The sequence below is a fragment of the Triturus cristatus genome, chromosome 3_2 (genome assembly GCF_964204655.1).
Source record: "Triturus cristatus chromosome 3_2, aTriCri1.1, whole genome shotgun sequence".
NCBI classification, from domain to species: Eukaryota; Metazoa; Chordata; class Amphibia; order Caudata; family Salamandridae; genus Triturus; species Triturus cristatus.
Window position 1 is genome coordinate 480,603,620 of NC_140584.1, and position 72,089 is coordinate 480,675,708.

A 72,089-nucleotide genomic window follows, 5' to 3' on the forward strand; every position below is an offset into this window, starting at 1 on the left:
TCCTAAATTCCGTAACATGCATTTTAATTCACCATGGCGTCGGTACCAATATTCATTTGTCCCACGCTGACAAGCCATCAGATTGATCAGTTGTGTTTCCAAATGATCATCTCGGTGCTGCACTTTCTCCATAAAATCCTTAGCAGACACATTTTGTAAATGTACTCCACTTTTTAAAATGTGATTTACTGCATAAGACAGTGCAGACAAGTCGCTTTCAAATAAAAGATGGAACAAATAAGGAATACTTTGTCGAAATCTGGGATCTTCAGCATATAGTCTTGTACTCCGATACTCAGAAGCTGGAATCTGTTCCGGACGTTCATCGTATCGTCCTCCTTTTCCTTTAGGAAACAGCTGGGGAAAACATCGAGCTTCCAAGCTCTCCTCCCATACACTCACGGGAGTTCCTTTTGCTTTCTTCATCTGAAAGAGATCAATATTGTCTCCCATAACTTCTTTTGAATGAAGAGGATGTATGCTAAAATGTTCATAAATTTCTTCTTCCTTTGACTTGTCCACTTTTTCAATTTGTCCAGTTGGTGTTTCTGTGTCTTCTTGTAAATCTTCTTCTTCTTCTTCTTCTATATAAATTGATTCATACCATTTGTTATTCCTTTTCAAATACAAATTTGCTCTTTGTACTTTCCGCACATCTACCAGCTCCTGCCAAATCTTCTTATTCTTTGTAGGTACACCATTAACCAGAATAATTAATGGTTCAGTTTCCAAAGTATCCGCATCAATAGTTTCCATATTTTTTTTCAAATCCAAGGGCAAATACACCACTCTACCTTTTAAACCTCTCAGTAAATCTGAAGGAGGTAATTTACCAGTTTTGGGCTCCATACGTACTATGGTCTGGAACGGATGAACACATTGAATGAGTATAGACTCATATGTATTTAATTCAGAAAGTTCAGCAGGAATAGCATCCAATTCTAAATTATTATGTACAGCTCTGGTCGGCATTCTATTTTCCTCTAACTTGTTGTAACAGTATTTACAAATACGCTGATCTTCACCCAAATCAAAACCATTTTTCAAGAAATATATATGTGGCAAAATCCTTCCACTTATAATTATCTTCATTTTCACTCTTTCTGTAGAGATCAACATTCCTAGTTTGTTTTCTATAATGAGTTCTGCGGCAACAAATACAAGTAAAATTTAGTCTTTCATTAGAGATTATTGCAAATTTTGTTATGTGATCATTAAATGTGTTACTTACAGAGGGTTCTACATTCTCTTCCACTTCTTCCTCATTTACTGTGTCCTTCTCTGCACTGTTTTGTTCAGGACCAAAGTAACAAAACTGAATTTCATCAACAACCTTCTCTACATCTGATACCGTTCCTCGGAACAGAGCCCTATTCAATTCATTTAACTTTATTGCTGGACTTTTGGCAAAATACAACCGTCTCACAAACTTTCTCATTTCAGTATGATGAACAGCCAGCATCCTAAAATGATGGAAAACACTATTACACACTTTTCTAGATAGACAAGCCAGAGAATGACCCTGCAAACCAGTATTCTCTCTCACTCTGCATGGATCCAGACTTTGAAGCACCTTAATCTTCTGTTTTATACTTTTTTTACTATATTCTCTTAGAAACTCACGAAATTTGTCAATAGATTCCTGACGCACAGTGCAAATACTACTACAATTCCAAGTGTACACTGGGGCTTTAGGACGTCTCCCCATAGCCTCATCTGCCATCACTTGTACCTCATCTCTTGGAACCATTATCTCCTTCTCCATTATGCAACCATTTTTTACTTCGTAAGCACGACCTCTGGTGTCAACTGCATGCAGCAAACTATTACTTTGAAAATAGCTCTCTTCATTAAAAAAAGGTTCACTACTTGAACTATGCATCCACTTTCCTAAAAACACTTTACAAAAGTTTGTTCTGTTCACTACTCTTTTCCTTTTGCTATGTGATTTCAGTACATTAACCATTTTGTCTAATGTACGCATCCTATTCAAAATTAAAATGAATAGTTTCCTTTTTAATTCTAATGCCTTTGCTGCAATGGCTTCAATTTCTTTTTTTCTTTTATAAAACTTAGTCTTTTGCTTATATTTCTTCACATCCTTTATCAAATTGGACATAACTCTTCTCTGAAACATTTTTCTACGTATCTCTTTAAACGCTGTTTTTCTATTTATGTAAATCTTTTCAGTTGCAGAAGGTATATTTGCATTAACTAAATTCTCAATTTTTTCCTGTCCTTTTCTTTTCAAAACATTCTTTCCAGTACAGACATTTTGTACATTTTTCATTCTTTTGAATATATTTTTTAGAAATTGTTTTTTCTGCTTACCAGAAGATTTTTTCTTTTTCCCAACATGAGCATCTTCTACTAACTTTGGTCCTCCAGTTGTCTTCAAATATAGGTTTTTTTTGTGAGTTTTTTGAACTCTGGATTTTGTAGGCATCTTAAATTTTGTTCACTGCTCTTCAGCAATACCTGAAAAAAACTAAAAAAAATTCCTTTATTTTATTTAAATATATTACTACATTTCTTTTCACAATAGTCACAAAACGTAATTTCTTTGCCAATTTGAAAACACACTTATTACTCTTTTTTTTGGCAAGTGATAATCACTTTTACAGACTGACACATTATGAATCCACTTTTCAGATTTTTTAAAAAGCCCATGTCCAGACTGCTTTTTCAGACCACCACCATGCGTATCCTGGGTGACTGCCTACACTCCAGCAAGGGCAACCAGACTTAGTGATGCTGAATGTATTTGCATTACAGACTGAAACCTCAAACCCCACTCGCTTGTAAATACTGTGCATGATTATACATGGAAAGGAGCTGGGTGTGTGCTAAGAGTCTGCTTCTGCACCAAAAAATCGCTCCCCCTTTTTCCTACTAATGCAACTGTGAAATCACCAGAGCAAAACGCAATAAATCTCTGCCTGTAATTCCTATTTGCACACAGAGTCATGTTTTCACATTAGTCACAAAACGAAATTTCTTTGCCAATTTGAAAGCACACTTACTGCTCTTTTTTTTTGACAAGTGATAATCACTTTTACAGACTGACACATTATGAATCCACTTTTTAGATTTTTTAAAAAGCCCATGTCCAGACTGCTTTTTCAGACCACCACCATGCGTATCCTGGGTGACTGCCTACACTCCAGCAAGGGCAACCAGCCTTAGTGATGCTGAATGTATTTGCATTACAGACTGAAACCTCAAACCCCACTCGCTTGTAAATACTGTGCATGATTATACATGGAAAGGAGCTGGGTGTGTGCTAAGAGTCTGCTTCTGCACCAAAAAATCGCTCCCCCTTTTTCCTACTAATGCAACTGTGAAATCACCAGAGCAAAACGCAATAAATCTCTGCCTGTAATTCCTATTTGCACACAGAGTCATGTTTTCACATTAGTCACAAAACGAAATTTCTTTGCCAATTTGAAAGCACACTTACTGCTCTTTTTTTTGGCAAGTGATAATCACTTTTACAGACTGACACATTATGAATCCACTTTTCAGATTTTTTTAAATGCACATGTCCAAACTGCTTTTTCAGACCACCACCATGTGTATCCTGGGTGACTGCCTACACTCCAGCAAGGGCAACCAGCCTTAGTGATGCTGAATGTATTTGCATTACAGACTGAAACCTCAAACCCCACTCGCTTGTAAATACTGTGCATGATTATACATGGAAAGGAGCTGGGTGTGTGCTAAGAGTCTGCTTCTGCACCAAAAAATCGCTCCCCCTTTTTCCTACTAATGCAACTGTGAAATCACCAGAGCAAAACGCAATAAATCTCTGCCTGTAATTCCTATTTGCACACAGAGTCATGTTTTCACATTAGTCACAAAACGAAATTTCTTTGCCAATTTGAATGCACACTTACTGCTCTTTTTTTTGGCAAGTGATAATCACTTTTACAGACTGACACATTATGAATCCACTTTTCAGATTTTTTAAAAAGCCCATGTCCAGACTGCTTTTTCAGACCACCACCATGCGTATCCTGGGTGACTGCCTACACTCCAGCAAGGGCAACCAGCCTTAGTGATGCTGAATGTATTTGCATTACAGACTGAAACCTCAAACCCCACTCGCTTGTAAATACTGTGCATGATTATACATGGAAAGGAGCTGGGTGTGTGCTAAGAGTCTGCTTCTGCACCAAAAAATCGCTCCCCCTTTTTCCTACTAATGCAACTGTGAAATCACCAGAGCAAAACGCAATAAATCTCTGCCTGTAATTCCTATTTGCACACAGAGTCATGTTTTCACATTAGTCACAAAACGAAATTTCTTTGCCAATTTGAATGCACACTTACTGCTCTTTTTTTTTGGCAAGTGATAATCACTTTTACAGACTGACACATTATGAATCCACTTTTCAGATTTTTTAAAAAGCCCATGTCCAGACTGCTTTTTCAGACCACCACCATGCGTATCCTGGGTGACTGCCTACACTCCAGCAAGGGCAACCAGCCTTAGTGATGCTGAATGTATTTGCATTACAGACTGAAACCTCAAACCCCACTCGCTTGTAAATACTGTGCATGATTATACATGGAAAGGAGCTGGGTGTGTGCTAAGAGTCTGCTTCTGCACCAAAAAATCGCTCCCCCTTTTTCCTACTAATGCAACTGTGAAATCACCAGAGCAAAACGCAATAAATCTCTGCCTGTAATTCCTATTTGCACACAGAGTCATGTTTTCACATTAGTCACAAAACGAAATTTCTTTGCCAATTTGAATGCACACTTACTGCTCTTTTTTTTTGGCAAGTGATAATCACTTTTACAGACTGACACATTATGAATCCACTTTTCAGATTTTTAAAAAAGCCCATGTCCAAACTGCTTTTTCAGACCACCACCATGTGTATCCTGGGTGACTGCCTACACTCCAGCACGGGCAACCAGCCTTAGTGATGCTGAATGTATTTGCATTACAGACTGAAACCTCAAACCCCACTCGCTTGTAAATACTGTGCATGATTATACATGGAAAGGAGCTGGGTGTGTGCTAAGAGTCTGCTTCTGCACCAAAAAATCGCTCCCCCTTTTTCCTACTAATGCAAATATAAAATTACCAGAGTTGTACACAATAAATCTCTGCCTATATTTCCCAACATGTGTAACCTGGGTGACTGCCTACATTCCACCAAGGGCAACCAGCCTTAGTGATGCTGAATGTATTTGCATTACTGAGTCCAACCTCAAACCCTTAAACTATTCTTTTTTTATACCAATACACCTTAATTTATCGTGAAAACATAGTCCATATTATTTTACATGTTCCTCACATTTAAATTTCTCCCAAAACAGAAAATAATAAACGCAACTTCAACAAAAAGAATTACATTTCTATTATTCATTTCTTAATTTACCATATACATCTCCTCTCAAACTCTAACCTCACCTTTAAAATTAGTTAGTTGTGAAAGAAATGTGGCACTCAAACAGCAGATTATCAGAGCCAGGATCTCTGTTCTCTACACCTCTCTCCTCTCAGCAGAACCAGATAATGGCAAAGTTTCCCTCTATTTTTCCACACATATACATGTAAGTTTCAAATCTCAGTGCTTCCCCCTTTTTTTCAAATGTAATCACACATTTCTATTGGTTGAAAACCAACCCTTTTCCAAAAGTACCCTTCCCCCAACTTGACTTCTGCCTAGTACCCTTCCCCCAACTTGACTTCTGCCTGCTACCATAGCAACAGCTCATGGAACACTGCTGTGTGGAGTTAGGTCAGAAGTTCGCCAAACAATGTTTCAATTCCACAGAGCAAGAGTGCTTGACTTTTCAAACCTTACAGCAAATCCATAGTACTGTTCTTTGGTAACACATTTTTCTGTACCAATACAAAACATGCTTCTATAAATTTACACATACAGCCTAGTTTTTAGTGTAGAATGGTATGAAACAGCCAATCAGTTCTTTTTTTTTATAAAAAAATATGTATGCCTCCATTTCCAAACTGTCTTTCATTTCTTTTTACCATTCTACTGAATTACACCTCCTGAGTACATCCAGATCTCCTTTGAAGATGTTCACAGTGTGGATTGTAGGGCACAGCTATGTCTTCTGGAGTGAAAAGTATGCAGAGAAAACAGGTATGGTGAGAGACCTTGCTTTGCCAAATGTAGACATTAAATGGATTGGTCAGAGAGGGTTAAAGTGGCACCAATTGATGCCATTGGTGAAATCCTTCATGCAAATCCAACACCCTGACCTCATAATAGTGCACTGTGGTGGCAATGACCTAGGCACTTTGACTGGGGTAGGTCTGGAAATGCTTATGAAGGACACCTTTGCACAACTGTTTTCACTTTTCCCTAAAACTGCCTTTGTGTTTTCCAACATATGCCAAAGGCAAAAATGGAACTGGTCCAATCATTTCTGTCCGCAGATTGACAAAGCAAGAAAGCACGTCAACAAATCTGTTTCTGCTTTCCTCCGTGACTATGGTATGGGTTCCATTTACCACAACAACTTGCGTTACGACATGCAAGACATTTATAGAGGAGATGGTGTGCACTTCAATGATGAAGGAAACAGAGTCTTCCTCTTGAACCTTAGACTCTGCATCGGTACTTACTTGTAGGTACCACTAAAAAATAACTTTATAAACACAACGGCTCTTTTTAGAGCCCCCTAATAACTAAACACTTAAATCTGAATTTCATTTTTTTTTTTTTTTTTGTTACCATACGCTTACCGTACGCGTACCCCGTGATTTTTTTAAAATCAATAAATGTTTTCTTTGTACTTTTCTGTCCTTCTTTGACCCCCTCACAAATGTAAGGGGGTCTGTAACTCTCCTCCTTGCCCCCTTTTCTTGTTATCACTCTTTTTTTCTGAGTGAAACACACGAAATGGCGGCCGCCGCTTCCTGGTTTCGGCCGATTCGAATGTTTACTAAGATCTAAGAGCCAATCAGAATCGCGCTAGCGCACGCCACCGTACGCGTACGGTAAGCGTACCGTAAGCGTACCGTAAGCTGGCTCAGATATATATATTGATTTAAAAGCTATTTTCTCAGAATCTACTGAACAGATTTACACCAAACCTACAAAAGGCACTTCCTTGACCTGAGGACTACCTCTCTGCCAAATTTCTAGTAATTCTGTTCAGCCGTTCGGGCTGTAGCCCTGTCTAAAGGTCCTATGGAAAAATGCATGGGAAAAACGCGTTTTGGGACCCCCCTTTTATCTCAGCCCCCGCTTGACGAATCCCCCCGAGACTTTCAGGGTAGGAGCGGAGCGTAGCGCCCCACCTATTTTGAGAAATTCGCGAGGATTCGTCGACCGGCGCCAAAGTTATTCAAAATAGAATGTTGCGGATTTCCTATGGAAACAGGGTCCTAACTATAACTACCTACTGGCGACCGCCAGTAGGTAATATATATATATATATATATATATATAAATTCACTGAAAAAACCATAGGTTTCAGGGGCGTTATAGTTAGCTGGACTTTTCAGTCGTACAAAACCATAGAAATTCCCCCGTTATAGTTAGTTCAGCTAACTATAACTCGCGCGCCCGCAATGCACTGCTGATGACGTCACATATTACATCACTCATGACATGGTCAGTGACATCACTCATGACATCACTGATGACATCTCAAATGACATCACTGATGACATCACTGATGTCATCATCCAGTGAATGTGTGTTTTTCTGAAAATTACATATGTTTTATATATCTATATCTCAAGGTCGATGGAAGAATAAATGGGTATATAAGTGTCTAAATGGATGATTTGTTTTTGAAAAATTGATTGTATAACTGACTGATTAAGTGTATCCTAGGGGCATATGTATCAAGCGAATTTTTAGTCGCAAACGCTGCGATTCGCAAAATACAGCGTTTGCGATTAAAAATTCACAAAACGGGATGTATTAGGCAAATTCCCAACGCAAATTTAAGGAATCGCTAATTTAGCAGTTTCTTAAGTTTGCGTAAGCATTTAAGAAATCACAAATTGCGATTTCTTAAATGAAATGTAACACTCACCAAAGGATTGCGATTAATCCTTAAGAAATCGCAAATTACCACCAACTACTAGTTGGTGTTAATTTGCGATTTCTTTTAAAAATGCACGTTTTGTAATTTTACAAAGTGCCACGTGACGCACATACATGCCCTTAGGGCATGTATGTGCGCCATATGAACACACATGCTAATTTCAGGGGTGTATCAGGGTGTCATCTTGACACCCTTGCACCTTTGAAATTATTCTCAAATTGCGATTAGCAAATTGCGATTCGCAATTTGAGAATTACTTCCCATACATTCCTATGGGTCTCCTGGCCCATAGGAATGAATGGGCAGGTATTCCTTAATTGCGATTTCGCAATTTGCTAATCGCAATTAAGGAATTTTAAGAAATCGCAAAAAGTTTGCAATTTTTTAAATACATCCCGTTTTGCAATTTTCAAATAGCGATTCCTTAAAAATCGCTATTTGAGAATCGCAAATGGTGATGTTGATACATATGCCCCCTAGTGAATACATGGCTTAGTGAGTAATGTTTAAATATGTAAATATCTGTATCAGTCTCTCACTTTGTGTATAAGTGGCTGCATGGGTTGGTGAGTAGCTACATGAGTGTCTATATAGGTTATTAGTTGGTTTTTGAGTATCAGTATAAGTGCCTGATGTCTGTATGGTTCGGTGGGGGGGTATTACGTAGTGCATAGGTGCTTGTATGTGTTGAAGACAGCATGTGTGCAGGACTGTATGGGTGGATGAGTGTGTGCATGGGTGTGTTAGTGAGTGAATGACTGTCTCAATAGTGTCTCTATGAGTAACTACATATGTTTTAAACTAGTATATGTGACTATTGGTGTATATAAGTGAGTATAAGTGAGAGTGAGAGATTGAAAGAGTTCCTGTATGAATAAGTATGTGTTTCTATAAGTGATTGTTTAAAAGACTAAGTATGTGTAAGTTTCTGTAGAAGTAAGTGTGGTGGTGTGTGTGTAACTGTATATGCAGGTAAACGGATGTTTGATTCTTTATTAGCATGAGTGACTATGTGTGTGAGTAACTTTATGGATGAGTGGCGTTGTGTAACAGGATGTATAGGTGTATGAGTACATATGATGAGTGAGTACATGTATGAGTGACTCTATAGGACTGTTGGTGAATGAGTGATTGTGGATGTGGATCTTACAATTACTGAGTAGGTTGTTGTAACTGGTATTGGTATGTCCATTGTTTTGAAAATTTTAATTTCTATTTTTGAATGTGTGTATCAAAGGTTATATTAGGGGGAGAGGAGGTCTGCCACTCTATCACACAGATGATGTCATCAGTGATGTCATGAGTGATGTCATGAGTGATGTCACTGACCATGTCATGAGTGATGTAATATGTGACGTCATCAGCAGTGCATTGCGGGCGCGCGAGTTATAGTTAGCTGAACTAACTATAACGGGGGAATTTCTATGGTTTTGTACGTGTGAAATGTCCAGCTAACTATAACACCCCTGAAACCTATGGTTTTTTCAGTGAATTTCTAAGGTTTTTTAAATGCTAATTCCTAGCTATAACGTGCCTGAAACCTATGGTTTTTTCAGTGAATTTCAAAGGTTTTTTAAATGCTAATTTCTAACTATGCCTACAGAGATAGGACATGTGAAGAAAGAAGGAAAAACGCACAGAAAGAAAAAAAAGAAATGCAGAAAGAAGCAACAGAAGTCCTCAAAGACAAAGAAAAGTGCAGGAAGAAGTATAACGTGCAGAAAGAACAAACAGAAGAGCAGAAACAAGCCTTGTTGCAAAATCATCCTGTACCCTCAACTTTTTCAGACGGATACTGGTGGTAACTGAGTCTGACTAACCAGTCCTAGAGCCAGTGCTATGTTAAAAGACACTCAGAATACAGTGAAAACACCTACATACACTAGGGCACACTATGCGTTGGGGTCCCCCTGTGATTAACATGACCTCCTCTGTAAGCCCCTAGTATATAATAGGGCAGGGGATTAAAACTACCTCTTAAAACGCACCACAGGGCGTGTTTGAACACGTCACCTTATGCCCCGTCTCCTCCCTTCCCCACTGTGTAAACACGCCCTGTAGCCGTTTTAAGTTGGGAGATTAAGTCGCCTTGAATCCTGAGGCCCACAGAGCTGCGTTGCAGAGAGGTGTAAAAAGTGGCACGGCCTGCACCACCTCTCTGCAACGCAGAGCAGTGGTGTATACTGGAAGCACCTGGTGGGCTAGTTGGACCCCAGGGTCCCTCAGGATTGAAAGGGAATTATTTCCCCAACTTAAAAACGCACCACAGGGCGTGTTTGCACACGTCACCTCAGGCCCCGTCCCCTCCCTTCACCACTGTGTAAACGCACCCTGTGGCCATTCTGAGTTGAGAGATTAAGTCCCCTTGAATCCTAAGGGTCCATAGGGTCAAACTAGCCCACTAGGTACCTCCAGTAAGCGCCACAGAGCTGCGTTGCATGAAGTTGTAAAAAGGGGCGTGGCCTCAGAACACCTGTCTGCAACGCAGCTCCCTGGCGCATACTGGAGATACCTGTTGGGCTAGTTGGCCCTCAGGGACCCTCAGTATTGAAGGGGAATTAATTCCTCAACTTACAACTGGCCAGGGGGCGCGTTTGCAGAGTGCTGCAAGGAGGGGGCGTGGCCTCCGGCGCGATGCCGGTCTTTTTTATTTTTTATTTTTAGAAGGAGGGCTTTGTGGCCCCCTTTCTTTTTCTAATTTATTAGCCCTGGGGACCCCATCCCCCAGGGCCTGCACCCTAATTTTTTTTCTTGAAAAAAAATTAATTTGGCCCTCCCAAGGCCTTAATCGGCCCCGGGGACCCCAACCCCCGGGTCATGGCCTATTTTTATTTTTTTTTCTTTAGGAGGGGGTCTGTGTTGCCCCCCTCCTCAGGCCACTTATGGCCACGGGGACCCCATTCCCCCGGGCCGGCCTTTGATTTTTATTATTTTAAAAAAATATATATTTATAGAAACACCTAAGACATGCTGGACAAACCGTATGTACCTATCACCATGACGATTTGCGTGATATTCATTAAAAGGCGACAATGCATACAATGAATCCACGTAGAATGTATTCACACCGCTAGTGAAGCTCTGACATGTCTGACACCCTACCGTGCCTAATCCCGGCGCCCCCGCTGGTGGGTACTCTCCAAGTAGACACCCTTGTCGTTTATTTATACAAACATGGGTAGCTATTGAAGGGCACATTTAATACACATGCAAACCAAGCCATTCAAAGGGGATTCGACAAAAATTCGACCAAACTATGCAAGAAACCCCCTCACGGTTAATAAAACACACATCCACCGCCGGATGTGTAATACTTTTTATTTTATTCTCTGGAAAGGAGACAAACCTCACTTGAGAGTCACAGCGTGCTCCTGGCTGAGCCCAATGCTGTGTTACACCCACCAGTGCCCGCCGAGTGCCACACACCTCTGTGTTGTATTCCACCAGCTAGTGCGTATGCTATCACACTCTCTAGCCCATGTGCACTGTAACACCTCCCCGTGAATATGTCATGCCACACTTGCCTTCGCACGGGTTATATTGCCCCATCTAACGTGCCTTCCTCGATGCCTATGTTAAAAGCACAGCGCTATGCCATACATATTATAATCTGGGATCCATATCTTTGTCACAGTGCATATGCAATGTTACACTACCCAGCACATATTTTATATTACAACTTTAAAGACTACTTAGGTTATACAACACTGCCCTGTGCATTACACTCCAAGGCGCATATAACATAGCAAGCGCTAGTGCCTGTGCTATCTCGCGCTCTCCAATGAATCTGTCATTGCGCACAATGTATTGCATATTATATTTCAAGGCCCGGTTCATCTTATATCACACTTTTTGGTGCATAGTTTATACCATATACTATATCTAGTTTTCATTTTCAATCGTGCTCTCAGGACTATGTTCTATGTAACACTGCGTCCACCTACCCTTTTCACGGGCATTACATTTTGCGATGGGGGGTGGAGGGTCAGGGGATGTTTCTGCCAAGTGAGCCCGGAGTCACAGCCCCAAACGTCCTCTTCTTCCTGAATAAAAGTGAGATTATGCTGCGTACTTGTTCATATTTTAAGATGTTCGCACAGACACACATTTTAAAAACAATAAAGTTCCTAATAGCCACCTTCTATGAACAGTTAGCTTGCTGGCCCATCCACCTCCTCCCTATCCACTGTTGTCTGAATCCATGGACTAGCCTCCTCCCTCCTGCCATGCATGGTCTGATGTGCTGCCACTGCCCTCCATTTAGCATGATGTACCAGTCCACTCCTCCTGCCCTCCATTGCCCAATTCTATGGCCCATCATTGACCTCCTGCTTAGCCTCTATGCTTAGCTTGCTGCCCCTATTCTCCTTCCCCCTTCCCTCCGATGTCTTTGTGCATGCCCCTGCTCCATCCTTTTTGACCACCATGTTCCATGGACCTGCCACTCCTATCTACTCTGAGTGTTCTGTTGAGCTCCCCTCCCACCTGCCTAGCATTGTCAGATGACTGTAACCTGTTCCTGCCACCTCCACCCTGCCTGTCAACATGCCATGCCCCTATCCCCTTCCTCCTGTCCTCCATTGTCCATTTTACTGCCACACCCTTCTGCCCTCCCTGGTCTGTTGTGCTGCAACTGCTCCTCCTGCCTGCCCCACGCGGTCTGTTGTGAGGCCCCTTCCCCTGAACTCTCTTGTCTCTGACAAGTTCCTGACCCTCCTTTCTATCCTTCATGGTCCTTTGTGCATGCCCCAGCACCCTCCTTCTTGCCCATCATAGCCATTGTGCTGCCACTTACCCTCCCGCTTGCCATGCATGGTCTTCTGTGCTGCCATGGCCCCTCCCACCTTCCCTGTGTGGTCAGCTAGCTGCTCCTGATCCCCTCCCACCTTCCCTCCATGGTCTGTGTGTATGCCATCATAGTCTCACTGTTGCTCTCCATGGTGTGTCTTGTTTCTAGTGCCCATCCTGCCTGACCTCCATGGTCATCTTGCTGCTCCTGCCCTGCCCCCTTGCCCCCAGCCCTCTGTTTCCACATGAAGACCCCTATTCCCTCCCTCCTGGCTTGTCGGTTCCATTGTAATGCCCCTGATCCGTCCCTCCTGCCCTTTATGGTCTGTTATGCTGCAGCTTTCTCTCCTGTCTGTCCATTATGGTCAGCTAGCTACCATTGCCTCTTTCCCCTCTGTTGTCTGTTGTCCATGTGCATGGTCCTGTCCCCTCCTTATTGCTTTCTATGGATTGTTGTGCTGCACTCCCGCCCCTGTGTGGTGTATTGTGCTGCTGCAAACCCTGATGCCTGCCCTGTAGGGTCAGTTTGGTGCACCTCTCAATGTCCCTCCTGTCCTCTGTTATCCGAGTCCATGTCCCTACCCCAATTCCTCCTGCCTACCATGATCCAATGTACCATACTTGCGAACATTTTGGACTTGGTAAGAGGGAGATTTTGAAATAAAACTGGGGTATTGATTTTCCCCTTTGAGTTACATTGAAAAAGAGAAGATTGTAGACAGGAAACAGATCAAGTAAATCCCATCTGAGCTTAAAAACATTGGACGTTTCCTGGCTGAAACGGGTCTGTTGGCATGTATGGTTGTATGACCGCTGCCTCTTCCTTCTGCCCACAATGGTCTATTATATTGCCACAGCCTCTCTTGCCAGTCCTGTATTGTTGGTTTGTTGCCCCTGCCCCCCTTTCCACTGCCCTCCATAGTCTGTTGTGCTGCCACTGCCCTTCCTGCCTGCCTAGTGTGGTCAAATTGTTGCCTCTGCACTCTCCTACCTGCCTTCAATTTTCAGAGTCCGTGCCCCTGACCTCTGCCTCTCAACAGTATCCCAATGAACAACTAGATTGCTAACATTCTATATTTATTACAAAAGTGTGGAACGCCTGACGTCATCTTGATGTAATCAAAACTGTAATGCCTAGAGCATTTCCTACATATATGAGATGGTCTTATTTGCATCAAAATTATGGTTAGTGCTCTAAAAAACTAAAATGAGGACATATTTTCTGAGTTTTCAAATAGCGACAAAGAACTTTTAAATTATTTGTAATCTTAGTTTTTTTATCCAGTTGACCACTTGATTAAATGTTGCACCCAAGGGGAGAGGGTGTGGTGTTACTTCCAGAGCTGCAGACTTTGCAACTGGGGAATCAGGTTGGAGTTTCTGCTTCAGCTCAACATTCTGTGATTCTGGTCAAATCACTTAATCTCCCCATGTCTACAACCAAAATGAATTTGATCTTGTGTGATGTAACCGATGCTCATGTAAAGCACTCCAATACCTGACAAGTCTGCACTATATAAAACTGCAAATACACAAAAAATAAGTGTTTTGCACACTTCTGTCATTTGGCTACATTTGGGCTCCATCTGGGTGATATTTGGGCTACATTTGGGCTACATTTGGGCTCTTTTGTCTCTGGTGGCCATTTTAGGAGATTTATTTGTCATGACGTTTCCTAATTTTCTCATTTACTGCAGTCTCCTCAGTAGGAAATGCTTTCAGTTTTTTACTTTGATTCCATCAAGAAGGTATTCATATATGTCACACATTTGCCATAAATTCTGAATGTTAGCACTCTAATTGCTCATTAGATCACTGTAGTAAAGCTACTGCTCACCACGGAAGTCTGCTGCTAGTATTAAAAGTGCATGTTTCAGTCTGCATATCAGAATTTTTTAATGAAATAGAAGAAGATTTGAGAAGTCACTCAAAATGTGCCCTAATTTTTCTTTCTTCAGCACTAATCATAATTTCTATGGCAAAATGAACCCCCTCATTGTGTTCCTTTTTAAATTAAATGTTTTAAGTGTTACCAGTTTATTCCAATCAAGATGGCTTCAGGTGTGCCATACTTTTGTCATAAGTAAGACAGTAAGCGCTCTAGTTGTTCTTAAGAACACTCTGGGACATTCTGTCATTGGGCTATACTTGGGCTACATCTGGGTGATATTTGGGCTACATGTGGGCTCTTTTGTCTCTGGTGGCCATCTTGGGAGATTTATTTGTTATGAAGTTTCCTAATTTCCTCATTTACTACAGTCTCCTCAGTAGGAAATACTTTCAGTTTTTTACTTTGATTCCGTCAAGAAGGCATACAGATGTGTCACACATTTTCCATAAATTCTGAATGTTAGCACTTTAGTTGCTCATTAGATCACTGTAGTAAAGCTACTGCTCACCAGGCAAGTCTGCTGCTGGTATTCAAAGTGCATGTTTCAGTCTGCAATTCAGAATATTTATATGAAATAAATGAGGATTTCAGAAGTCAAAATGTGCCCTAGTTTTTCTTTCTGCAGCACTAATCATAATTTATATGGCAAAATGAACCTCCTCATTTTGTTCCATTGTAAATTAAATGTTTTAAGTGTTACCACTTTATTCCAATCAAGATGGCTTCAGGTGTGCCATACTTTTGTCATAAGTAAGACTGTTAGCGATCTAGTTGTTCTTTAGAGCACTCTGGGAAGCAGCAGTAGAACACAAAGGAATCAACTGACAGTCTCTGCCATGTTTTACTGAGAATGTCAGACTTCATTCTTACATGACTGAGAAAGATAATGTGAATTTACAGAAAATATGCTCTCAGTTTAGCTTATAGATCACCTTCCAAACCTCTGTGGGAAAAGCATGAGAAAATAGTTTTCTCTCAAACATGGTTCATGATATCACAGCAGAAGGCTTTTTCACATGGTAAAATCACCTTAGAACACACCACAATTCGTAAAATGAGTATGGTACCATCAACAAATGATTATAATGTAACTAAAGTCTTAAAACCTTCTATTAACTGCAATGCTTTTTAATGAGGTGATATCATGTATATTGGTCCCAAGATGGCTGCCAACACTTCTTGGATGAAGTACTGACAGCTAGGCCTGGGCAAAAATTTCGTTCCGTTCGCGGAAATTGCGATAATTTGACATTTTTGCGCTCCGCGGAGAGCGCGAAGATGTCAAAAATTCCGGTTTCCGCAGCTTGGCGATAATTTGTTTCTTGCTCGCGCTGTAAAATGATACATTCTCGCGCGCGCGCGATCGCCTTACCTGATTCCCTGCGTTCGCCGACAAGTTTTCTTGATCCGGTCGCGTTCTCCATGAGATGTTGTATTGTTTTTAGCCATTTGCGCTGTCTCGCGACAGTTCGCGCCCGCAGTGACGTCATGCGTCGCGCGATCACGTCTTTCTTCTCGCGATCATGCACCGCGAGAACAACTCAAAACAAGATGGCCGCGCCCGCAAGCAGCCACATGGGTAAGTTGGCGACCCGCAACCATGCAGAAAATCGCGCGAACATGCCGGAAAAAAACTTCCGCATCTTCGCGATATTTCTGCTTGTTTGCGATAATTTTAAACATTCTCGCGATAATTTGCGAAGGTTAATTCCGCAAATTCCGCCCACCCCTACTGACAGCCAATCAGATCTCACGATGAGATGTGTCGTTAGGCTCAGCCCAAATATGTATGTGATTTTACTTTTGATTTTCTCAGGAATTACTGAACAGATTGACACCATATATGCAAAAGGCACATCCCTGAGCTGAGGACTACCTCTCTGCCAAATTTCAAGTAATTCTGTTCAACCGTTCGGTCTGTACCTTGGACTAAAGGTCCCTATGGAAAATTGCATGGGAAAAACGCATTTTGGGACCCCCCTTTTTTCTCAGCCCCCGCTTGACGAATCCCCCCGAGACTTTCAGGGTAGGAGCGGAGCGGAGCGCCCCACCTATTTTGAAAATTTTGCGAGGATTCGTCAACCGGCGCCAAAGTTATTCCAAATAGAATGTTGCGGATTTCCTATGGAAACACAGTCCTAGCTATAACTATCTACTGGCGACCGCCAGTAGATAATATATATATATATATATATATATATATATATATATATATATATATTACCTACTGGCGGTCGCCAGTAGGTAGTTATAGTTAGGACCACGTTTCCATTGGAAATCCGCAACATTCTATTTTGAATAACTTTGGCGCCGGTCGACGAATACTCACAAATTTTTCAAAATAGGTGGGGCGCTATGCTCCGCTCCTTCCCTGAAAGTCTCGGGGGGATTCGTCAAGCGGGGGCTGAGATAAAAGGGGGGTCCCAAAACACGTTTTTCCCATGCATTTTTCCATAGGACCTTTAGACAGGGCTACAGCCCGAACGGCTGAACAGAATTACTAGAAATTTGGCAGAGAGGTAGTCCTCAGGTCAAGGAAGTGCCTTTTGTAGGTTTGGTGTAAATCTGTTCAGTAGATTCGGAGAAAATAGCCTTTAAATCAATATATATATCTGAGCCAGCTTACGGTGCGCTTACGGTACGCTTACCGTACGCGTACGGTGGCGTGCGCGAGCGCGATTCTGATTGGCTCTTAGATCTTAGTAAACATTCGAATCGGCCGAAACCAGGAAGCGGCGGCCGCCATTTTCTCTCTCGCACTGAGAGTGATGTTTAAAATATTAAGCCCAAAAACATGTAAAGGGGCTGTTTAGACAGCTCCCACACACATAGCAATGTTGAGGGAGTCCCCAAAGATCCCCCAAGGCCAAAAACGGAATTTTTATTTTTTCGCTAATTTCTTCGATTACGCTTACCGTACGCGTACGGTAAAAAATTATAAAAAAAAAAAATTATCCACACTCTCCCCACCCCGTGTGCAATTGGTGCCCGAAGGGCACCAATTGTGAATGGCTTTTTTGAAAGATGAGTTAAACTAAAATATTGAAACAAAAAATAATAAAAAAAAAAATTATCCACACTCTCTCCACCCCGTGTGCAAATGGTGCCCGAAGGGCACCATTTGTGCATGGCTTATAACATATACGAAAAATTAAAATATTACCTTTCAAAACGAAGTGCCTCATATGTCCTCCATGTGCGCACGGTGCGCGAAGCGCATCGTGCGTACATGGCCCATCTAGCGTAACGTGGGCATGCGGTGCGCCTAGCGCACCGCGTGCCCACCGTGCGTGCACGGCACTAACTGCGTAAAGTGGGCGCGCGGTGCGGGAATCGCACCGCTTGCTCACCGTGCGCGCACGGAACGAACTGCGTGAAGTGGGCGCGCACGCCACGAATGGCGTAAAGTAACTTAGCATTTAAAAAAACGTACAAATTCACTGAAAAAACCATAGGTTTCACACACGTTATAGTTAGGAATTAGCATTTAAAAAACCTTGCAAATTCACTGAAAAAACCATAGGTTTCACACATGTTATAGTTAGCGGAAATTTTACTGATAAAAAACCAATGAAATTCCCCCGTTATAGTTAGTGCAGGCAACTATAACTCACGCGACCGCAATCTTCTGCTGATGACATATGTGTCTTTATGAAAAAAAAATATTTGTAATATATGTATAGCTAAAAATGTATGGAAGAAGACAGGGGCAAATAAGTGTCTAAATACAGTATTAGCATCAGCAGAGGATTGCGGTCGCGTGAGTTATAGTTGCCTGCACTAACTATAACGGGGGAATTTCATTGGTTTTTTATCAGTAAAATTTCCGCTAACTATAACATGTGTGAAACCTATGGTTTTTTCAGTGAATATATATATATATATATATATATATATTATATTACCTACTGGCAGTCGCCAGTAGGTAGTTATAGTTAGGACCTATTTTCCATAGGAAATCCACAATATTCTATTTGGAATAACGTTGGCGCCAATTGACGTATCTTCGCGAAATTTTCCAAACTTTTGGCGAGAGAAAAGGGGGGTCCCAAAACGCGTTTTCCCCATGCATTTTCCCATAGGACCTGTTGACGCAGCTACAGCCCGAACTGCTGAACGGAATTACACCAAATTTGGCAAAGAGGTAGTCCTCAGTTCAGACTCGTGCCTTTTGCTCAAATGGTGTAAATCCGTTCAGTAGTTCCTGAGAAAATTAGAGTTAAAAAGATAGATATATCTGGGTGGAGCCTAACCACACATCTCATCATGAGATCTGATTGGCTGTCAGTACTTCATCCAAGAAGTGTTGGCAGCCATCTTGGGACCAATATACATGATAGCACCTCATTAAAAAGCATTGCGGTTAATAGAAGGTTTTAAGACTTTAGGTACAATATAAATCATTTGTTGATGGTACCATACTCATTTTAGGAATTGTGGTGTGTTCTAAGGTGATTTTACCATGTGATAAAGCCTTCAGCTGTGATATCATGAATCATGTTTGAGAGAAAACTATTTTTTCATGCTTTTCCCACAGAGGTTTGGAAGGTGATCTATAAGCTAAACTGAGAGCATATTTTCTGTAAATTCACCTTAGCTTTCTCAGTCATGTGAGAATGAAGTCTGACATTCTCAGTAAAACATGTACATCCAACAAGGGCAGAGACTGTCAGTTGATTCCTTTGTGTTCTACTGCAGCTTCCCAGAGTGTTCTAAAGAACAACTAGAGCGCTAACAGTCCGACTTATGACAAACGTATGGCACACCTGAAGCCATCTTGATTGGAATAAAGTGGTAACTTTTAAAACATTTAATTTAAAAAGGAACAAAATGAGGGGGTTCATTTTGCCATAGAAAGTATGATTAGTGCTGCAGAAAGAAAAAGTAGGGCATATTTTGAGTGACTTCTCAAATCCTCTTCTATTTCATTAAAACATTCTGACATGCAGACTGAAACATGCACTTTCAATACCAGCAGCAGACTTCCCTGGTGAGCAGTAGCTTTACTACAGTGATCTAATAAGCAACTAGAGTGCTAACATTCTGAATTTATGGCAAATGTGTGATACATCTGAATGCCTTCTTGATGGAATCAAAGTAAAAAACTGAAAGTATTTCCTACTGAGGAGACTGTAGTAAATGAGGAAATTAGGAAACTTCATAACAAATAAGTCTCCCAAAATGGCCACCAGAGACAAAAGAGCCCAAATATAGCCCAAATATCACCCAGATGTAGCCCAAGTATAGCCCAATGACAGAATGTCCCAGAGTGTTCTAACAAACAACTAGAGCGCTAACAGTCTTACTTATGACAAAAGTATGGCACACCTGAAGCCATCTTGATTGGAATAAAGTGGTAACACTTAAAACATTTAATTTACAAAGGAACAAAATGAGGGGGTTCATTTTGCCATAAAATTATGATTAGTGCTGAAGAAAGAAAAATTAGGGCACATTTTGACTTCTCAAATCCTCTTCTATTTCATAAAAACATTCTGACATGCAGACTGAAACATGCACTTTGAATACCAGCAGCATACTTCCCTGGTGCGCAGTAGCTTTACTACAGTGATCTAATGAGCAACTAGAGTGCTAACATTCAAAATTTATGGCAAATGTGTGACACATCTAAATGCCTTCTTGATGGAACCAAATCAAAAAACTGAAAGTATTTCCTACTGGGGAGACTGCAGTAAATGAGGAAATTAGGAAACTTCATAACAAATAAATCTCCCAAGATGGCCACCAGAGACAAAAGAGCCCAAATGTAGCCCAAATGTCACCCAGATGTAGCCCAAGTATAGCCCAATGACAGAATGTCCCAGAGTGCTCTAACGAACAACTAGAGCGCTAACAGTCTTACTTATGACAAAAGTATGGCACACCTGAAGCCATCTTGATTGGAATAAAGTGGTAACACTTAAAACATTTAATTTACAGAGGAACAAAATGAGGGGGTTCATTTTGCCATAGAAATCATGATTAGTGCTGAAGAAAGAAAAATTAGGGCACATTTTGAGTGACTTCTCAAATCCTCTTCTATTTCATTAAAAAATTCTGATATGCAGACTGAAACATGCACTTTTACTAACAGCAGCAGACTTCCGTGGTGAGCAGTAGCTTTACTACAGTGATCTAATGAGCAACTAGAGTGCTAACATTCAGAATTTATGGCAAATGTGTGACATATATGAATACCTTCTTGATGGAATCAAAGTAAAAAACTGAAAGCATTTCCTACTGAGGAGACTGCAGTAAATGAGGAAATCAGGAAACTTCATAACAAATAAATCTCCCAAGATGGCCACCAGAGACAAAATAGCCCAAATGCAGCACAAATATCACCCAGATGTAGCCCACATGTAGCCCAATGACAGAAGTGTGCAAAACACTTATTTTTTGTGTATTTGCAGTTTTATATAGTGCAGACTTGTCAGGTACTGGAGTGCTTTACATGAGCATTGGTTACATCACACAAGATCAAATTCATTTTGGTTGTAGACATGGGGAGATTAAGTGAATTGACCAGAATCACAGAATGTTGAGCTGAAGCAGAAACTCCAAACTGGTTCCCTAGTTCCAAAGTCTGCAGCTCTGAAAGTAACACCACATCCTCTCCCCTCGGTGCAACATTTAATCAAGTGGTCAACTGGCTAAAAAAACATAAAGATTACAAATAATTTAAAAGTTTTTTGTCGCTATTTGAAAACTCAGAAAATATGTCCTCATTTTAGTTTTTTAGAGCACTAACCTTAATTTTGATGCAAATAAGACCCTCTCATACATGTAATTTCTAAAGGAAATGCTCTAGGTATTACAGTTTTGATTACATCAAGATGATGTCAGGCATTCTACACTTTTGTAATAAATATAGAATGTTAGCAATCTAGTTGCTCATTGGGATACTGTTGAGAGGCAGAGGCCAGGGGCAACAATTTGACCACACTGGGCAGGCAGGAAGGGCAGTAGCAGCACAACAGACTATGGAGGGCAGTGGAAAGGGGGGCAGGGGCAACAAACCAACAACACAGGACTGGCAAGAGAGGCTGTGGCAATATAATAGACCATTGTGGGCAGAAGGAAGAGGCAGCGGTCATACAACCATACATGCCAACAGACCCGTTTCAGCCAGGAAACGTCCAATGTTTTTAAGCTCAAATGGGCTTTACTTGATCTGTTTCCTGTCTACAATCTTCTCTTTTTCAATGTAACTCAAAGGGGAAAATCAATACCCCAGTTTTTTTCAAAATCTCCATCTTACCAAGTTCAAAATGTTCGCAAGTATGGTACATTGGATCATGGTAGGCAGGAGGAATTGGGGTAGGGACATGGACTTGGATAACAGAGGACAGGAGGGACATGGAGAGGTGCACCAAACTGACCCTACAGGGCAGGCATCAGGGTTTGCAGCAGCACAATACACCACACAGGGCATGTGGGACGGGAGTGCAGCACAACAATCCATAGAAAGCAATAGGGAGGGGACAGGACCATGCACATGGACAACAGAGAACAGAGGGGAAAGAGGCAATGGTAGCTAGCTGACCATAATGGACAGACAGGAGAGAAAGCTGCAGTATAACAGACCATAAAGGGCAGGAGTAACGGATCAGGGGCATTACAATGGAACAGACAAGTCAGGAGGGAGGGAATAGGGGTCTGCACATGGAAACAGAGGGCTGAGGGCAAGGGGGCAGGGCAGGAGCAGCAAGATGACCATGGAGGTCAGGCAGGGTGGGCACTAGAAACAAGACACACCATGGAGAGCAACAATGAGACTATGATGGCATACACACAGACCATGGAGGGAAGGTGGGAGGGGGTCAGGGGCAGGTAGCTGACCACACAGGGAAGGTGGGAGGGGCCACGGCAGCACAGAAGACCATGCATGGCAAGCGGGACGGTTAGTGGCAGCACAATGGCTATGATGGGCAAGAAGGAGGGTGCAGGGGCATGCAGAAAGGACAATGGAGGATAGAAGGGAGGGCCAGGACCTGGGCACAGACAAGAGAGTTCAGGGGAAGGGGCCTCACAACAGACCGCGCGGGGCAGGCAGGAGGAGCAGTTGCAGCACAACAGACCAGGGAGGGCAGAAGGGTGTGGCAGTAAAATGGATCATGGAGGACAGGAGGAAGGGGATAGGGGCATGGCATGTGGACAGGCAGGGTGGAGGTGGCAGGGACAGGTTACAGTCATCTGACAATGCTAGTCAGGTGGGAGGGGAGTGGCAGCTCAACAAAACACTCAGAGTAGATAGGAGTGGCAGGTCCATGGAACATGGTGGGCAAAAATGATGGAGCATGGGCATGCACAAAGACATCGGAGGGCAGGGGGAAGGAGAATAGGGGCAGCAAGCTAAGCACAGAGGCTAAGCAGGAGGTCAATGATGGGCCATAGAATTGGGCAATTGAGGGCAGGAGAAGTGGACTGGTACATCATGCTAAATGGAGGGCAGTGGCAGCAATTGAGACCATGCATGGCAGGAGGGAGGAGGCTAGTCCATGGATTCAGACAACAGAGGCTAGGGAGGAGGTGGATGGGGCAGCAAGCTAACTGTTCAGAGAAGGTGAGTGTTAGGAACTTTATTGTTTTTAAAATGTGTGTCTGTGCGAACTACTTAAAATATGAACAAGTATGCAGCATAATCTCACTTTTATTCAGGAAGAAGAGGACGTTTGTGACTGTGACTCCGGGCTCACTTGGCAGAAACACCCCCTGACCCTCCACCCCCATCGCAAAATGTAATGCCCGTGAAAAGGGTAGGTGGACGCAGTGTTATATAGAACATAGTCCTGAGAGCACGATTGAAAATGAAAACAAGATATAGTATATGGTATAAACTATGCACCAAAAAGTGTGATATAAGATGAACCAGGCGTGAAACATAATATGCAATACATTGTGCGCAATGACAGATTCATTGGAGAGCGCCAGATAGCACAGGCACTAGCGCGTGCTATGCGATATGCACCTTGGAGTGTAATATGCACAGGGCAGTGTTGTGTAACCTAACTAGTCTCTAAAGTTGTAATATAATATATGTGCTGGGGAGTGTAACGTTGCATATGCACTGTGACAAAGATATGGATCCCAGATAGTAATATGTATGGCATAGCGATGTGCGTTATAACATAGGCATCGAGCAAGGCACGTTATATGGGGCAATATAACCCGTGCGAAGGCAAGTGTGGCATGACATTACAGTGCACATGGGCTAGAGCAGTGTTCTTCAAACTTTTTGATGTCGAAACCCCCTTGTCAAACCTTTTTAGGCGTAAGGACCCCTTCTGACAAAATTGTCTAGAAACTGGTTCTCCTCATCATCAACATCTATCAATAACTATATATGCCCCTGTTAAATCTGGCATCTTTTGGCATGTTTCCTATTGTAAACTGTATTATGGATTGGTGTTTCCATGATTGGCATGTTTCACTTACTAGTAAGTCCCTAGTAAAGTGCACTGAGGGTGCCAGGGCCTGTAAATCAAATGCTGCTGGTGAGTCTGCAGTACTGATTGTGCCACCCACCCACACAGCCCTGAAAAGGGTTTTCAGACCTGCCACTGCATTGTCTGCGCGGTTTGTAACTGCCATGTCGACCTGGCAAGTGCACCCACTTGCCAGGCCCTAATCTTCACTTTTCTTACATGCAAGTCACCCCTGAGGTAGGCCCAAGGTCCCCTGTGGGCAAGGTGCCGTGTATATTAAAGGTAGGACATGTACTGGTGTGTGTGACATGTCCTGGTAGTGAATTACAGTGTCTTTCATTTTTCACTATGGACAGGCTATCTGTCCCATAGGATAGAATGAGAGTTTACTTATAACATTTTATAAGCATATCTTCCAATTGGGACAACATAGATAAATGGGGATTAGTATACCAGAACTCAGAATATAAAAATGCTTCTTTTAGTAAAGATAATTTTTATGTTCTGTGTTTGAAAGTACCACTTTTAGAAAGTAGGTATTTTCTTGCTTAGCCATCCCGTGACCCTCTGCTGGGTTTGTGGATTTACTGTCTGGCTTTCGAGTGACAGGGACTGGGGATGTGCATTCTCATCAGACAGCCACTGGGGGGTCAAGGTGCGTCCTGCCTTTCCTGGATGATTCAGGGCTGGGCTGAATAGACCTGGGCTGTATTTAGTAGTGGGAGGAGATTTCCTTGCACCTGAATGGGCCTGGTCTGCCTTGGAAAATGCTGTCTCCACCTCCTGCCAGGAAGCTGGTCCACTGAGGATGGAACTGTAAAACTGCAGAAAATTGGTTATGGTTTAGACTTCGCCTGCACACTGTCTGTCCCAAGTGTCTGAATTGTGCTCACTCTTTGGGTCAACCGAACAAACCCAATTTTATCAATACATACAACTACACAAATTGAGGAGCACAAAGTTTAGAAAGTCTAAAGAATTTTTTTTTGAACTCTCAAAATTTATATATTATTCATAACATGACATATGACAGCAAAACCACTACTTCAGGGCAACACTTCATACTGCGGAAATTCAAACTTCATAGACCAAGTGTATGTTAAGCACTCTGAATGGAACCTGTATCAGCTGTTGTATTCTCACGTGCTTCCACTGTGAGTTTAGCATATATTAGTCACGCCAAAAACACTATCAATTTTGTTCTATTTTGTGTCCTATTCACTCCCGCGATTTCTTCATATTTCAAAAGCCAGGCAGTCCATATGTTTTAAAAATCCATTTTCATATGGCCTCAATTTAAACTGCTTCTTCCTGCGCACATCTGTGCTCAAAGGATGTAAGGCCTTCTATTCCTCTCAACGGAGAAGCCATCAACGATATCACGGTCCAAAAAGGTGTTTGAAGTGTTGCTCTGAAGAAGTCCCATGTGAACAGGGACGAAATGCGTAGGCTGTTTGTTTTGGACATGTCATCCTGTTTTATCCAAACAATTGAAGATTTTGTGAATAAAGACGATGGGAAAACAATCTGAATGTGAAACAATCTGGGTATTGTACTTTAAGTAGTGGTTTTGCTGTCATACGTCACGTTATGAATAATATATACATTTTGAGAGTTCAAAAAAAAATTCATTAGACATTCTAAATTTTGTGCTCCTCAAAGAGAGGATGGAACTGGTTTGGACTGGGCACAGGCACTCTCTGTCCAAAAGCACAAAGAGAAACTGAGTATAAATATTAGGGTCCAGACCCCAGAAATTTAGAACTCGCGGGAATCAAGGAAACTGCCAAGAAGATGAGCTGAAAGCACTGCCAAGAGGAGTACTGCAAAGTGCTGTTGCTTTGTTGGTTTGGCCTGCAGTTGCTGCTTCTGATTTGGGCATAGAAAGGACTGGACTGTACTTTCTTTACTTGTTGCTGAGTATCTTCAAGGGCTTGAAGTAGAGCTTGCCTCCTGTTCTGAAGTCTCAGGGGCCACAAAACCTTCCTGACCTCTGGGTACTGCCTTTGGAACCATGGTTTCAGTTGCCACAGAGGGGGGGAATAGCAACCGTCTCCGTCACTGACTCCGCTGTTGGCTCCATGTCCTGAAGGCACCGCAGCGGGCACATCTTCATCTCACACTGCAACCCTGGTCTCACTGACGATGGCTGCAGAGCTGCTGCTTGCACTGTGACCTGTGGGCACCGCACTCAGCACTGTCTTGCTGTACTTCACCACCCTGGTCTTACCTATGCCGTCGCTGACTTCAACAACCGTGACCGTACCATGGCTTGGGGAAACTGCTCGTAAGTTTTGCGACACACTGCCCCATCCCTCAACGCAGTCTGGACCGACCCATGCCAGCTCCCCGCAAAGTGCATATTTTTAAGTACTGTATGTTAGATTTTTATAGTTTTGAATATATACAGTATTGGATATTTTTCTAAACTGGTGTGGTGTCCTTTTGTAGTGTTTTCGCTGTATTACTGTTGGTTATATGCAAATCCTTTACACACTGCCTCTGAAATCAACCTGACTGGTTGTGCCAAGCTACCAAGTGGGTGAGCAGGGGTTATTTCAGTAGTGTATCCCTCTTACCCTGACTAGAAGGAAGGGTCCCTACTTGGACAAAGGTGCAACCCATTGCCAACTAGAGACCCCATTTATAACAGCCCCCAATTACCACAGCAAATAATTTTTATGGCGGGGAAATGATTATAAACAGTGTTTAGCAAACCAAAGGTGATTGAGCGTAGGGGTGTAGCCAAAGGTGTAGCTACAAAGGGCCTCATTTATGAGGAATTGGCATAGGGCAGTGCTGCAAGTCTTCTTGCGGCGCTGCCCTATGCCAATGTGAAAGGGCAGGAATGCACCGTATTTGTGAAATACAGTACCTTCCAGTGTTTTCCCTTCACAAATTGCTGCCTAGCACCAACATAGGCAGGATTGTTTTTGCACGGGAAGAGCCACCTTCCTTCACCAAAACAATCCTGAGGGGCGTTTTCCTATTTCTATGTGAGCTGCAGAATGCAGCACACATGGAAAGAGGAAAAAACAAGGAGAAATTAAAACATTTCTCCTTGTTAAGCCTCCACTGGAGAGGCGTCAGTTTTAGTAGCTGCCCCAGGTTTACGTGGTTTTGTAAATATGGGGCAGCATCAAAATCCATGGCCTTTGTGTGGAACCCCAATCAACGCCCAGTGAACACCTCCTTGACGCAGAGTAAGGCAACGCAGTGACTTGCGCTGCTATGTCTTACTCCACATCTATGAGGCAATGCAAAGCCATCCAGTGTGACTTTGCACTGCCTCATAGGTATGGTTTATATGCTTGCGTCAACGGAGCATCAAAAAAGTGATGCTCTGGCGACTTAAGCCTCTCATAAATAAGCCCAAAATATTCTATACGATTTTTTAGGTCTTTCACCTTCAGGTATCTACATATAAAATAATGGGCAGCGTAAATGAAAAATACATTTTAAAAAGTTATTGCACAGTGGGAAATGCACTGTAGTACATTATGAAACCTCTATTAGTTAATGCACTGCAGAGGTCTGTGTGTAACCAGAGAACCACAGAACTAATCTTGATTCGTGCAGTGGAAAATAGTGACATGCGTTTTTAGTGCTACGAAGTCACAGCCTGTGAAGGAAAACACTGTGAATATGTAAGTAAATTTTTTATACTCGCATTACACACAGGGTAAGATAGAATGCGGCAAAATGCGCGAATAGTTTTACAATAAAATGGTGCTGTCAAAATATAGGTTTTAGTAATACCAGAGCATATGTAATGCAGTTTTCTTTTTATACATAACTGGCCCTTCAACACCTCTTTAGGGGCAGTAAGGGCTATTTAAATGAAGTTAAAATTAAAAGCAATAACTTCCCAGCCCAGTTGTTAACTCTTTGAACTTCCATTCAAAAAACACATCTTTGTCTTCACAAAGAGCCAGAACTGCTCCCAAGCATCCTTTACACTTGCAGATTAACAGATAAGGCACATTTGCCTTTCATTCAGGCAAGCAGCTGCTAACGATCTCAATTAGCTGTCCCAGGACAGCTGTCTTTTTTGCAGGGACAAGTGAAGCTGGGGAATCTGCGACCCCCTTCCTAGGACTACACAACCCCCCTTGGGGTCACGCCCCACAGTTTGAAGACCTCTGGGATAGAGAGTGTCATAGCATACGCACTAACTGGTGGAATACAACACAGAGGTGTGTGGCACTCGGCGGGCACTGGTGGGTGTAACACAGCATTGGGCTCAGCCAGGAGCACGCTGTGACTCTCAAGTGAGGTTCGTCTCCTTTCCAGAGAGTAAAATAAAAATTATTACGCATCCGGCGGTGGATGTGTGTTTTATTAACCGTGAGGGGGGTTTCTTGCATAGTATGGTCGAATTTTTGTTGAATCCCCTTTGAATGGCTCGCTGTGCGTGTGTATTAAAAGTGCCCGTCAATAGCTACCCATGTTTGTATAAAGGGTGTCTACTTGGAGAGTACCCACCGGCGGGGGCGCCGGGATTAGGCACGGTAGGGCGTCAGACACGTCAGAGCTTCACTAGCAGTGTAAATACATTCCATGTGGATTCATTGTATGCATAGTCGCCTTTTAATGAATATCACGCAAATCGTCATGGTGATAGGTACATACGGTTTTTCCAGCATGTCCTAGGTGTTTCTATAAATATATTTTAAAACAAAAATATTAAAAAACAAAGGCCGGCCCGGGGATATGGTCCCCGGGGCCATAAGTGGCCTGAGGAGGGGGGCAACGCAGCCCCCTCCTAATGAATTTAAAGAAAAAAAGGCCATGACCCGGGGGTTGGGGTCCCCGGGGCCGATTAAGGCCTTGGGAGGGCCAATTATTTTTTTTTCAACAAAACAAAATTAGGGTGCAGGCCCTGGGGGATGGGGTCCCCTGGGCCAATAAATTAGAAAAAGAAGGGGGGCCACACAGCCCTCCTTCTTAAAAAAATAAAATAAATAAAAGACCGGCATCGCGCTGGAGGCCACGCCCCCTCCTTGCAGCACTCTGCAAAAGCGCCCCCTGGCCAGTTGTAAATTGGGGAATTAATTCCTCTTCAATACTAAGGGTCCCTGAGGGCCAACTAGCCCAACAGGTATCTCCAGTATGCACCAGGGAGCTGCGTTGCAGACAGGTGTTCTGAGGCCACGCCCCTTTTGATACCTCTATGCAATGCAGCTCTTTGGCGCTTACTGGAGGTACCTAGTGGGCTAGTTTGACCCTAGGGACCCTTAGGATTCAAGGGGACTTAATCTCTCAACTTAGAACGGCCACAGGGCGCGTTTACACAGTGGTGAAGGGAGCGGACGGGGCCTGAGGTGACGTGTGCAAACACGCACTGTGGCGCATTTTAAGTTGGGGAAATTATTCCCTATTCAATCATGAGGGACCCCGGGGGCCATCTAGCCCACCAGGTGCTTCCAGTAAGCGCCACTGCTCTGCGTTGCAGAGAGGTGGTGCAGGCCGTGCCCCTTTTTACACCTCTCTGCAATGGTGCTTACTGGACGTACCTAGTGGGCTATTTTGCCCCTAGGGACCCTCAGGATTCAAGGGAACTTAATCTCCCAACTTAAAAAACGGCCACAGGGCGTGTTTACACAGTGGGGAAGGGAGGGGACGGGGCCTGAGGTGACGTGTGCAAACACGCCCTATGGCGCATTTTAAGTTGGGGAAATAATTCCCCTTCAATCCTGAGGGCCCCTGGGGGCTAACTAGCCCATCAGGTGCTTCCAGTAAGCGCCACTGAGCTGCGTTGCAGAGAGGTGGTCCAGGCCGTTCCACTTTTTACCATCTCTCTGCAACGCAGCTGTGTGGCGCTTACTGGAGGTACCTAGTGGGCTAGTTGGACCCTAGGTTCCCTCAGGATTCAAATGAACTTAATCTCCCAACTAAAAACGGCCACAGGGCGTGATTACACAGTGGTGAAGGGAGGGGACGGGGCCTGAGTTAACGTGTGCAAACACGCCCTGTGGCACATTTTAAGTTGGGGAAATAATTCCCCTTCAATCCTGAGGGACCCCGGGGGCCAACTAGCCCACCAGGTGCTTCCAGTAAGCGCCACTACGCTGCGTTGCAGAGAGGTGGTCTAGGCCGTGCCCCTTTTTACATCTCTCTGCAACGCAGCTCTGTGGTGCTTACTGGAGGTACCTAGTGGTCTAGTTGGACCCTAGGAACCCTCAGGATTCAAGGGGACTTAATCTCCCAACTTAAAACAACCACAGGGTGTGTTTACACAGTGGGGAAGGGAGGGGACGGGGCCTGAGGTGACATGTGCAAACACGCCCTGTGGCGCGTTTTAAGAGGTAGTTTTAATCCCCTGCCCTATTATATACTAGGGGCTTACAGAGCAGGTCATGCTAATCACAGGGGGACCCCAACGCATAGTGTTCCCTAGTGTATGTAGGTGTTTTCACTGTATTCTGAGTGTCTTTTAACATAGCACTGGCTCTAGGACTGGTTAGTCAGACTCAGTTACCACCAGTATCCGTCTGAAAAAGTTGAGGGTACGGGATGATTTTTCATTAAGGCTTCTTTCTGCTCTTCTGTTTGTTCTTTATGCACGTTATCCTTCTTCCTGCACTTTTCTTCGTCTTTGAGGACTTCTGTTGCTTCTTTCTGCATTTCTTTTTTTTCTTTCTGTGCGTTTTTTCTTCTTTCTTCATATGTCCTATCTCTGTAGGCATAGTTAGAAATTAGCATTTAAAAAACCTTTGAAATTCACTGAAAAAACCATAGGTTTCAGGCACGTTATAGTTAGGAATTAGCATTTATAGTTAGGAATTAGCATTTAAAAAACCTTAGAAATTTACTGAAAAAACCATAGGTTTCAGGGGCGTTATAGTTAGCTGGACTTTTCACTCGTACAAAACCATTGAAATTCCCCCGTTATAGTTAGTTCAGCTAACTATAACTCGCGCACCCGCAATGCACTGCTGATGACGTCACATATTACATCACTCATGACATGGTCAGTGACATCACTCATGACATCACTGATGACCTCTCAAATGACATCACTGATTACTGTAACTCGCGCGACCGCCACTCTATCACAAGGATGATGTCATCAGTGATGTCAAGAGTGATGCCACTGACCATGTCATGAGTGATGTAATATGTGACGTCATGAGCAGAGGATTGCGGGCGCGCGAGTTATAGTTATCTGAAGTAACTATAACGGGGGAATTTCATTGGTTTTTTACGAGTGAAATATCCACCTAACTATAACATGTGTGAAACCTATGGTTTTTTAAGTGAATTTGCAAGGTTTTTTAAATGCTAATTCCTAACTATAACGTGTGTGAAACATATGTTTTTTTCAGTGAATATATATATATATATGTGTATATATGGACCACAATCCTGGCACCCCAAAAATTTACGAGACCAAATAGGTACGGACCTCCAGGCGTTGATTCTAATATGCAGTGCTTTATTTCAGAACAAGTAAATCCATAGCAACCAGTCTACTCCAGGCCAGTGCCTAGCATGACGCGTTTCGACCGCTCAAGCGCGGTCTTGATCACATGATGCGCTGCTGTTTAAATAGTGACCATCAAACACACATGCATAATTAGGCATTGCAATGCTAATAGACATAAACAACAGACAATAGCTTCTAAGTTTAAATTGAAGCATACAGTATTTTATGTTGTTAAAATGGGAGCAAAATTGTTTTATAAACGGTATTCTATAAAAAGGGACTCACAATAAAGTTATTACAAATCTCCTGACTGATATCCAACCAAAACAGTACTGAGATAGCTCCAATATCAAATAATAAACATTCTTTTGATGGTTTATTATATTCTTTCTTTATTTGATGTCTTGGTGAATTTCTTTATACAGCTTATACAGCCTACAGCCAGCACGTTTTTTGTACACTCTGTGATTCTTCAGGGCTTATATGAAAGGCTTCCGTCTCGAGCACTATATCCAGGCCAAATATTTCTTCTGGACTTGAAATTTAATCTTTCCAGTGGCTCTTTTAGTGTTCATTTTCTTTGCAGATTCTACTTTTATCTAAGTTCTTTCTTGCACATAAGTTATTCAGTTGCATGATAGAGGCATGCATGGCTAAAAAAAATGTGCCTCTACCACGCAGCCTGAGCCAGGAATGCATCTTAACCATGCATTCCTTTACCATGCATGCCTTTCCACGCAATTTAGTTGTAAAGGCATGAATGGTAAGGTGGAATGTTTGGTTAAGTTTGCCACTACTCTGACCCCCTGCCCTAAGCCCTAAATTATGAACCCCCTACCTGGCAACCCCCGCCCTCAGGCCCAAAACCTGCCCTGAAAACTACCCCTTTCTTCCCCTGCCCTTAGGCCTAAAACACTGCCCCTTAACATACACTACCCTGACTGCTACCCCCTGCTGTCCCTAAAACTACCCCAAACCCTTCCACTGCCCTGAAGCCAAAAACCCTGCCCCCAATTAAGAAAAACTATCCTGATCCCCAACCCTGAGCCCTAAAACTGCCCCATTCCCATAAACTTCTCTCAAACCCAGCCCTTAAAGTTACCTCACACCCCTCCCCCGTCCTGAGCCCTAAAAACCTGCCTCTTCTTAAAAGTCCCCTGACCCTCTCACCATGAAAACAATCCCCCAGCCCCTGCCCCAGCCCCACTTATCTGTCAGCATCCAGAGCTTCCTGTTCTCCCTGAGTCCCCGCCTGTCCTGAACACTAGGGCACTATCTGCCTTAACCATGCATATGTGTGGTTAAGACAGATGTGTTTTTCAGGCAAGCGTGGTACGCTTATGGTGTTCTGGTACACGTGGCTCTGCCCACCTTGTTCTGGGTGTTTCCCAAAATATTCATATGTAGATGTTGAGCATCTTTCTGAATTGTCTCTTCTTTGATAGTAATGACCTTTGTAGATTATATTCTGTTCATATGCTGTGTCCCAGCTTGCACTTGATTTATGTTTCCGACCTTGTCCATGCATTCCCCAAGGTACAGGATAAGCGTCTCATGTTCATAAACGGCCTCCCTCCTGCTTAACTTCAGACCAAAAGCTGCCAAGCTGCCAAGTTTCTCAGTACATTTGATCTAACGTCTGGATACTGGCAGATCACCTTGACTGAGGGAGCACAGAAGAGGTCAGCATTCACAGCACCATAGGGGCACTACCAGTTCCGCGTTATGCCATTTGGGGTGAAGAACACCCCTGCCACCTTTCAGAGGTGGCAGGGGTGTCCTGGCTGGGCTGGAGGATTTCAGTGCTGCCTTCCTGGATGGTATTACAGTGTTCAGTTCCAGTTGGGAAGATCCCTTGAACCACATCTGGGAAGTGTTGAAGGCTCTGCAGAAGGCAGGCCTCACTATCAAGGCCAGTAAGTGCCAGAGAGGGCAGGGTTCTGTGATTTACTTGGGGCACCAGTTAGGAAGCGGCCAAGTGGCCACCCTACAACCCAAGATTGACACAGTTCTGGCTTTGTAACACCCCAAGACCCAGACAGAGGTGGGAGCCTTCGTAGGTCTCACCGGGTACTACCGCATGTGTGCCAAAGGGTATGGCACCATTGTTGCCCCATTGACTGAATTGACTTTGAGGAAGCAGCCACACCATGTGATCTGGACTGAGGCATGCCAGGCCACTTTTAATACCCTGCACGGCATCTATGCTCAAGTCTCCTGACTTCTCCAAGGAGTTTGTGGTACAGATCAATGCCTCAGAGCATGGTGTGGGAGCTGTGCTTTCACAGCTTAACAAAGAAGGCATAGATCATCCTGTTGCTTTCATCAGTAGGAGGCTACATCCCCGAGAACAGAGGTGGGGTGCAATTGAAAGGGAAGCGTTTGCTGTTGTCTGGGCACTGATGTAGCTAAGACCCTACTTGATTTGTACTCACTTCCAGGATTAGACAGATTACAGGTTCCTCAGATGGCTAATGCATATGAGGGGTGAGAACCCAAAACTGTTGAGGTGGTCCATCTCCCTACAGGGAATGTACTTTATGGTAGATCACTGTCCTGGTACAGAACATGCCAATGCTGATGGTCTGTCCAGTTTCTTCCACCTTAGTGAAGAGAGCTCCCATGATGTTGGGTAGTTCTCCCCACTTCAGCTGGGGGAATACATGTTAGACCTGGCATCTTTGGCATGTTTTTCCCCTGTCTTTATACTTCTGACCTTCTGTGGTGCCAATTCCAGTTCTGGGCCCTTGGAGGTGACTGTTGCTGCAAAGAAGCCCGAAAATCTACCCACCGACCTTCAGTACCTGTTTTTTCTGACGCAGCATTTCTGTGTGGTTGAAAAAGCAATAGATTTGCCGTGATGTGGCCACAGAATCAATGCAGCTCCTGCTGAGCGAATGATAGATCGCCAGAGTTTTGATCTCCGTGTCTCTGACGTCTGAGGTACCCGCTCCAACTCCGATGCAGGCCCTGCTGTGTGGCTGAAGAAATCAACGAATCACCTGTGTCTTGGCTAGAAAATCGATGCAGCACATGTTGCGCCTTAGCTGGATCAAGTCAGCATATCTGGATTTTTGACTCATCGCCCTGGTGCACCCAGTTCTTCATCAACATTGCCCAATATTAAATAAACAAGGCGGTGTGTCTGGAAATCTACACATCACCTCCCCTCTGAGTAAGGAACCAATGCATCACCTCCCCTGGCAGTACGGAACCAACGCATCACCTTCCTTGGGAGTAAGGAGCCATCGTATTACTTTGCTTTTGCGGCATCTCACCTCCCCAGCTCTTGTTTTCATCTATTAATTTGGACGCATCCCAGGTATTTTGTGACAAAAGTGACACATCAATAGCTTCCCATGGACTGAACTGTTTTAATTATTTTAAAAGTGATATCTTTGCTTTGATTTTTCTCGTTTAAGTCTTGTTTTAGTCAGATAAATATTAGTTATTTTTTTTAACTGGTGTAGTGTACTTTTTAAGTGTTTTCACTTCTTCGGTGCAACTCCCTTACACTGACTAGAATAAGGGTCTCTACTTGGACAGGTGCAAGCCACTGCCAACTAAATACCCCCATTTCTAACATCCTCCCTGTTCTAGTTCAAATTGGTTGAGGATATTCACAGTTGTCTTACTTTCTGCATGCACAATTACAGATTTATGTTTTCAGTTGCTACAACTGCTAAATTGAGACCCATTTTCAATATCTGACTTTTTAAATTACAGAATAGTCTTCAGGATTTTAGTACCAACAATAGGACGATTGAAATTTCCTAACTCTAAGTGATAATTTTTTATAAAGTATTGACATTTGACTATACTGCTGCCCTGCAAATTTTCAACAGTAAAACAACATTCGCCTCCACCCAGAATACAATAATTCCTCTTGTTGTTCTGCCCTGGATGTTATTAGGGAAAGCTGGAAAACCCTCCTACTTAGGTGCCGATTCCAATCCGGGTCGGAAAGCTCTCTGTCCGAGCCGGATCCAGAGTGTTTTCCGAGCGAGCCGGCCTCCTGCAGTTCGACCGAGCGAGTACGATGCGTCCGCATGCTGTCAGACTCGGTTCGGTCGGACTCCTATAGACGTCAATGGGAGCTGGTCGTACAACGTGTACATGGGCTCCCATTGACTGAATGGGTACGTCTCACACAAGGGCGCCCCCTACAGTGGGTATGCGTCGGTGCCATCCGCACCGTACATGCCTGTGTTGGGGAGACCCTTGGGTCTCTCCCTGTGTCCGAGTCGTAAGGTTGCGGGTAACGGGGCTCCGACTCAGACCCCCAAAGGCAGCTTCCCAGACGTCTTGCGAGCCGGAAACTTCTGCTTGATCCGGCTGTCCGATGCGTGCATAGTATTGGCTCGGTTGGAATTCGCCTCCATTGCACGGCACGGTTTGCTTACGGACGAGGCGTATGGAGCGTTTCGGACCCGGAAACGATTCGATCGGCAATTTTGCATTTCTCGCATCATACTTGCTCGCTCGTACAGCTGCACGAGTCGGGCGGTGAACACGCATACGGCTCGTACTTTTTACGACCGGATCGTGTTCGGAGCCCTTCCGAGTGAGATCGGAATCGGCCCCTAAATGGTTTGGCATTACCAAAGACTAAAGATTATTTTTAAGGGTCTGAGTTGAAAATTGAAGGGCTTCCTGTATACCCTTGTGGCACCATGCCAAAACATGATTGCCGAAACGGAAAGCAAAGAGAAACTGACTATCCTCATGAAGAGGAATAGAAAAGAGGGCTTGGCAAAGATCATTGACTGAAAACCATTTGGCCTCACATGTAATTTGAAATAGTATCACAGCTGGATTCGGTACCACAATACAACAACGGACAAAGATGGTGTTTATTCTCCTTAAATCCTGCACAATATGATATTTGCAATTCAGCTTTTGCAAGCCCATAATGGGAGAGTTACATGGACTTCCCATTATCTCCTTCAGGATCCCTTGATTAATCATTGAGTCAATCACAGTAGTTATTCTGGCAATAGCATCTGGAGTCAAATTGTATTGTGGAATTTTCTGATATTCAGCATTTGGCTTTATGGTGATTCAGACTTGTTCAACACCTTTGACTAGTCCAATATCTTTACCGGTAATGTCCCAGACTTTAGGTAACACAGTGTCTCTCAGGTACAATAGTAACAGGAACAGTCAACACATCTAGAGTATTTGATTCAGTCAGATTCACTGGAGCCGTTATTTCCGTTTGCCCTCTTACAGGAGAAACAAGTGTTGGCTCTCTTGGTATTTCAGGCATTACAGGAACATTTAGAATTTCAGCTGTAGTACTACTTGACACTCAATTGATCCATAGATAATGGATCATGAGAAACTAGCCTAAGTCAACAGACAGTGGGTTCACCAAATTGGTGAGCCTCAACAATTTAGAAAAGAAAAATGCTTTTCTAGAGTCCCCTCACTCACCCAGGGTTGCCCCTAGGTGACATGCTTCATCATTGGGGCCATCCCAAGCATCTACTGCTTGGGGCATCCTAGGACTTGCGAGATTTACGTAGGAGCACTTTTTTGTGTGAAACTATGTGTTGTGCAGTGTTGGGGGAGTGGTGTTTGTGTTAGTTAAAAATACCTAACTAGTGAGTTAACAATGTATTCCGACTCCTAGCTGGTAAGATAAAAAGGGGTTAATAACAGGAAAAATATAACTGGTATGTGGTTATATTGCCTATTAGTTTGTCATCATGTTTCGAGGTATACCCTAACCTCTTCTTCAGGACAACGTGGGATCCAGCCCCACGTGTACCACTCCGTGCAGAAACCTAAATTAAGGTGAAAAATTAGACTTATAACGTACGCCTATTGAGCGCACTTGGTTATATACATACGGTTATTGATGAACACGAAGTATCTGTATTAGAGAAAAAGAAATGCAGGTTAGAAAAATACATCATACCTCAATGGGCAGGTGCTGGTATTCGCGTTTTGGCACACTCATCTTCTCAGTGCCTTTCAAAATAAAATAAGAAAGTGATCTAATGTTATTAAAAAGGAACAGTTAGTAGTGCTTGTTTTCATGTTGTTATCACACAAATCTCCAGTCTAGAGAAAACGGAACTGGTTACAAAACACCCCCTTTTAAAAACCACCACCTTTTAAAAACACTTCCTGGACAAGCTTCGTGACTGGGTGAGTGAGGGGACTCTAGAAAAGCATTTTTCTTTTCTAAATTGTTGAGGCTCACCAATTTGGTGAACCCACTGTCTGTTGAATTAGGCTAGTTTCCCATGATCCATTATCTATGGATCAATTGAGTGTACTTTAATGATATAGGAGGATGAACCTAGCCTGAACCTCCTTCTCCCTCTTATTCTGACAAGTACTACTTGACACATCAGCATTCTGGGATTCATTATTTGGTGGCAGATGATTTATTAACAAATCCTTTGAAAGGTCATCATCTATGTCACTCTCTTCTCCTTCCTTTCCAGGATCACTCTTTTCTGTCTCTGTGTGTTTCCTCTTTTCTTTTTTCCCCCTTAACATCTCCTGAAACTGGCAACATTGAATACAATCTAGTTCCCTGTATAACATCTACTCTCCATCCATTCTGCTGTGCATCCCATCTAGCTTCTGCATAATGATCCAGTGTTTTCCTATATATCCCTTGGTATTTGTCTTTCTTTTTCCAATGTGCAATGTATTCCCAAGTATTCAATGACTTAAATTGGGCAGCTCTAGAAAGTGCTCTCATTTTGTATAATTTTCTCCTCAAGTTCTCAATGATTCTCAAATTAAATGTACCATAATGAGGAAGCTGTAAAGCCTCATCTTTTTCAGTAAGCATGTGCCAATATTCAAGCCAAAGACCTGGATGTAATTCTTTTCTATCATTACAATATTTCCTGATGTGCCCTCAGGTGGTGCATCTACTCCTACTCTAGCAGATATGGACTCTTCTCCCTGTATTCACAGATGAACTTCGGTAAAATTTCTCCCACAATCCTCTGATTTGGCAGTCTGAACCAATGAATATCGACCTTTTATGACGTTGTCAATGAATCTCATTACGGCTTTGCACCAACCGACCAATCACAGTGCTGCACACTGTGACGTTAATCTAAATCCTCGCAGCACCTCATCATCCTTTATAATTTTCTTTGGCATGTTTTTCTCTAAGCAAATAAGCAATACAGTGCAAGCAACAATCAAACCTGTCTCCACCACTAAGGGAAATCCACTCTCACAAGGAAACGAGACTTTTCTATAATCATTCACTTCAAATGAAATCTCAAATAGTGTGATTCCACCCTAATACATTTATCCCTGTGCACCTGAGATCAACTATAACAATCATTTACCTGTAACACACATAAGAGGTATTCAGGCAAAACATTAGATTTAAAATATCAGACATAAATATCGAGTGTGATATATCGTCATCCAGAAAGAATATCATTGTCAAGAATATCAATTTCAAGGTATGTAATATTGATTTCAACAATATCGAAATCATCAATATTGTTTACAAAAGTATCTTCATTTTTTAAGGATTTTTATTTTATTTTTTAATAGATTTGAAATTCAATGTAATAATTTTTGAGATTTTAAATACCGTGGCGAGTTGTGGGGTTTATAGGGGTATAGGGTGGGAAGTAAATTAATTTTATTTAATTTATAATGAATTTCTAATTAATGTGAATGAATTGATAATTATTTATCCTAATTGTGTATATTTTTTTTAAGTTACATTTCAGGTGCGAGTTGAGGGTTTTGTGTAGGTATGGGTGGGAATTAAATTAATTATAATTAATCCTCAATGCTTTACTAATAATAATTCTTTAATTGATATTTATTCATGTTAATTATATAATACATTGTTTTAAAGTTACATTTAAGGTGTGGGTTGTGGGTTTTGCAGAGTTATAGGGGGGAAAAACATTCATTACAATTCATTATTAATTAATGGTTAATTATTATTTAAAACTTAATTGATAATTCCTTATGTAAATTGTGTAATACATATCATTTTAGTTTTTTTTGGTGTGTGTTGTTTTTGTAATGGTAATGGGTGTGAAGGAATTAAATGATAGTAAATAATAAATAATGTTAATACAATTAATTTATTTTTAGTTAATTATTAACATTAATTGTTTAGTTGAAAATTATTTATGCAAATTATGTAATTACATTTTTTAATGTATATATTAAATGGGGGTTGTTTTTTTGTACATATAAAGGGTGAGAAGGTACTTAAAAATAATTGTTTTACTATTAGTTAATTATTATTATTTTAATAGAAATTTAATTATGTAAAATATGTAAATATGAAAAATGTAATAATACATTTTAGATGTGTGTTGTGTAGTTTCTGAGGTTTAGAGTAGAACGTTAAGTAATAACTAAATTGAAAATAGAAAAAAAATAATTATGTAATTTATGTAATTTATTATTGGATGTGTTAATTGAGTTGTTCTTTTTAATTGTAAATAACACTGTTAACATTGGTTGTTATTATTTTGACACTATAGTTTGGTATTTTAATCAAAATAATATTAATATTCATATATGGTCTGTATTATACATTGTAATAAATATGTAATTTGTTTATTTAAATAAAAATATATATATATTGATATTTTATATTTAACTGACTGACTAGGTGTGTGAGTAACTCTGGATGAGTGTGTGAGTGTCTTTATAGGTGTATGAGAACATATTATAGTATTGTATTGATGAGTGACTGTATGTATGAGTGACTGTATGAGTCAATGAGTGGATGTGTGTGTAGACCTAGGAATCAGTGAGTGCGTATGTAATAACTGGTATTGGTGTGTCTATGGGTTTGAAAATGGTAGTCTGTATTTTAGAGTGGGTGTATCAAAGGTTATATTAGGGTGTGAGGAGGTGCATCAGATTTTCACATGGATGATGTCATCAGTGATGTCATCAGTGATGTCATCTGAGATGTCATCAGTGATGTCATCAGTGATGTCACTGACCATGTCATAAGTGATGTAATATGTGACGTCATCAGCAGTACATTGCGGGGGCGTGAGTTATAGTTAGCTCATCTAACTATAACAGGTGAATTTCTCTGGTTTTATATGAGTCAAATGTCCAACTAACTATAACGTCCCTGAAACCTATGGTTTTTTCAGTGAATTTCTAAGGTTTTTTAAATGCTAATTTCTAACTATAACGTCCCTGAAACCTATGGTATTTTCAGTGAATTTCTAAGGCTTTTTAAATGCTAATTTCTAACTATAACATGCCTGAAATCTATGTTTTTTTCAGTGAATTTCAAAGGTTTTTTAAATGCTAATTTCTATTTATAATGTTCATTAAACCTATCTTTTTTTCTGTCTTTTTTAATTATCATCCCATTCTCAACTTGGTGAAAACTGCAAATCTCACCACTCTTTCATCAATACCTTACACCAACAAAATCGCCACAAACAAGAGCCACATCTAACGCTAATGAAATGTACAGCAGGCGTTCCCATGCAACATGAAAACACCACTTCCCCATATTTTCAACGACCAGCCAAATCTTCAATGCAATCCAAAAAGCAGGCGATAAGCCAAATTAACATCAACCTTTAACTGGTGTAAGGAGGTCGACTATCTACTGCGTTATTTCGACACAACTGACAGCCACATCTAAAGACCAACACGTGATACAGCTACTGATCATGCAGCTCCGACACCCAACAACGCCACAACACCCAGCACCACCACTACCATGACCTCCCCCCCCGGACCACCCCCCTACTACCACCGAGGCAACACGAAACAGAACAACGGACCTTCCCAAAACGCCATGACCCTCAGCCACAAAATAGCTGAATGTTGGGAGATGAGCAACCAACTATATATGAAGGAGGCAAGTCACCCATCACTGATAAAGCACAAAATGCCAAGTGTAACGCTCATGTGCTGCACACACCTCACTATGCAAAGCACAAACCTCTACATGTGAAGATATACTATTGATACTTGTAGTGTAGTGCACAGTGGACGCAACCATGTTACCTCAGGAAGTGGGGAAGATCTTGGTCATGTAGATGTGTTGTCCCCCCCTGAAAGCGGAAGCAGAGAGGGCTGCTCCAACGTACGCCAATCCAGCGTAGGAGTATGAATAACTAGACCAAGCCCTAGGTGTGGTTCACTTTCGGAATACCAATGAGTCTGTCAGAACGGCAGCCCTCACCCTGGCACGTGGCAGCCGCCATAACCGCGGGCCTCCTCGACACAAGACCCCTGCGAACCCAGCGGCATAGCACCGCAGACTTATGTCTGTACCGACTACTGCCTTCAATCTACACTACGGACAGCACGGCTCACAATTCAGATGTAGGGGCGATTGCAGATATCGCAGTCCAGTTCGCAAGACACAATGCTCCCAGTGCGGCTCGCCGGGACCACCTCTCATCGCAGGGTGCGCACACGCTGAGTACTTCAGGTGCCACTAACTGTGCAGCTCAACTCAACGCCACATGGCTGTGCGCCCATCCTGACCCCTGCCTCCACCCTACACTGGAGTTACATGGTTCACAATTCAACATTAGTAGCGACGCAAATTGTGTAAGAGACTATAATGGGTTAAGAAGACCAAATGTTCCCAATCTGTGCAACTCAAGTCAACGTCACCTGCCTGTGGGCCTTTGCTAACCGCTGCCTTTGGCCTACACTGTGGAAGACCCGCGCATATAAAATCTCCCTGCTTCCACAGACAGAGTAAATCTACAGTCACACGCACATTCATACATCATACGCTAGGGCCCATCACACTAAACTTATACTATTTACTCTATCCACGCTGAATAAAGGAATAAACCAATCTGCATCTACAATGAGGTCAATGTAACCATAAGTTATTGTCCTGAGTCATGATTTTAAACATAAGAAATACATTTGAAAACTCAATAAATGACAAAGAAATAACCACCCGACACTGGAATTCAAACAAATGCTTATTTATCTAAATTAGTTCAGAATGAAAGTCAATCAATAGCAAAATCATTATTCTCATAATTACCTATTCTAGCTAAAATGGGTCAGGACAGGTCTCTCGGTAAAGTCTCTTGAGCTGCCGTCCTCAGCATAGGTTCAGGAAGAAGTCCAAACGCGAATGAACGCAATGAACGCGATGGACGCAATGGAAACCCAAAGAATAAACGAACACAGACCCTCTCTAGTCTAACATATTTATAGGAAAAATAACAAATAAAAGTAACAAACAAATGTTGATTATCCGTTGAACCACTGAACAGAGCGAGCAGGAAAGGAAGTCACTCAGTTACATTTAAGAAACCTCCGCTCAGGAAAAATCACAAAAATAAAAAGACGGAAGAAGGAAACTCGAGTTTGCAAATGTATCTTTCGTAAATGTTCTTTCCTTGATATCTTAGCAGAGCCACCGCAGGCTGGTTATTGTCCATTGTAACTTTATCCTAGTCCAAGGGCAGCTGGAATCGTTCCCAGAGCTACTGTCCTCACGGAAAGTTTTCTAACCAGACAAAGGCTGCGATCAGGTGACTCTCGACCATATTCAGCAAGGCCTTTCATCAAAATTCAATCACTCGAGTGCAGGCTGTAAAAGGCAGCCATCTTGTTTTAGGCCAAACGGACCATCTTAATTAAAAGAAACACAAAACAACGTTACCACAGCATAATGATTAAACAGTGTCAATCCCCACTAATACCCATATGTGTATGTAATTATCTAGCCTTCTGCAACGCAATAAAACATTAGTACACGTTATTTTAAAAAGCGTTTGTACTTTAAACAAATAGCACTTTGCAACATTCATTTAATTAGAACCGCACATTATTATTAAGCAACATATATGCATTCCCACGTGTAGTTTCTCCCATTAGTAATGTTGGTTAAGCTGACCATAACAAGACAAACTATTAATTAGTAATTATAAACTAGTATTTTTAATCAAAACATATAAACGAAACTGGAGCTTAAAACCCGATAAATTTTCAACAGAAAACTCTGCTCCAGCAATCCCCCCTTTGGTGATATCTTATCACCACAAAAACCAACCCAAAAAAAAAAAAAAATTAGTCCCAATTTTTAGGAGAAATCGAAAATGTCTTTTATAACACAACATTAAACACCAGACTCCCTCACATCATCCCTCTTTGACTCCAAGTAAACACTCTCCCTCAATTCTTCTAATTCTATTTCTTGTGGGTCTCTCTTTGACCTCTTTTGTTTCTTTTCAGTATTTCTTCTAATTATTCTCTTTTTCCCTCCCCTGTTTTTACAACACAAACACCCCAATCTTAGTATCAATAAAGCAACAATTATGCATGTCAAAGGAAATAAAATTTTACCAATAAAGGTACTACCTATTTTAGCAATAAAACTCCTAATAGCAACTATCTTATTAGCTATTTTAGTCCAGACACTTTCAGCTTCCAGTGGTACCAATTCTTCATGCAAATCAGTAATATTTTTGATATAGACCTTTAGGTCTTTGCTTTCGTCAGGAATGTAAGTGCAACAATGTTGAATTTTCAGCATTCCACAGACCCCACCCTCTTTGGCCAATAGAATATCAAGGGCAAGTCGATTTTGCATAGACATGGCACGTACGGCAATCATCTCCGTATTCACCAAAAGAAACCCTCCAGCGGTACTTGTCGATAAGCGATCTACCACTGTTGACAGTTTCCGAATTCCATATGCATTTAAAGAAATTCCCACTGCTGGAATTAAGGCACCAAAAATATCACCCACTATTTCTGACCAAGTTTCTCTTTTAAAACGTGTTAGTAAATTAATGTGTTCTACATCTTCTATCTTATCTATATGTAAAATCTTTGGAAAGACCAGGCCCACATAACACGTGCCATACCAATGGTCAGGCAACTTGTAATAAGCCTTGTTCCCACAAACATAATACACTCCTGGGAAAACTGGATTTTCTTCACCTTTAAAACCCCATCCTGTTGCAATGAAGTATGTATCATGACATTCACTAGTCCCAACAAAATATGTATCATATTGAGACTTCCTTCTGGTAATGCATAGTTTACCCTTCTGTGAGGCATCTAAAGCTAAAGTTGGACTAGCTCCATTCTTCAATTCTCTTCCCATTTCAATGTCCCAAATTGTCTCACTCACTTTATATTTCCCTGCCTTTTCATGCATGCTCATTCTCCTTTCCTCTACCATGTTTAGGAAAGCCTTCTCCTCTTCTTTCAAACTGCAAGTTAAATTGTTTCTAAAAATGTAATCTAATGTTAATTCTTCTTTCTCAATAAAAATCTCACCAAAAATGTTAGCTTCTTTAGCTGGATTCAGCTTTTGGTTCATAGGCAATTGCCCAAAAATGTTATCTTTGTTAGACATCTCATAATCTATTTTCCCTAACAAATAAAAAACACTACTTAACACACTACATGAAATTCCATACGTAGCTGGTAAATGGTGATAAGTAACACCTTCTGAAACGGATGCAGGTAATTGCATACATACGTAGCAATCCCTAACTTCCATTGTTTTTACATATTCATACAATAACTTTGAAAAAACATTGCTAGAAAAATCATTAATTGACCTATCTTTATGTATGTAAATGTTACTAATTCTAGTTGGAACTACTTTTTGTGAACTTTTCTCTACATTTGTCACATTCTCGGTATGTATTCCAAAAGTATCTATTGTAACTCTAAAAGTAACTAGTAAAGCTAGTACAACCCATAATAGCATTAATAATCCAGTACAGCAGCAGCACATTCTACACCATCTTTTCAAAAAGGCACATCTACTTTGATTATTTTCTGTGTTAGCCATTTTACTACTTCGGCAGTGTCTTTTGACTCAGCCTCTTCTACTCCACTACTGAGTTTTGGAACTCTAGATTATCTCACACAGTTAATTTCAGATTTTCTCTTTTTTTATTTTTTTTTCACTTCACTACAAGTGACTCCTTCAGTTCATTCAGTTTGGATTTTCATCACTTTTCACTTTTTCTTCAGCAACATCAAATTGTATCAGATCATCAACAACATCCTGTGCATCCGACTCTTCTCCAATGTCAGTCAGGATAACTTTCAGGATTCCAACAGATTTTCCCTCTCCCTCAACCACTTTTCTCAAGATCCCCTCCGGATTGTCTTGAATCTCTGCCTCTTCTTCTTCTCCTTCAGACAGTGCCACATAAGACCATTCCGGTGATCTGTACTTTTGGTTGGGTTTTCTAATTCTTTTGATCTCCTCTGGTTCTTTGATTTCTTTTGCTCCTCTTCCTTCGCTTGATTTTGACTCGACACCTCGTTCACTTGTTCAGCTTTTGATGAATTCACTCGTGTCAGTCGATACCTCAGCTTCTTTATCCTGTTAGGCCAAAGATCTCCTCTCACACCCCTCTTCGGCCTCACTTCTTTATTATTCCTTTCTCCGATCCAAGTTCTCTTTCTCAGAACTCGACCCTCTGATTTCTCATTCTCACTCTCATCTGATTCTGTCTCATTTGCCTCTTGTTCTTCCGCAGTTTTCTTTTGTTGCACAGTCTTTACCACCACTGATTGAGATTTCCCTATTTCTGTCCCTCCTCGGGTCTCCGACACGCAATCTTCTTGCTGCCTATTTGTCCCTTCACCTAGCTTATCAGAAGTGTTCCCTACACCTGCTCGGGGGTCTTCCGCAATCTGTCCCTCTCTATCTTTTACTGACCCTGCTTCTTCAGGTGTAATCTCAAGTGGAATTTCAACCTCCTCATCCGATTCAGGAGTATTCCCTGTGGAATTGCTCTTTTCTCTTCTTTCTTTTCCACTGCTCGTTGGAACTTCAGGCACTCTTACAGAATCTGATCTCTCCTCTGAAACTCTCAATGTTTCCCTTGAAGCCTCTTTTGGAAGGAAAGAATCACCTGACTCTCTTTCTCCTTCAGCTCTTTCAGGATTCTTCTTCCTTCTCACTGGCTCAGTTTCTTCATCATCACTCGAATCTGACTCTTCAAAATACTCTTTACCAGTCCCTTCTTTTGGATTTGGAACTCTCAGAGTATGACTTGCATGCACCCAGTTCTTCACACCGGCACACTTTACTGCAGTTGTCGTAGTCAGAATAACTTGTCTTGGCCTTCCCCACCTTGGAACCAAGCAATTTCTTCTTCTGTGTACCTTAATCCTCACCCAGTCCCCTGGACTCAGATCATGGGCTTGCTTCTTCTCAAGTGTGGTAGCGTCTTCTCCAACCTGGTGAAACACAGAATGAACTGCGTCAGCCAGGCCTTTACAGTAATCCAAAATCATGTCATCAGTTATTGTCATCAACTTGTTGACAGGCACAAATGCATGTCTCATCGCACGTCCCATTAAGATTTCGTGCGGACTCAAACCTGTGGTTCTATCTGGAGTAGACCTAATAGTCATCAGCACTAGAGGCAAGACATCAGGCCATTTCATTCCAGTGGCTAAACACATCTTACCAATTCGGTTTTTTATTGTGCCGTTCATCTGTTCAACGACTCCAGAAGCCTCTGGTCTGTATGCACAATGTAGCTTCTGCTGTATGCTCAATGCTTCACAAATTAAACCCATAAGCTCATTGTAGAAGTGTCCACCTCTGTCTGACTCAATTGTCACTGAGAACCCGTACCTAGGAATCAACTCTCTTAACAGTAACTTTGCAACTGTTATTCCATCATTTCTCCTAGTTGGATAGGCCTCCACCCATCTTGAGAACAAACAGACTACCACTAGAACATACCTCAATTTGTTCACTTGGGGCCTCTCAATGAAATCTATTTGCATTCTGTTAAAAGGACCTCCTTCTCTGCCTATTGTTCCTAAACTCACCGCTGTCTTTTTCCCAGTATTGAACTGTTGACAAATCAAACATCTTTGACAGATGCTCTCTGCAATCAACCTGAACTTTGCATTGTACCAGGTTTGTTTAAAAGACCTGATCATCGCATCCCTTCCCAAATGTCCCTGGCCATGATACATTCTTGCCATTGTCGACAACATGGAGTTAGGCATGACTGATCTACCATCTCTATAGATCCAAACATGATCTGTCTCTCTCGGGGCACAACCTGCCTTGATCCAATCTCTCATTTCCTCCTTTCCCGCCTCATCCTGCAACTGTTTCACTTCATCCCACGTTTCTAGGACATTAGTAAACATCACAGAACAAAAAGACATTTCCCTTTCTCGTGCCATATTAATCGAATGATTATTCTTCGCACAATACTGCGCTATGTCATTGGCAAATCTATTAACAAGAGTAACAAAATCATCTCCTTGTCCATGGGCAGCACACTTCACAACTGCTAGTTCTTAAGGCAGCTGTATTGCCTCAAGCAATTTTCCAATCACCTCAGCATTCTTTATTGGAGTCCCACTCGACGTCAAGAAACCTCTCTGTAGCCAAAGCTGGCCAAAGTCATGAACGACTCCAAATCCGTACTGACTATCAGTCATCACAGTCACTCTCAGATTCTTCCCAATCTTGCAAGCTTTCGTCAATGCCACCAATTCAGCCACTTGAGCAGATCTCACTCCCTTCAAAGGCGAAGCTTCCATAACTTCTGAAACCTTGCACACTGCATATGCTGCACTCAGCACACCATCATCAGTCCTCAGACATGATCCATCCACAAACAACACATGATCACTCTCAGGCAATGGTAAATCTCTTATGTCTGGTCTTGGTTTTGTGCAGTAATCAAGCACATCCAAACAATCATGATCAACATCATCTCCAGTATTCACATTATCAGCATCTGGTAACAACGTTGCTGGATTCACATTTACACATCGCTCAAGAGTCACGTTTGATGCTCCCAGAATGACTTTCTCATATTTAGTCAGCCGACTATGTGACATGTACTGAGTCCTGCTTCTTGTCAAAAGAATAGCCACATCATGAGGTACGAATACCCTTACAGGATATCCCATTATTATACCCTCACTCTGTTCCAAACTTCTGCATGTAGCAGCTACTGCTTTCAGACAACCTGGCAAACCCACAGCTACGGGGTCAAGTGTCGATGAGGAGTATGCAATCGGCCTTCGCAGTTGTCCATGCTTCTGGATTAATACTGAAAGTGCACACCCATTTCTCTCACTACAATACAACTCAAACTCTTTCTCATAGTCTTGCATTCCAAAAGCAGGGGCTTCACACATTCTGCTTTTCAACTCTTCAAATGCTGCCATTTGTTCCCCATCCAGTTCCAATGGGTCTCTCACCTCGCTTTTTGTCAACTTAATCAGTGGCTTTGCTATCAGGGAAAAATTACTTATCCACTGACGACAATAACCCACCATCCCCAGAAACATTCTCACTTCTCTCTGGGTCATTGGGGCTCTCATTCCTCTGATAATTTTGATCCTGTCATCAGTCACCTTTCTCAGACCTTTTTCAATATTATGTCCAAGATAATGCACCTCTTTCTTGCAAAATTGCAATTTGGCTGGTGATACCTTTAACCCTCCATCTGCCAGATGATTCAGTAACGCTATGGTATCTACTTCACAAGCTTCACGTGTCTTCGATGCCACCAGTAGGTCATCGATATACTGCACTAGCACTGAACTTTCAGGCATGATCAAACTCTCCAATGATTTCTTCAATAACTGATTGAATATCGAAGGACTCTCTGTATACCCCTGTGGGATACGACACCATGCTAAAATACGCTGGCCAAACCGAAATGCAAAAATCGGCTGGCTGTCATGATGCAATGGAATTGAAAAGAAAGCATGACACAAATCAATCACCGTGTACCACTCAGCATCATGAGGAATCTGATACAAAATCACTGAAGGATTTGGCACAATGGGACAACATGCCACCACAATTTTGTTAACTTTTCTCAAATCTTGTACAATCCTGAACTTTTCATTAGGTTTCTTTAGCCCCATTATCGGTGAATTACACGGGCTACTCAGTATTTCTCTCAAAACACCCTGTTGAATCATCTTGTCAATTATAGGAGTTATTCCCTCAATTATCTCTGGTGTCAATCTGTACTGAGGAATATTAGGATAAACAATCCCTTCTTTCACTGAAATCTTCACTGGATCTACATTATTCATCAATCCCACATCTTCTCCAGTAAAATCCCAGACTGCTGTTTTCACTGTGTGTCTCAACTCCTGAGGCAAATCATCTGGATTAAACACTGCATATGTACCCACAATCTCACTCTCTCTATTGTCTAGAGTCATCCGGTACAAAACATCCTCATCTGGTGTCTCAAAAGCTATTCCATCTGGAGTACAGAAAATTGTACAATTCATCTTGCACAATAGATCCCTACCTAACAAGTTCACTGGACTAGTGTCACAGACAACAAATCTGTGCATGTCTGAAAATTTCCCTATTCTCACCCTTACTGGTTCAGTAAGACGAGTCTTAATCTGTGTATTGGCTACACCAACTACTTGGATTGCTTCGTCCGGGAGAGGAAAATTTCTAATATCTGCTGACCTGACAGTTGATCTTGTCGCTCCTGTGTCTACCAAAAAAGTAACACTCTCCCCATTTATTTTCCCATCTACAAATGGTCCTGCCTGGTCTATTTCTAGAGTTGCACGAAGTATGCACTCTTCCTCCTCTCTTCGGCACCGTCAATATTCCCCTTCAGATTCACTCCCCTCATTTTTTTAACCAGTACTGTTGTACCGGGTTTGAACGTCTCGGTTTGTTTACCTGCTCATCATTGTAGAATCCTGAGTCCTGGTTATACTTTTGGGACCCTTTATTCTGCGGCAAAGGCGGTTTTGGCTCTTGGCTCTGCTGTCTGACCACCTTCTGCTGTTGCTGCTGTTGATTACACCCCTCGTTCTGCACCTGTTGATTTAGGATTTATTTTCATTACTCACTAATGGTGGATTGGTACACTCGGATCTCCAATGCCCCAATTGTCCACAGTTGTGACAAGGGAATTTCTTTTTGGCCTCCTCTAAATTCCCTTTCCCTTTTCCCGCATATCTGTGTCTAATCCCTGGATTATTTGCCTGTTCCATCAACTGTGCTTCTTGTCTCTCAGCAACTTTCACCTGTGCCCACATTGCTTTCTCTTTCAGTTTTCTCTGTTTTGCTTCAATCTCATCACTGAAGTACTTCGCATGTCTCAAGATTTCATCAATCTTTTTACTCTGCCAGTCAACTGTATGCTCACGTATTCTCTCACTTATTTTAGGTCTCAAGCCATATACAAATCTGTATACAAAATGACTCAAATCCTTGTCACCCAGGTGTTCATCTCCACTGAACTGTTTAAAAGCCAGTATCAGCCTTTCGTAAAAAGCATGAACTGATTCTTTCGCTTCTTGATGTGTTCGATCTATCTTAACCCAGTCTGTCTCTTTCGGGGGTACTTTGTTTTTCTGGAACACAATAACCTGATCATACTTTTTCATAACCTCTGGATCTGGTGCTCCTGTCTTCGGATCTCTTGGATACTCTTTTGCAGGCCAATCTATAACTATCTTACACTCAGCCCACAAGTCTGCTGGAACAATTATATCAAACAGACTATTCAGGTCAATCCACAGCACTTTTGACAATTTCACAAACCTGTCTACCTGCCTATACCACTCAACGGGCTTTTCTCTTAGTCGAGGGAAATCATTCGTAAATGATAAAATATCCTGTCTAGTCCATGGAACATGTACATATCCACCTCCAGGAATTTCTCTCATAGGATAAGCATCCATTGTTTTCTCTTTTTCTCTCACAGGAAAAGCTGAATAAGTCCTGCCCACTGAATCTTCCCTTTTCTTGTACCACCTATCCTTCCATTTTTCTACATCACCCCATTTTCGCAATAAGGCAATCATTTCCTTAATCTGTCCCATTCTGCCAGCACCATTTAGATTCTCAATATCCTTGTCCGTGAAATCCATCCTGTAAGACTTCTGCAAAACCTTCACCTTATCCATGTCAACTCCTTGTTCACTCGCTATTGCCCTTAACCTCTCATGGGTACTTTTAGCCCTCCAGGTGATGCTCTTACACATGAATAACAACTCCCCATCATGATGATTTTTGAGTATATCTGTAGGAATTGTTCCTGCAATAAGCTCCTCCAGTTCTATGCGCAACCTGGCTACATCAATTACCTGTGAATCTTTATCCTTCTTTTGAAGAACTTTCAACCAATCATTCAAATCCTCAGCTGTTATTTCAGTAGACTTTTTTACTGCACCCACTTGTTCTGTCACCCTCTGTGGTTCCAAAATTGTTCCTCCCAAACAACCAGTATTCAATCCTGAATTAGACTGCACATCTAATCCTCCACTATATGTGTCATATCTCGACTGTCTCAAGTTATTTTCACCAGTTCTCATTCCTGGTTCCTCCAAAGAACAAGTACCAACCAAACCACTTCCAACATAAGGAACTGCCAAACCATTTTCACCCATTCTTTGCTTATCAAAAATAGGCACAACCGGACCAATAGTTACAGGCACCGTAACTGCTTCAAGATTTTTCGTCAGCTCTCGGATTTTCTCAGTCAGCTCAGATGTTGTTCTGGCTAATTCTCTTGTTTTCTCGTCACTGACTCGATTCTCTCTCTCTCGCTCTCTCTCTCTTTCTCTTTCCGTGAAAGAGCTATCACTTTTCAGATCTGGTGTCACAACCTCAGTTTTAATAATCCGCAAAGTATCTCTTATTGGAGTAGCAACTGGCGTACTCTCTTCTGGTTCCGGTCTATATGGAGGTGGTCTCTTGTAAATCATGTCATCCAAGACCTCATCCTCATAATCATTAACCCCATACCTTCTCACTTCTGTATCAGGCACCTTCGCTGCACCTTTCCTCCCTTCCGCTTCTTCAACTGTCCTCATAGGATATAGCCCCTCTGACATACTAGCATCTCGCCATCTCCTCATTCGATCATGATGAGTTTCACGATCATATTTCCTCCCAAAAAAGTACCTATAATTGCTTCCACTCCTCTGCTTTTCTCGCTCATGCACCTCATCTTCCCATTCCACCAATGCCTCAAATTCTGTCGGCCTTGGTCTAGGCTCTAGACACATCATCTTTTCCCGTAAATTTCTCAACACGGCCAAATTAAATGAACCATGTTCCGGGAACGCTAAGACACCATCTTCCTTAGTATACTTAGCCCAGTTATCTAACCAAATACAGGTATGATACCCATATTTCGCAACCATGAAGGATGCAGGAGTTCTCGTTGGAGGTAACAATTCACCCTCTCTGGTTATTATGTTCTTATCCTTGTCGAACCACCTCTTTATTTTACCGAACAAGGATTTCTTCTTCTTTTCCTCCGGTTGGTAATACATTTTAATGTTTACCAATATTCTCTAGTCCCTTCCGTAACTGTACGAGCTTTGTCCAATAACACCGCGACTCACACCAACGCACCAATCTTGGAACGTCTACGTCACTCTGTACTCCTTCCAATCCCTGCGCGGCTCACACTAACGCACTAATCCTAGCGCGAGCACTGTTTTGATTCAGTATCCAATCAGAGCGCGGTCTGTATGACGTCAACAGTCGCTGACTGCAGCTTCTGCTCTGTCTTCTGTCACTCGTCTACCCCTCCTTTACAAAGCCTTCTCAGTAGACTTCGTTTCAGACTCTACAAAATCTATTAGTTACAACATATAAACATCTCCATTGTCTGTTTCGCTAACCACAGAATAGTAAAGAAAATCTTTTTTCACAAGAATCCCGCTTCTCTCTAGAACAGCACTTACCTCTGCTCCACTACGGAATAATTACTCCCGTTGACACAGTAGCACATCCCTCTACTCTGCCCTTCTAACATGCATCTATTAACTGTTTCCTCTAGGACTGCTCCAAAGAGTCTTACAATCAACTAAATGCTCATACATTCACGCACTTTCACACCAGAAAATGTAGCACATGCACACAGAATTCCGCCTTACCCGAGAACAGCGAACAGTCTGTTCCACTACAGAATTATAACATACGTTAACCAAGCAGCGCTTACCTCTGCCCAGTCCTTCAGACAAGCTCAGAGAATACCTATTACTCCTCCCGTGATAAGCTTTAACGGCAAACCTTACGGATCCCTGGGACTTAAGACCAGAGTTTCACAGATAACCTTTGCTACCATACACACTCCTTTTATACTGAAAATATATCTAATAGTAACACACGACGATGTCACTGATACCGAACCCAGACAATGTGATGCGCAACTTCAATTGTCACACGTTTTTCCTGCATGCGTACAGGTAATTCCAACAATCCCGTCTTTCCCGAGAGCAGCACACACTTCCCTCTGCCCTACTACGGAACTGTCACCAGCTCCCAAATTCCAGAAGCACTACATAAAACTCAACACGACGACTTCAACATATAGTATTAGTACATATATCAACATCAATCAATAAATCAATGAATCAAAAGCCTATGTACAAGCAATCTAATCAGATCAAGACAATAATCTAACCATCATACTGCTACCAGGAAACCGCTGCAGATCGGCGCATATAAAATCTCCCTGCTTCCACAGACAGAGTAAATCTACAGTCACACGCACATTCATACATCATACGCTAGGGCCCATCACACTAAACTTATACTATTTACTCTATCCACGCTGAATAAAGGAATAAACCAATCTGCATCTACAATGAGGTCAATGTAACCATAAGTTATTGTCCTGAGTCATGATTTTAAACATAAGAAATACATTTGAAAACTCAATAAATGACAAAGAAATAACCACCCGACACTGGAATTCAAACAAATGCTTATTTATCTAAATTAGTTCAGAATGAAAGTCAATCAATAGCAAAATCATTATTCTCATAATTACCTATTCTAGCTAAAATGGGTCAGGACAGGTCTCTCGGTAAAGTCTCTCGAGCTGCCGTCCTCAGCATAGGTTCAGGAAGAAGTCCAAACGCGAATGAACGCAATGAACGCGATGGACGCAATGGAAACCCAAAGAATGAACGAACACAGACCCTCTCTAGTCTAACATATTTATAGGCAAAATAACAAATAAAGTAACAAACAAATGTTGATTATCCGTTGAACCACTGAACAGAGTGAGCAGGAAAGGAAGTCACTCAGTTACATTTAAGAAACCTCCGCTCAGGAAAAATCACAAAAATAAAAAGACGGAAGAAGGAAACTCGAGTTTGCAAATGTATCTTTCGTAAATGTTCTTTCCTTGATATCTTAGCAGAGCCACCGCAGGCTGGTTATTGTCCATTGTGACTTTATCCTAGTCCAAGGGCAGCTGGAATCGTTCCCAGAGCTACTGTCCTCACGGAAAGTTTTCTAACCAGGCAAAGGCTGCGATCAGGTGACTCTCGACCATATTCAGCAAGGCCTTTCATCAAAATTCAATCACTCGAGTGCAGGCTGTAAAAGGCAGCCATCTTGTTTTAGGCCAAACGGACCATCTTAATTAAAAGAAACACAAAACAACGTTACCACAGCATAATGATTAAACAGTGTCAATCCCCACTAATACCCATATGTGTATGTAATTATCTAGCCTTCTGCAACGCAATAAAACATTAGCACACGTTATTTTAAAAAGCGTTTGTACTTTAAACAAATAGCACTTTGCAACATTCATTTAATTAGAACCGCACATTATTATTAAGCAACATATATGCATTCCCACGTGTAGTTTCTCCCATTAGTAATGTTGGTTAAGCTGACCATAACAAGACAAACTATTAATTAGTAATTATAAACTAGTATTTTTAATCAAAACATATAAACGAAACTGGAGCTTAAAACCCGATACATTTTCAACAGAAAACTCTGCTCCAGCAACACGTGGTGCCAACTAACCCTGTTCAACACAAGCCGATCCCACATGTGTAACTGTGTCCTGAGTCCTCAATGGCAGCGACCACAGCACCAGACTCCCTTCGATCACCGAGGGGTATTTCCACATGGAAGTCCGGCGACATGTGGTGCCACTGAACCTGTACTATGCAAGGTTTGTTTGGGTCACCAACATATGCACGTGGCTGTGGACCCTAGCTCACCGCTACCTCTGCCCTACACTGTGGGCAACCGGCAACAAATGGTACCACTAACCGTCTTCAACACAAGCCGATCCCACATGTGGAACTGTGCCCTGAGTGCTCAATGGCAGCGACCACAGCACCAGACTCCGTTCGATCACCGAGGGGTATTTCCACATGGAACACCGGTGACACGTGGTACCAGTGAACCTGTACTATGCAAGGTTTGTTTGGGTCACCAACGTAAGCATGTGACTGTGGACCCTAGCTCACTGCTACCTCTGCCCTACACTGTGGGTGACCAGCAACAAATTGTACCACTAACCGTCTTCAACACAAGCCGATCCCACATGTGGAACTGTGTCCTGAGTCCTGAATGGCAGTGACCCCAACTTGCCAGCGGCAACAGCACCAGACTCCCTTCGATTAGTGTGGCGTATTTGCATATCGAGGTCATCAATGTGGAAAGTATTGCAGACGAAAAGATAACGCAAAAGATACATTTTACACAAACTGTCGGTTTTCCTTTCCACGTCCAGTAATTTCCAAAGGAAGAGTGAACAGTTTTATGTCAGCAATGAGACATACCATCACTCGAAAATCACCCAAAAATACTTATAATTTAAAAAGAACAAAAGCATCGAAGTACAATAATGATTATAATACGGAGATTTTGAAGATGTGTAATGCAAATATGAACATACAATATGATGCACATAACTCAATTGCTGTTCTCACTACGTCACATCATATATTACCAACTCTGAGAAGACAGAATTGAAAGAAATGTGGGAAGAAATTTCACAGAAGAAGACACTTAGGAAAAAAATGTACAGCTTCAGTTTGAAGATACTTTCACATCGAGAAATTGGATCCTACCAATGTTCGGATCGATAGACATCTGCAAGTTTATATTCAAAGTCAACAGGAACCATCTGGATAAGTCTAGGTTTTCCTGCGGCACGAAATCGAGTTTTAATATAAATGTTATAAAACAAATTTGTAATGATATAGACTTACGTTTCTTTGCTAGTCAAGATAACGGTACAGAAAATAACAGTTGGATATGTCTAGGTGTAGATCAACAAATGGAAGATAATACTGTTGTGAAGTTTAAAAAGGAATAACAAAGTTTAAAGTGGTTTCTGGTGAAAATCCCAACTATATTTATATTTTGTGCTGACGTACCCATTATAAAATTCAAACTAGGAATGTAGATGTACTAACACTAACCCTGTTCAACACAAGTCGATCCCACATGTGTAACTGTGTCCTGAGTCCTGAATGGCAGTCACCCCAAGTCCGTGGCAGCGACCACAGCACCACACTCCCTTCGATCATTGAGGCATATTTCGATATGCAAGGCAAGCGACACGTAGTCCCACTAACCCTCATTAACACAAGCCGATCCCACATGTGTAACTGTGTCCTGAATGGCAGTGACCCCAAGTCCGTGGCTGCAGCCACAGCAGCATACTCTCTTTCATCAGTTAGACATATTTCCATATGCAACGGCGGCGACACGTGGAGCCAATAACTCTGCTCAACACAAGCCGATCCCACATGTGTAACTGTGTCCTGAGTCCTGAATGACAGTGACCCCAACTCCATACCACCACACTCCCTTTGATCAGTGAGGGGTATTTCCATATGCAACTGCAGATTCTAGTAGGCAAGTAAGTATCACAGTCCTACACCCTACATATTATCCTTTTAGTATCCTTGCTTCAAGAACTTTTTTTTATATCAGTTATAGCTTTACTACAATGAACAAATTAATCTTCAAATGAAAACTAAAATGGAATAGCAGTGTACACTGCAGACAGTACAGCTCACTATTCCATTTTTAATTGCTAATTTCTAACAAGAAGATTGTACTCAGAAAGTACAATACTTTGTCAGTGTATTCTATACTTATTTCATCTTTTCATCATACGCCTACACTGCACTCACTAGGGCTCCCAATGGAAATTATTTCTTCATTCATTAACTACAGAGTCCACTAGGCAAGTAACTATTACAGGCCTCAAATCTACATAATATCCTTTTAGTATCCTTTCTTCTTGAACATTTTTTAAATCAGTTATACCTTTAGTACAATCACCAAATTCATTTTCAAGTACAAATGAACACTCAGCAGTCTACACTGCTGGCAGCAGACCTCGCTATTTGAATTTTGGACACGTGCTACCAACTAACACTGTCCAACACAAGCCGATCCCAAATGTGTAACTGTGTCCTGAGTCCTGAATGGCAGTGACCCCTAGTCCATGGCAGCCACCACAGCAGCAAACTCTCTTCGATCAGTTAGACATATTTCCATATACAGTGACCCAAAACTTCATGGCAGCGACCACACCACCACACTCCCTTCGATTAGTGAGGAGCATTTTCATATTGAAGGCTGGCGACAAGTGGTGGCACTGAACCTGCACTACGCAGGCCGGTGAGGCCACCAACGTATGCGACTGGCTGTGGGCCCTTGCTCACCGCTACCTCTGGCCTACACTATGAGCAGCAGGCCTCACAATTCAGATACAGTTGTGATTCCACATGACGCAGTCCTATAGCCAAGACACATTGCTCCCAGTGCGACCCGTCCATACCAAGCATCATCACAGGCTCATACACTCTCAATACTTCTGGTGCCACTAACCCTCTTTTACAGAAGCCAATCCCACATGTGTAATTGTGTCCTGAGTCCTGAATGGCAGTGACCCCAAGTCCGAGGCAGCAAACACACAACATACTGCCTTCGATTTGTGAGGCATATTTCGATATGCAAGGCCGGCGACACGTTGTCCCACTAACCCTCTTTAACACAAACCGATCCCACATGTGTAACTGTGTCCTGAATCCTGAATGGCAGTCACTCCAACTTCGCGGCAGCGAACACAGCACCAGACTCCCTTCAGTCTTATTTGTTGTTCTTTTCATCAAATACATTTTTTTATATGTAAATCTATACATTTCTAAGACTCTTCTTTGTCCAACCACACAGGGACACTTCCCGGCCCAAGAAGGTTGTTGGGGGTATGATGGTAATGTGGGAAGAGGGTGCGTTACCTGCTGATTTGGGGAGAGGCAGCGTCAAAGGGGTATCTATCACAGAAAGAAAGATATGTTTTCACAAATACCTCGGACAAATGCCAGCTGACGAACTGAATCACAAAATGATTTTTCAATACTTATGTAGTGTGAGTTATGAACAGTTCGCACCCAGGCTCGCAGAGGGACAGCTACGGCCCGTTCACTCCACTCACAGACGCAGTACTACGAGTCGTCCGCACCATTGTAGCTATCCCTGCCCTGTTCAGTCGGACGCCACGCCATGCCACACCACGCCACTCAGATTACGTTCCAACGATGGCCCCACATACCTACCTGTCGCAGGTGTACTCACTGTTCCTGTGCAGGTCAGTGGTCTAGTTCTCCACATCTCCCGCCAACTCCCTGAGGGCAGCTTTACCCACACACTGCACCCGTCCAGCACATGCGTCACAGGCCATGTGACCACACAAATATAATAGATCGACAACGTCACATCCTTTATTGCCGGTGCTGACTAGATGCCGGACGCTCCACTTGTCTCAACCATAAAGAGTCTTTCAAAACTTGCGCAGAAGGTTACTCTCACCCTAATCTGTATAACCCTCAGGGGCCTACCACCCCCTTGGCGCGGACTTCACATGCACAGGGTTAGTGCCAACCGAAGCTCATATGGCCATCAGGGGCCTACCACCACGTAGCATGAACTTAACTTCCCCAGGCTTAGCGGCCCTAAAAGATGATGTGGTCTCCGCCATTGATGACTCAGGACTCAGTGACATGTGTGAGATCTGCCCGGCCGTGGAGAAGATGATATGGTCTCCGCCATTCATGACTCAGGACTCAGCGACATCTGTGCGATCCGCCAAGCACCTGATGTGGTCTCCACCATTCATTACTCAGGACTCAGAGACATATCCGGAATGAGTTTTGACGGGCATGTGGAGTGCCCACTGCTGCACACTCCGGTGGCACCAGGTAATTATTTGCTCATGGATGCGCAGGGGCGGCAGTGTCTCTCTCTCTCTCTCGCTCTCTCCTCTCTCTCTCTCTCTCTCTCTCTCTCTCTCTCTCTCTCTCTCTCTCTATCTCTCTCTCTCTCTCTCCCTCTCTCCCCCTCTCTCTCCCCCTCTCCCTCTCTCTCTCTTATCCTTCTTTTCTTTCTATCTCTCTAACTCTCTCTTCCTAATGTCTTTCTCACTCACTCCCTTTCTTTCCTTCTGTCTCTTTTTCTCTCTAGCTTTTTTCTCTCTGTCTCTCTCCTTTGATATGCGCATTACACACGTCCTTATTTTGTGCTTTATTTTTCAGGCTCTGTCGTCCACATCCATGACCCCACAGCAGTGTTCCACCTTGTTATTTTGTTTTTTTTTTAATAAATTTTGTTTATTACTTTATCGTTGATATATGTTAATAAAAAAATAAAGTTTGAAAAAAAAATGTATAACGTTTCTGGTTGTTTTCTTAACTGCTGTGTAACTCTTTCTTGTTCTTATTACTGTTATTTGATGAAGTCCACCATGGTCTTAAATTTTGGAGGACTTATCGTGGGAATACTGGTGATGTCTGCAGTTTCCGCCAACTTCTGAATAGTGTGTTAGATTTATCTCAACTTTACTTCCATTAAAGTGCTGATAATGAAATTCAGACTAGCCGTTCCCGTGCAAAAAGACCCGAGGTACACTTTTGCGATTTATTCTAAATACAAAAATCCTGCATTGAATTGCACTGACGTAGTGGCTGCACTCACAGTGTACACACAAAATCATTTACGAAACCTCATTGGATTTATATTGATTGGGAATCGGGCGTCAGGTGCTGGATCTTGACGAGATACACTGCTCAGTTTGTATATTGTCCTGCACACGCAAAAAATCAGATCACAACTTTCACACCAACTGCAATGCGAAACAAATTCTGGCGATAAGCCACGTTAGCACCAGGGATTTTACACCTGCTTTCTGATGGTGTTAAGCAGAATGACTACCTGCACCATGAAAGAGAACACAGCCAAGAGCCACACCAGAACACCCACAGGTGCCATAGAATAAATGAGCATGACACAGGGATACCCATGAGGGCTACAAGACTCTTCAGAACAACTCCGGGACCGCCAACGCTCCCCAAACCCGCATCTTAGCAAGTGTGTCCCTCTGGTCATTGTGTTAGCATGATAGGCACCAGCCCTGCAACATCACAGTGTGCTATCACCTCAGCGTTGGCAGTGAGCCTGGACATGTAGCTACGCACGCATCCTCCTGTATGCACAACCGGCGTGTGCTGGTCCGGAGTACACAGGTCAGCGCAGAGGTGTGCCTATCTGACAACGGGAACGGGGTGTCTCGGATATCTCCGTGTACAGGAAGTGCGGTAAGTGTGTCTCTGTGTTCTGGTGTGGCCTGCCACAAGGGCCGCAGCAGTCGATGTTGTAAAGTGGCATACACCACCTCCAAACGGCACTGTGATGGTGTAGTTGGAATGCAGCAGCACATGCGCAAATAGGCATTACAATGGTGTGCTGTACGAGTGCACGAGATACAACAGTGCACCATACAAAAGTGTAGGAGCTCGTGGGAGGGAGGAGCAGCTGTTTGCAACGTAACAGACAATGAACTCGCCCATGTGCTACGTGCTGGTCATCTAATCCATGATGACCACGGTCGCAGACATCCCACAACACCAAAGATCCGCCTTTGTACACATCCTCTATGAATGCAGTGTGGTTTTCACTTCTATGCTCATTCACTGGTGTGATGTTGGCGAGTTGTGTGAATTGTGCTCCTTGTCGTGTGTTTCTTTTTGGCCATTGTTTGTCTATACTTGTGCTATACTTAATTGTGCATGTCTGCCATTCTGCCCATCTCCCCCCGTTTCCCCACTCCCTGCTTCTTCCTCTTCCTGGTGCTGTCTATAATTTTGTTGCTCCACACATAAATACATGTAAAGAACAAATTAGAATAGTTCCTTGATTCTTTTAGGTTTGAAAACTTCTATCTCTTGGTTTCTTTTTAATTTTCCATATAAACAGTTTTTTTTATATTCAACAACACATAGAAGTCAGAAGTGTAACGTATTCTATCAACACACTTTCTAGAACATTCTACAACACGTGCAGGTTAAAAGTTCATCAATCTTTTTAAACGTAACCATATTTTTTTGCAACATTTTCTCGAACATTTAACGGCATGTGCAGGTTAAAAGTTCACGATTGTTTTAAGTTCGAACAGTGCATTCCAAATGGAAGTAGCAGGTGTGGTTGAGTTGACAACTTTTATCCTATGATATGTACTCTACGTTGAAACTGCTTTTTCTTAACCAATCACAAAGCTTTTCCACAAAACGAATGTGCACCCTACTTTTAAAAAAGAATGCTTTTCGTCTCCCAATCACGTATCGTTTTGTATGGCAATAAAAAGTAGTTTCCCATCTTTAAACATATCTCTTATTCTACCAAGGAACTGCATGAGCTACAGACATCTTTCCATACCTTCCAGCCATACCTTCAAAATGCTAGTGTGGATCATAGGACATAGCTATATTTTCTGGTGCAAGAGGTATGCAGAACAGAGACATATTGACTTAGACCTAGGTTTACAAAATGTGGACATTAAATGGTTTGCACAGAGAGGATTGAAGTGGCACCAATTGTTGCCTTTGGTTAAAACCTGTTTGCATCTCCAACACCCTGACCTCATGATTGTGCACTGTGGTGGAAACGACCTAGGCACATTGACTGGGGTAAGTTTGGAAATGCTTATGAACGATGTAGGCGAGTGGGATCTGCTTCACATGGGTACCCCCACTTTTTGCTGGTGTTTCACTGTTTTTCGACCTTAGTCTGGCTGTGGCTCTGCTAATCAGGACCCCAGCCTAGCTGCTTCCTCTCTAAAATGGTTTCCATGTAAGCTAGGTACATATCTAATTGGATTCTGGAGTGCCTTATAAGCCCCTAGTATACGGTATACTATGTACCTAGGGCATAGGTACCTCAGAGGCCTACCAGGGGCTGAAGCATGTATTATGCCACCCCTGGGAAGCACTCCAAAATGGCACCACAGGTCTGCTACTGCAGCCTGGGTAAGGATGTGCTTTTACCCCTTACAGTGGTATAGGCTACCTATATCACTACCATTGCACACACATATAAAACCTATAAGTCACTCCTATGGCAGGCCTTAACAATCCTGAAGGCAGAGTGCTTGGTTTTTAAGTGAAAGGGTGCCCCTGCATGAGCAGAGCCCCTCTGCAGCATTCGGAGTACCTCCTCTGATGCTGTTTGTGGTGCAGCCTGACCATATACTCTTAAGTGCATTATTACCTTGCGGTAAATGCTAACTTTGGGATGACTGCACGGAAACATGTCGTGTTTGGTGTCAAATGCTTTGGAATACTACCCTCCTGCCAGTTCTGGCGGCGGGGGTAACATTCCACCCTTCTAGAGGGAGAGACATGGTCACACTGGTCTAACCCGGTAGGATTTTCTACAGCCCTGGCATCACAAAATGGATGCCACTGCCACAGACATGGGTCTGGCCTCCTGCTGCTGACCGAAACTCCGGCAGGGGAGGCCTGTACAATAGGTTTTCTGCCCCAGGGAGGTGTAACCACCTCACCAGACAGGCAGATGTGTATTGGGGCTGGGTGGGAGCACTCTCTGGTGCTTTGAAGTCCTGCACTGGGGGCACACTTGGTGTCCCTGTGCATAGTCCAGTTCAAACCGGTTGCAGGGGCTACCTGCCCCTGCTCTGGCGCGAAACTGGACAAAGGAAATTGCTGTAAGCACCCCTCTTTCCAAAACCTCCCATAGGTGGGTCCCTAGAGTATGTTCAACCCCCAAACTTAGTATAAGTATGGGAATCCAGTCCTGGAAGAAATCTCCCTTGGGGTCAAGGAGTGACTCCCCTGCTTGGCAGGCACCAAAGAAGCAACTGACTGGTTTGCATCGTTGAAGCTCCCGCCAGATGCCGAAGTCTTTGCATCACCAGAGGTGGATTTCCATACTTCTCCGAGGCTACCCTGAGTCCACAGCAAAGCTGAGGCCCGTGGCTATCGTGGGTGACGTGGAACCGTGACCCCTGGACACCATGAACTTTTGCAGCAACAGCATCTTCCTGGTATTCCTCGAAGTTGTGCTTTGGGCTCTGAGTAGCCCCAGCCTTGAGCACCTCCTGCACTGAAGATTGCTGGCCTCCACTCCACGAGTGACCCTGTGGGCCAGTTTCAAGTGTGACCGCTCAAGGCTCCTTCATGATCGCTAGCCCGTTGGCTAGTAGGTCCCCACAAAGGCAACTCCTCTTCTGATTGGGCTTTCCTGGTTGCTCCAGATGTCCTCCAACTTACCCTTGCTGAGTGAGTCCCCCAGACCTTGCTGGTCTGAACCGACGTCCTTTCTCTGCTTTCAAGTAACTTGCTGTTGCCAAGGCTTGTTGGGTCCAATCTGGTCGCCGACACTGCAGCACTTGACAGACTTTGTGGCACAGCTCGAATCCAGCTCCTGGTTGTGATCGATACCTCATGGACCTCGTGGCAGAAGAGTCAAGACACCCGTCAACCCACCTGAAGCACCCGACATCTGTGGGCATTGGTCAATCGTGCCCTTGGTCACTTGTAAGTGACCCAGACTCTGTCCCCTCTGCTTTCAGGTTCCTTACATCCTAGATCCAGGCTTGGATCACTTCGGACACTTCTCCTCTTCACGGCAGCAGCACTTCTTTGCCAGCTTCCATTGAAATCGACGACGCGACACGACACCAAAAGACACCTATGCACCCGGCGTTCCTGGGTGAGGCAACACGAGTACTCCAGTGCTGCCATGGGTGCTAGCCCTAGAACTTCCTAAGTCCAAAAGGGTTTGGTCCTGGCTCGATTCTAAGTGTCCCTAATCTTTAAATTTCCAACCGCGACATTGCCCATAGAAGCTAACGGGAACCCGCGGTTGTGTTTACATACTGCACACGGCCCCCGTGGGTGGTTCCTTGGGGTCCCAGCAATTCTACAGGCTCTAGGCCTTTTGTCTAGTTCAGTTGGGTTATTATACCACTTTATTCGTATATGGTTTGGTACGCCCCTAGGGCCCAAACGTGTATTTGTGCTATTATTGTTGATTGCTAACTTGTAAATTAAGTACTTCGAACTCCAGTCTCATAAAGAGACTAGACGGGTGTGTTTATCTTAAATACATATATTTTAAATATATACCTGGTGTGGTTGTCCTTTCATTTGGTCATTCCAGAGATTATATACTGGTAAAACAAGCTGCTTTACATTCCTTCAAGACGTAGCCTGAAGGCTGCTCTCCAGAGCTACCACTAGGATAGCTTTCAATAAAGGTTGTCTTTAACCTATTCACCATAAGGGGTTGTTTGGACTGATACAGGGTGCCCACTATAACTAGTGGACAGCATATATCAGGCCAACTTCTCACAAAGGACACCTTTGGACAATTGATGTTACTTTTTCGTCAAACTGTCTTTGTATACTTCAATATATGTCAAAGACAGAAGTGGAAATGGTCAAAACAATTTTGTCCTCAGATTGAAAAATCTAGGAAGAAACTCAACAAAGCTGTGTCTGCATACCTCAGAGACCACAAAATGGGGTCCATCTACAACAACAACATACGTTTTGATATGGCTGATATCTACAGAAGTGATGGAGTACACTTCAGAGATCATGGAAATCGAATTTTCCTGAAGCTGTGCATCCGCACTTATATGTAGCCCCAACTAATCAACACAAGGGCTCTTTTTAGAGCCACCCTATAACTGACAACTTAGGCCCACTATTTTAGGGTCAGGTAACGGCAACTCCTGGACCCTCGCCAAAATGTATTCTCCACACAGCTGTGACGCAGCGGCCAGACCATCTGACATTGCAGCACAGAGCTCTCGCTTTGATCACCACCTCTACTTCCCTATAGTAGTTTGCCTTTTACAAATAGCGTATTGATTTGTCTTCGCACTGCCTGTACAACACCACCTAAGCACCATATACAAATTGGACAAGTGTGGCACAGCGCCCAGAGCACATGACTTCACAGCATAGCAAACACAGGCTCACGGTTTCATACCCGAGTCCAGCAGCAGCTCAATTTAGCAGCATGACACTCTAGGTAATGTTGCAGAACTATGCGCAGGAAACCAGGACCTCAGTGAATTGTGGTGTACCAAAAACTCACCTCAGTACCTAGAACCCCTATCCGACTAGCATCAGTGTCTCATTCGTTCTCTGTATCATCTCGAAGCTACCAATGATTAGACAACCCAGAACAAGCGACTTAGAGTACTCTCAGGAATGGTGGGAATCAGAAACACCTTTTTGTTATTATTCTAATATCAGTCCACAACAAGAGTAATCAGAGACAAAGTATAGTTTAAAATGTTTATTTTTAACTACGTGCCCTAAGATGTAGTACTTTGGCTAACATAAGCAAACAAATGATTAAGAATAAAACCATCAGCATTGTTACAATACCATATAAAATGAAGGGAGAAATCATGTTATAAATGATAGTGGATTATAGTAACCCTCCCTTCACAAGAAAGCTAGTATTATTAAACTAATAGAAGGTCTCTAGGTTTGAATGGGGAACCCCGTACCGTAAAGATCAGCTTAGGTGACTCACATCACAGGATCAGCTTTGCTCTATGTCTGGAAAAGGTCTTCTCCAAAGTGTCTGAATCATGCATGCAAAATGCCATATTAAAGGCACTCGAGTTTCAGATGTTTGCAGCTGTGTGCGTGTTATGGCTAGAGCGTGGGCCAATCAACATGAATTGAAAAGCATACATTGTTATTTGGCCCTGGCGGCTTCTGCACACAGTGTTCAGACCAAGGTCGCGGTGCACGTCTAGGGATGTGGACAACAGACCGTTCTCACGTGAAGAAAAAGCAAGCAAGCAGTTTTTCTTATAATAACAGCTACCTGCAGTGTCGTGTGCAAAAGCAGCAAAAGTGGTAAGATGGTGTTTTAAATCTAAGATGCTTATGCTAACATAGCAATGTGTGTACGTGGAACTCAGCCTCCACTACAGCAATACCTCACTTAATTTCCGTACCCAGCACTTTCAGGCCAGTAGGAGTCAGTAGTTCACCGGCTTTACCCCGAGTCCATCAGCAGCTCGGCTTACGCCCCCAGTGCAATCAGACCCGTAGGAGTGAGTAGTTTGCACTTTACAAATACCAAATTAATTTCATACGTGCAAATTTACCTTCGCACTCCATGTATAACACCCCTAAGCACCATACACAAGTTACAATGTTCAAAACAAAAGTTCCTCCAAGTAGGTATAACTACATATTGACACTACTTGGACAGATATGGTACAGCGTCCAGAGCACATGACTTCACAGCATATGACACACTGTTTGGACTCACGCTTTCATCTCCGAGTCCGGCAGCAGCTCAGCCTAGCACCATGAGACTGTACACAATACCTCACATATTTTCTGTACCCCAGGACTTTCAGACCAGTACGGGTCAGTAGTTTGTCCTAGTAGGTATAAACACATGCTGACACTACTTCCACAGGTGTAGTGCAGCGGCCACGGCACATGACTTTACAGCATAAGACAGACAATTTGGGCTCACGCTTTAATAACCGACTCCCGCACCAGCTCACCTTAGCAGCATCAGACTCTAGGCAATACCTCACTTAATTTCCGTAGCCCAGCACTTTCACACCGCTACGGGTGAATACTTCACTTCACACCCCGTCTATAGCACACCCTAAACACCACACAGAGGTTACAGTGCTCCTTCCCTCCTCTTTCCCACTTTTTTTGCCCTTTTTTCCCCTTACTCGCTTCGACAGAATCACAAAATGGCGGCCAACACTTCCTAGTTGCAACCGCTCGCAGCGCTCCCAACCAATAAGCAGCAAGCTCGTGCTCGTAATGCCTCAGCCAATCAGATGGCAGAATGTCCAAATATCGATATCTGTAAATTTCGATAGTTCTCAAAAACTACTGAACGGATTAACACCAAATAAACAAAAGCGTGCTTTCTAGACCAAGACCCTTCTCCCTGCCAAAGTTGGAGTAATTCCGTTCACCCGTTCGACCTGTAGCCTTGTCTAAAGTTTCCTGTTGAAATTAACATGGAGAAAACATGTTTGGGACCCCCCTTTTTTCTCAGCCTCCCCCTTGACAAATCACCCCCAAACTTCCCACATAAGAGCTGATATGAACAAAGAATTAGTTTCGAAAATTTCATGAAGATTCATCAAACTACGCCAAAGTTATACGCAAAACAAAAAATGCTCTTCCTATGGAAACTTGGTCCTAACTATAACTACCTACTGGCGACCGCCAGTAGATAATATATATATATATATTTTTATTTTTGTAAATAAGTATAATTGCTCTATGTATTTTAAAATTCATTAAATATATGTAATTGGTATTATTTTACTATAATTTATAATATATTTAACGTTCAATATTTATATATATTAAAAAAAAAAATTGACAATGATCTTATTGACAGCGATATTTTGATCCTATAGTTTTGTCATTTATATTATAAAGGTAGGATGACGATATTTTTGACATCAATATTTTTGTCACAATATTTTTGTAAGACAATATTTTCAGTTTCGATATTGTGTCACTGAATCCACATTAGAGAACCCTTTACCATAAGATGTTGTTGATGACATCTCACAACAACCACAAACATCAGACAACTTACGCATGGCCTGATAACGATGTCGAGCCACCATGGCCGCTGTCTCAGGACAAACCGATCTCCAGTCAGTAATCCCGACATCGCCATGACAATGCAATTGCACATAGGGGCCGATTACGATGGCGGACGGTAAAGCACTCCGACCGCATGTACCGCGGAAAAAGTGGCAGTCAAATTAGGATGCACTGCTTGAAAAATCCAACCACGGCAGTCGGATTCCACAAAACCCCACCGGAAACGTCTGGAAAATCTGTAAATCCGACCGCGGCGGACGGTAATGCTGCGGAACGAAACAAAATGGCTGATCCTCCAGCGGAATGACCGCAAGTGAAACTAGGATATGATGGAGGAGCCAGCGAAGCGATCAGTTGTTTCCGACCGCCGCAGTCACACGAAAAGATGAATGGCAGAGCTGGCGGAAGGATCATTGCATTCAAACCGCTGCGGTCACGTGGAAAGAGGAATGGCAGTCGAAAGCAGCCACACAACAAGGCTACCAAGTGTGGCTGATTGTCCTGCGCTGGCTCCAAAAACATTTCACACACCCCAATGACACATCCTCATGGCCAAAAAAAAATACAAATCCCAGGTCAACTCAGAAAACACACCTGACATGAATACCCCATTTGCACACACCCACATAGCTGAGTATAAAAGCAACCCCTTCCCTGCCTAGCATCCTTTGCACCACTCCAGAAGTGAAGGGCCCAACACCACAGCACAGAGAAGCGGCAAATCATCACACCATCACAACCACCCACACCAACACACACCTCACACATCTCCACCACCACCTCCCCATCTGCACTTGTCACCCATTTGCACATCACACACCATGGCACAGAAAAAAATGCCAAAATTCACAGACACTGAGTTGTCAGTCATGGTAGATGAGATAATCAAGGTAGAACCACATTTGTTTGGAAGCATGGTCCAACAGACACCAGTAGTAAGAAAAAATCAAATGTAGGAAAGGATAGTCAAAAAGTCAATGAAGTAGGGACCACCCTGCGCACTCTGCGTGAGATCAAGAAGAGGTGGCATGACCTCAGCAGGGTGAAAGAGCGTGCCAACAAGAACCATGAACTGGCTCAGAGGACTGGCGGTGGCCCTCCCATTCCACCATTAACATTCACCGAATGGGAGGAGAAGGTGCTTGCCATACTGCATCCAGAGAGTCTCACAGGAATACCCGGGGGAGTGGAGGCTGGTAAGTACCAACAAATGTCTCCCGTTACACTGCTATGTAGTCTTGCACAACTACAAAGCTACACTTACTAGACCTAAATGCACCTACGTACAACACACTCTTCCCAACACATGTCTCACAGATCTAACATTCCCTTCCTCTGTATCACCCCAAAAGTAGATAGCAATAATTCCATGGGGGCATGTGTACAGTCACCCAGCACTACAACTCCCACCAGGCACCCTTGTCTCACAGCTGAGCAAGATGGAGCACTCCCCACACCCACAACCATGGGGCAGCCATCTCATTGTTCTCATCAAACTTACAGGTAGGTAGCCATCTTAACAGGGAGGGGATATGTGGGTAGGAAGCCAGCACTATAACTCCCACCAGGCCCCCTTGTCCCAAAGCTGAGCAATATGGACCACTCCTCACACCCACAACCACGTGGCAGCCATCTCATTGTTCTCATTAAGCTTGCAGGTAGGTAGCCATCTTAATAGGGAGGGGAGTATGTGGGTAGAAATCCAGCACTACAACTCCCACCAGGTCCCTTGTCCCACAGCTGAGCACGATGGACCACACCCCACACCCACAACCACGTGTGTCAGGAACTATGTGAACGCCATGACTCTAAGTAATCACTCTCTGAAAAGACATCGAGTCATCGTTAAGCCATCTCTTTGCAACTGTTGGTCTGCTGTTCCTTGTAGGTCGACCGTTACAAGATGGCCGCCTAGTTTACCCCAGTATTGAAGGGAGTTGGAAGTCTCGCGGGAAGTGAGATTTCGCGCGCTGTGGAAGAACGTTCCACTGCGCACTTCAATTCGCCTAAGTCTGAGAGGGGTTGTGTTTGCGGAAGGCTCTCAGTTATTCCAGTCAGAGCGCCTGTCTTGTACCTTCGTGTGTAACCACGCGGAAGGAACTCTTGTCCCAGACCTACACTCATGAAGTGGGAGATCGTGAATGAGCACGTCAAAAGAAGAGCGTTTCCAGTCAGAGAAATCCGTTAGCCCCTCTAGAGTCAGAAGAGGTAGCAGAATCCAGATACACAGATTATCGTCGAGCTACTGAGAACAAGATATCTCGTGTCTCCTTTACTCCGGTAGGCTTACCGTCGAGAGAAGGAGACCGAAGTTTGTCAGCCAACCAGTTGTCACAAGAAGCAAGTAAGCACAAGACTGTTGTTGCAGCGCATGCCTAGTTCTTGACTGAAAGTACTTACGCCTGCTGCACGGAATTCCTTGCCTCCCTTGCGCTTTCCCTATTCTTTCCTTACTGTTTTCCTTCCCTGTCCCCTTTTGCGCGATTTCAAGCCGTGAAGCAGAGCTACAGTGGAGCAGGGATAATCCTTCAAAAGCGAAAGCTCTCCTGAACTAAACTTTCATCTTTTGGACTACACCAAGCATTAACAGAAGGAGGTAACGATAGGAAGATCAGAAGAATAGGTAAGAGAGAGGGAAGAGAAGGAAGTATACTGTAAGCAGAGAGCATTAGAGATTTAGAATAGGATCACTTAACCTGTATTTATCCCTCTGTGCATTAGGTCATCCACTTAATCTAATCAGAAGTGGACCTCTGATCATAAGAAAAGAAGCAAAACTCCTGCAGACACCTGGTAGGCAAAGGGGGGGAAAAGAAATAAACTGGAACCGTAGTGATTAGGGGGTAAGTCGAGGCATTAAGTTGAAATGATGTTCCCATCTGTGCATTAGGAATCCTCCGGAAATCGTCACCTGACTGAGGAGGGAGTCCAGGCCAGCACGAGTGTCTCTTCTCTGTCCCATTCCCCTTTCCCCCCATCTGGAGCAGCTGCTCATACGCAGTGTGTTCCGGAGAAGGGGCAAGGGGAGCTAGCATCATTCTGCCTCCGTGAAGATATTGGTGCCGCAGTCTTGACAGATTGAAGTGCCCTAAAAGAGTGTTCTTCACCCGGGTAGAATGGCGGAGGGGTTTAGTTTAAAAGCTTTGGGAGAAATGTTGGAGGGAATTCAGAGAGATCTAGGGGTCCTGAAGGGTGAGAATAAGACCTTAAGACAAGATGTAGTAATGTCTAGACAGGAAACAATTCAATTAGCTCAGAGAGTTAGTGAAATTTCTGCCGGGGCGTCACCTGCTCAAAAACTTTCAAGTAGTTCACTCCCACATCAAGACCCTCACACAGTAGCTCAGGTGGTCCATTCGGTTTCTCCCATTAATCCTTTAGCTCCCCCAGAAAGATACAGTGGAGATCCCCAAAAGGCCCAACTCTTCCTCACTCAGTGTTCTTTACACTTCATGTGTCGGGCAAATCTCTTTCCTGATGCTCAGTCACGGGTTGCGTTTATCTTATCCTACCTGGGAGGGGATGCAGCAAATTGGGCCATGCCCTTAGTTGCCCGAGATGACCCCTTTTTGTATAATTTGGACAATTTTAAAGCAGAATTCCTTAGGATTTTTGATAGACGTAGAGTGTCCCAGGCTACGGACAATGAATTATTAGAATTGCGCCAAGGGAATAGGGATTTAATCACCTATCTAACACAATTCAATAAATTATTAGTAGAGACTAATTGGCCTGAGGAGAAAAGAGCAGCCTTATTTTATCGGGGGTTGAGGGATGATATAAAAGACACCTTGGCACAGATTCCCAATCGACC